Source organism: Schistocerca nitens, chromosome 4 (assembly GCF_023898315.1).
Source record: "Schistocerca nitens isolate TAMUIC-IGC-003100 chromosome 4, iqSchNite1.1, whole genome shotgun sequence".
Classification (NCBI taxonomy): Eukaryota; Metazoa; Arthropoda; class Insecta; order Orthoptera; family Acrididae; genus Schistocerca; species Schistocerca nitens.
In genome coordinates this window covers 792,087,157-792,159,245 of record NC_064617.1, presented here as the reverse complement: position 1 = coordinate 792,159,245, position 72,089 = coordinate 792,087,157, and the positions used below count along the sequence as shown (strand labels likewise).

Sequence of the window (72,089 nt, the reverse complement as noted above, 5' to 3'; positions counted from 1 at the left end):
TTTCTGCCACTAGTAGCCGTAGCCATATACCGGTTACAAGGGAGGCAGGTGAAAGCAATTCGGGGGTAGTGACAGACGATGTATTCAAACAGCTACTGAGTCAAATAAGTCAAATGATGCAGGACGGAAATAGCCAATTGAAAGAGGAAAATCGCCAAATGGTGAATTCCATTAAAAATGATTTGAAAGAGGAAAATCGCCAAATGGTGAATTCCATTAAAAATGATTTGAAAGACGAAAATAGACAAATGTTAGCCTCACTTGAAGATGATTTGAAATACGAAAATAGACAAATGTTAGCCTCACTTGAAGATAAACTTTCTACAGTAAGCGAAGAAATAAAAACTGTTAGAGAAAACGTAGCCAAAGAAGTAGCAAAGCAAGTTAAGGATGCTGTTTCTCAAATGCGAAGTGGAATAATTATCGAACTGAATGACACTTTAGCTACCATGCAAAGCGAGACAGCTGACATCCGAAACGCAACCAAGAATCTTGACTCCACCGTAACCACGGTTAATCACAGATTAGACAGAGTAACTACGCAGGTAGAAAAACTAACTGACGGAATGTCAAACTTGACTCTGGAAACGGAAACGAAAGTAAAGGAGAGGCTAGATAGTCATGAGAGAGAATTTAGAGAAAGGTATGAGAACTGGATTGCTGGAAAGGACAAATTTGTCGAAGATAAAATTAACAAAGACCTAGTAGAGACTGTGAAAGCAACTACTCTTGGTATCTTGTCAGCTCCTGGAAGCTCCGGAGATACCGTAATGTCTGAACTCGGTAGCATTAGGCGTACCCTTCAGCAAGAATTACCAAATTGGAAGCAAGAGATAACGGAACAGCTAAATAACCTGAAGGCACAAGTGAGTAGTAGTTCCCGAATACAGAGGCCGAATTATCCTAACTCTTTAGCCTCAGAGGAAGAAGATGAATTATTTCGGCAATTCCGAATACCTGTTGTATCTAATGAACACACTTCACCACCACATATTCCAGTTAGTCAACGAAACCAAGAATCTGACTCATTAGTAAAAATGATGAAGGAAGAAAGCATGATAAAGCATCGAGTTTTTAAAACCTTTAACCCGGAAAAACGAAATATCCACCCAATTGTCTTTCTTCGTGGATTCTCCGGCATTTTTCCAAATTCGTGGACTGATAGACAGCGTATCCAATTTGTTACCGGATATATAGGTGGCGAATCGGCAATATGGGGAACAGAAATGGTTGATAAGTGTCGAACATATGAGGAGTTTGAGCACTGTTTCCTCAGCAAATTTTGGAGCGAAGGTGTTCAGAAGCGCCTTCGTAAAGAAGTCTATAATGCAGAACAATTTGACCCCAGGAATAGTAGCCTGAGAAACTACTTCGAAAAATATCTTGGCAAAATTAGGTATTGGGATAACCCTATCAATAGTAAAGATGTAATTATGATTCTCAAGTCTAAATTACCCATTTCGATTCGTGAAAAGCTGATAGCCATACCAGATGATGATCCAGATACCTTTCTGTCGATATTAGATTCCCTAGACCTGATCTATGAGGACATGAGAGCTAACAAACCGCGGAATACTCCGCACAATTCTTGGCCACAACATTACGACAGTAACGGCTATAAAAAGCCAGGGAACGGTTCAAAAAATAGTAACGATTGGCAAAACGGAAATAAAGGCAGTGGGTATCCGCACAAAAGGAATAGACATAATCAACACAACCGATTCAATCCCGTGTATAACACGACTGGTAACCAGTACGGCAATCAATCGTACAAGCAGAAGTTTGGAAACGGTTTCAGTCAAAAAGGTTGGCAACAGCAGAGCGGATCGCAATGGAATGCACCGTACTCGCGCAGCCAACACTCAGATTACGGGCAGCAACAAACAGCTGATAACGCCCACTCATACCAACACAACTCCGCGCCTAGTAAAAATCAAGCGCAGGGAATGTACAGAAACACACAGTTTAACGGCAAACCACAGTGTGAAGGTGGATTTCACAGTAACAATTCCGGAAATCATAATAGTAATAAAAATCATCAGACCCCGCGAAGGCATTACAATCCCCCTGTATTTTTCGCAAACGCGGAAGACAGTAACACGTATTGGACACCAGAACAAACGCAGCAACATTTTGACACGAGGTTTGTGCATAACAGTAATTTTGTTCCTCAGTGTTCTCATAATGTCAGATTGGTCGAACTTTCTAATGATGAAGGCCAATCAAATCCACACAAACAGGAAAACTAAGTTCAGCATCTGAAAGCTCCCTAAGCGATGCTGTGAGACAGAATGGGGCTACCACTTCGACGGAGAGACTAACTATGACGTACTTGTACTGAGATAAGGTGTTAACTTATAAAGTAGGCGAAAAAGTCTTGCTAAAAACACACTTTAAACCATCGTTGCTCTTACGCAAAAATCGAAAATGGCAAAGTCTTTTTGAGGGACCTTACGAGATCCTTCGTATACCGCATACAGGTTGTTATCTGATTTCTGATCCAGCAAATGGAAAAATAAAAGGGTTATACCATCACTCTGATCTTAAAAAGTATCATGCTACAGAATAAGTCAAAAGGAAAGCTTTATAATGGCAAGAGAAGGTTAGCCGCTAGTGACTAAGTGACAACTGATCTGACTTCGTAAAAAAAAAATGCTTAGAATAAATTACACGACAGTGAGTCTATCTTGCTATACAGCAGAGAATTTAAAATATGTTATCTTGAGCCATAATTTAAGTACAGACAAGCTGATAAATAATAAAAAACAAATTCTTGTTTAACAAAGAAAGTGATCAACTCCAAGAACTCTAGTTTTAAGATTTAGTTTTAAGGAGATAATATTTAAGAGAGAGAAATGAAATATAGAGCGAAGGATGTGCCTAACAAGCCGGCTTCTGCGATATGAAATGCTAAAGAAGTGAAAATAAAACATAGTATGTAAGAATTTTTTTTAAGTTTAAGGAGCAATGATCGAGAAATGAAATTTAGTTTCGTCAAAGACAAGGGTCGCTTGACAATTATTGGTTCCTGATCCCACTAAAAAGGAAAACAAGTAACTAGTTTCTAAGTCAGCTATGTCTAGATTAAGTTCCAATGTACATAGAAATCTGGAACAGGTTCATCTCTGCAATAAAATAACGTAATGTTCACGAAGCATCTGAGTTACTTGTAAGTACCACCATCACCACGAAAGCGCTATCCTTCGGCTAGATAAACAAAGTAGCATTAATTGTAATTGCAATACGCAGGACAGATACATTCAAAGCCATAAGTGAAATAAATACCAAGTATAAGAGCGTAAGTGGCAAGGACAAAGCAATTATGACTTAAGGTCATATATAGAGGCCAATGCAGTATAGCGCAAGCAGGCGTCAAGGCGAGAATAAAATGACGATGAAACCGCCGGCAAAACAAAGTAGCTAGTTTGTAATTGGAGCGCGTACGCAGACGTACGGCGCAAAGGAAAATTAATCTCTAAGTCATAAGTAACAAGGAGTTGTTTGCTAGATTTCTTCTTCTATGTACTATTATATCTATGTCTTTCTTCTGAATTTGTGTAAATATCCTAACCCGCCTAAACCCGTCCCGTAGACTTGACGTCACAGATTGAGAAATGCGGTTGACGTGGAAGGCTGGTTTGGCATACGATTTTCAAAAGGAAACGCATGAACGAAATCGGGAAAAGCTAGTTTCGAAATGTCTTTATTTTTCCTTTAAAGTCAATCCGAGACGGAAACCGAGATCGCGATAAGGAATTTAAATATTTTCTTGAATGGTGTTCTGTTCTCATGTGAGAGGGCGATCAAATGTGACTGATTGATCCTCACATCTAGTAAAAAGAGAATTTTTGTTGAAATGACAGTGATAACTTTAATGAATCTAATAAATAGAAAGAACGGTTGAAATGAATTAAAATAATAATAATTGCTAACAGATCGGAGAAACTAATGTATTGTGACTGTGAACTAAAAGCATAATTAGTCTTAGAGAAAGATGAGGAACAATGTAAAGCGAAATGTTAAAGATAGTTACCAACAAAGTAACAGAAATTGAAATGGACATGATAAACGAAGCTCTTAATTAGCAAGCTTCAAAATGAGGCAAACTATTTAATTATAAACTGTAAAAAAAAAATTGTGTACATAGTAGTATATAAGAAGGCTTAAATGGTGTGGAAGTCTGCCACAGACACGATGAAGATAAAAAGTGTTAAACGTGCAGATAGGCCGACGGACAATGATAGTCCGGTTGTGTAACCGAAGGCGGTGATGTGATTACGTGCAGTGCATCGGAAACCAAGTGTGTTAGCTGCTTTGCAAAGTGCGAGCGCTAGCCTACCTTAAAATCTTCAAAATCGGCTGGAAAATGTGGAGACAGGGATGGTTTCAATGGAGTCTCTGTCCCTGGTAATCTTCGTCCCTCCACACCAGCTCAGCAAACCACAAAAAACCACAACACCATCGACGCAACGTGTTCGCTGAACCGTGCGCGGAAAAGCTGAAGTACCGCGTGGAGGCTGGTGAGCGCCTCGAGTTGTGATTCAGCTCTAACAATCAGCCTGTGTCAACGTCCATCGACGCAACAAACGCGTTAAATTTAAAGTGATGTACTTGCACAGCACTCCCGCTACAGTTCGACGAAACGGACTTTCCATGAAAGCCGCTCCCAAAATAAAAGACTCTTATATGAGTTCACAACATATCACATGCTATGCTAATGTTATATCCCGTGGATGAAATGCGAACAGCCAAACCACACGCGAATTGTGACAAAGTCAAATTCCTATGAATCCCAAGTCCTAAAATTAGATTTAAGCTTAGTTCTTAGACTAATGGGTATTTATATTTTTTGTTACATGTAACGTGTGTACGTAACGTGCGAGTGAGACTCGCCCGCCAGAGCTGATGAAAAGTTTTCTACTCGGAGACCGCAAAGTAGCGATCCAACTTCTCAAGGCATAAGCTTCACCTGGAGAAGAATCAAATTCTAACTTTCCTGTCAATACACAAACAATGAAAGCGTAAAAATTATAATAACTAGTGAGCAATGGAAAATGGACACGTGTGAGAAATTCCATGTGTGAGAAGTATATGTGTATAAAAATGGACACGTGTGAGAAATTCCATGTGTGAGAACTATGTGTGTATAAAAAGATGAATCCTATGTGTTTTCTTTCAGGAGCAAAGAGCCTATGAGCTCTGGACAATAACTTGAGGCCACAAAGATGGTCGTTATGAACTCTGTAAAACAAAACAAAAAAAAAAAAACAAAAAAAAAAAGAGAGACTGTAATGAGTATAATTGTAAACTTCGTAGATTTACTGTCTTAGTTTTTAAATTTTTTTTGTGTATCTTTACCTTAAGAACTGACTTTGTCTATGAATGAGAGATCACCATATTTGTGTAATCCTAATAATCAAATGACAGGAATACTGTGTTTGATCAATGTAAATCTGTAAAGTACTCAATTCCATAATGTTAACGGCGACATGTGAATCTTGGTAATCTCCTTGATTTCCAAGATTCCCATGGAAGGCAATGTAACATTATGTGATTGCCTTATCATTTTAAATCATTCACTAATCGAGCAGTCGCTCGGCAACAGCTACAGTTAGCAAATAATGTTGCGAGAATGTAAAAGGTGAACGACCTGTGACGTAACTTGTTTATTGTCGAAGCGCCGTCAGAGATACTGTGAGTTATTGACTTTGAAAACCGCGGCGCGAAAAACGGACAGAAGAAGAACACTTTTTTTACACTTTTTTTTTGAGGTACGAGATATTCTCGATGAACAGTTACTCATTCTTCTGTTGTCTCCTGTAATTTGTGTCGGACGCGCATGTCTTGCCGCCGTATTATTATTGTCAAAATTAATATTGTTCTAGTGTAAAGTAAATGTGTAATACTAAAAGTGCCTAGCAGTAAATTTATTGTGCGACGTGTATGTGAAAACGTCAAAGGAATTGTTTTCATTAAGAGAAGTGCCAGTCAAAACGGCATCCATGTTAATTTCTTCATTGCAGTGTAAGTTCGTCTATTAATTGCCATAAATTCAGAGTTAAATGGAACTGGTGTATGGACTATTCATTTACTACAGAATCTATGTCTCACTTCTTCATGAAATTATTTAATTTTCTATATGTTTCTGCCAAATAGAGAGTTCACAGTCACGAATTCTTTCGTCGAGTTCGGACGGAAGTTGCATGCGGCGAAATATTTTCTCCGCGCCATATTCTACTGGTAAATGCATGATAAACTACGGTCCCTTAGGAAATTCATGTTGAGCTATCCAAAATAATTATATTTTGAATAGGCATTTACTCTCCTCTGCAATGCAACTTCCGACTGATCAGACGATCCAACAAGAAACAGCCGCAGACGGTCGGCGTTCGCAAATATGTTTCCACCGCTGATTATAGCTATATGTTACAGCACAAAAGTAACATATTGTTATAATTAGAGACTACGAACGGGAACATTTATAACTGTATGTTTATGTATACACTTTACGTAAACATATCGTTATAGTCTCCAGTGCTTACGCATACTAACAAACTGTTTATTAAAGTGCAAATGAAGGACGAAGTGCTCCAGCACCAAGTGGACAAGAGTGCAGCTTTGACTTTACTGAACTCACAAACTTATATGGACTTTGTATCTCTGGCATTGTCTCCTGTTATTTGTCAGAGAAAACTCAGAAACTGTGAAATACATTTATAGCTACAGCTTATAGCTCTGAGGAATTAGGAGAGTGTCTGGGATTCTAAAATGTTCACTATATTCTGAAAGTCACAGACCAAAAAGAATGCACACAATCCAACTACTAGAGCAGTTCAGAGTCTAATGCGCTGATGCAACTATAACTGTTCAAATTAAATGTTTAAGTGAATGCTCGCCATAATTTGATGATAATGTTCATCAAACGCCATGCTAAATAATGATAGAATGTCTGTCCCGCGACGGCACGTGAAAATACGACATACGAAAACTGAAAATAGATCATTAAAGTCATTCCAGAATTAACACTTCACTCGAAAACGATTTCATGGTTATGCGTATCCCGAGTAACTTATTACGGCATCCGAGGCTGTTTATAGCACCGATACCGACGCGACGCGACTCGCGGCACAAATGGTGTGCTATTCAGCGTCTGGAGAGAACTGGGGCCTTTTTTTCTCGCGCAGCGTTCTTATATATAAAGCCGCGGTGCGGACGGCTAAGGGAACGCCTGATCAATTCCGCTCTCCCGACTAGCCGCTGGGCTAGTAATGCACCACTTCAAGTTATTGAATAAATCATCGCTTCCTTTGCTGATGGCCGATGAAGCTCTCAATTTAAATGTGCATTCAGCACACAGGTAGGTAATCATAATAAAAGTCTGACGTGGCTAAGTCAAATATTTTGGGCGAGAGAATTAATTTAATTAACTACACGCAGTAGACGAGCTCTGAACTTGCCCTTTGGAGATACGCTATCGCTATAGTTTTATAGTTATTCAATTGAAACTTCTCACATCTTTATGATTATAGCGGATCTCCCCTCCACGTAAATTTAAACATCCTATCCTTATTTATTCGCCTACTTAATCTATCTTGCTTCCTTAATTTTTAAGACAAAAACCAGAAAATCATGAATTTCAACTAAAATTTTAATTTGTGAGATCCAGAATACTTTTTCTACTAAATTATTATGCAAAAGCAATCTAAATACAAATTTTTAAGTTTGTAGCTCCTTCCTGTTGCGCCAATGATTTTTACAGAAAAACGTCCAAATTTCGAAAATGGTTAAAGTTATTGAACTGATATTCAACATATATTGATTTAGTATTACTCCTGACAGTCTAGAAACGTTTCAGGTTATTTACTTGATTTTTAAAGTATTGTGCAACACATATGACGTCAGAGCTAGTTACAGCGGACTGGCTGGCACACAATGGAAAGGCTGATGTGTATTTTATATGGCGTGAGTAGGCTGCTTCCCTACAAGCTGTTACAGCCGCTATTGCAGTGGTGTACAGGATAAGACAGCTATCTGATAAGTAGGAGTCACGCGTTCGGGTCCTGCCCGTTTCACCAATTTTAATTCATTACTTCGGCTTCTATCCTTGTCGAAGATAAAGTTGAGACTCAATGTGCCTCAAGGCAGATGTAGTTCCATCACATCAATAGAGCCGAATGTTATTACGAATGGAACTAAGGTTGTGAAGAAACTCCATAAGTTTATCTTCTCCATGAGAACACACTACGAAGGTATCGTCCACATACCTCCAAAATACAGTTGGTTTAATGGCAACTGATTCAAGCTCTGTCTCCTCGAAGTCCTCCATAAGAAGGTTGGCCACCAACGGAGACAGAGGGCTGCCCATGGCGACGCCGTCAGTCTGTTCAAAATATTCTTGGTTGAACGTAAAAACCAGTGTGATATTCTGAAACTTTTGGCAATTAATGCCAATAAATCTGCGAGAGGGGTCTTCGTAAAAAGTTATACCACATCAAAGGTAACTAAACGGTCAGGACTTCTTAGAAAGAGAGCCCCAGTCTATTGATAAATTTCAGCTGTCTATATTAAGCAAAGAACGCAGTTTTGCACTACACCTAAAGCACTGCCTTTAATAAGCTTTGTGAATGGCGTTGAAGGAGTTTTACATCATCTTCCTTCGGATACTGTAGATGAAATAAGAAGGAAAACTTGTCGTGCTCTTTTGAAACTTCTTCCTCAACGTAATAACTTATAAAATAAATTGACGGAGTTTCTTCACCACCTAAAGTCTATTCGTGACAACATTCGGTTCGCTATGGAATCAGAGCAAGATAGTTGTCTGCCTTTCTTGGAAACCTTGGAAATCTTGTCGTATGGCCCCTAATGTTGATTGGCTTTTGCAAGCATCACATTCTCGTCACCTATCGCAAACTACGGCGTGCTTAAAAACACTCGTACATAGTGCTCACATTGTCCTAGATTTAGGTAGTTTGCCTACAGACCTTGCCCAGCTAAGGACAGTGATCAGACAGAATGGATGTTCCATCTGGCGTATTAACGGTTCACTGTCAGTTAAAATTAAGAATCAGAAAGTAGGTGAAGAGGAGAATACACCGCCAAAATCATTAGCTTTCTTCCATTTGTGGGCAATATGACCTTTAAAATAGCAAGAATTGTTAGTAAATTTGAGGTGAAAGGGATATTTTTTCCCACCATCTAATATTGCAGACCATTTGGGATCAGTGAAGGACGACTTGTTATTGCTGAAGGGCGAAATTTACAAAATACGTTGTCAATGGGGAATGGCTCACAAAGAACAGTGCACACACACTTTGAATGAACGCTACACTTACTATCAACGTTGCCCTCGCCTTTAGTAAACAAGCAAGACCACTATTGCCTAACACTGTATTTCCACTGGATGTTCAATGCAATATGATAAAACTACGATTCTGACCACAACAACATCTCTTTGGGACTCCATTATCAACAAATCCGTGGAAATATACCTGTCAGGAAATCTTATGAACCTTGATAGCGGCTACCAGTTGGACAGTGCGTGGAACGCTTCATCCCCACTATTTGTTCTAATCGAAGACGGCAGTGTGTGCCGACGGCCGCGGTGAGTGGTAATGCAGAGGACAGCTGAGTTCCGCTGTTCCACCAGATAGTCCAGTCAAATAGTAGATATACCTTGCAAAAGGTGGGGTAGAAGATTTTATTTTTTTAACTCGTTCATTTTGTTGGAAAGGTTACAAAACCAAGTTTTGCCAACAAAATTTCTCTTGGGAAAACTTTCTGCAGTCAAAAAACTTCGAAAAATTCGGACTTTTTTCAGTTTTTTTCAAAATATCTCAGTTTCATTTGCTCCTGTCGCTTTAACGTCTATTTTCTTTTTTAAAGAGCACAAAATTCTCTACAAATTTGATTCTTACCATTTTTTTCTACTCCCAGTATCTAAGGCGCTACAGCGCCTCAAAAAATACCAATTTTTCAAATTTCAAGCAAAGTGGCAAATTACCTAATTTTTGAACACTATTTTTTCAGTTTCTGTTCGTGTAGTATAAATACATTATACATCATGTTATATATTGGAATTTACCACCTCACTTTCAGGTATTCAATTTCTCTGTATGCAACATGAGGATTGCTGGGCACCCAACTATTGTGGGTCTTACATCACTACCTGAAGTTCACTCTATGGGCCACCTCAGCCCTGGTTATTGTAAAACTATAAATATAAAAATACATAATTAAGGGACGTAGACACACACACACAAAATAAATTGCCGCAGGAAACTGAACTATTATTAGCTGCAATAGGCAACCTAATTAGGTAGGTAATTATTCTTGTGTGTAAAAGCCAAACAGTTGACATTAAAAATAAGTAGCTTTATTACAATTAAAATGTATTGTCAGTTACTAAAAAATTTTGACAGTTCTGGGCGTGTAATACTTGTAATATCGCACTTTAGCGCACTTGAGACAGATATGAGCATCACTTCCAACGTTTTGATGGGCCAGGTTCCTCAGTGTCACCAGAAATACCTTGAGTTATGGACTCAGGGTCCGTACATAGAGTTGATCCCAGGTTGACCTCTTCTTTAAACAGCGAGTCAGCCTCAGCAAGTTCGTTGATTTCTTCAGCGGTTTCCTCAACATCCTCCATAACATCTTTTTCACTGTCTTCATATAAAAATTTTGGCACTTTTTCACAGTTGACCCCAATACATTTCTTGCAAACTGAAGAACATTTCAAACCCGCTTTTCTGCAGGAGCACGCTCCGCCACAGTTTAGCTTGCATGAGCATGAAACAATGTGAAGAAGTGCTTCAGGTGCTGGACCTTGGCTCATTATAACGGGTATTGGACCGTGGTCACTGTGATTCCAGCCCCATTTCTCAGGAGGTTTCCAGTTTCCCATCCAACTTTGGACTTGTTGGTAAGTCCGCAACGAATGATGTTGTGCAGCATCTTGTGTAGGTGGCAACCGTGCAAGATTCAGTTTGCTTTTTGTGGCAGACTTGGCGAATAGCTGGTACCGCAAATGGTCTAGTGTGTGGGAACTGCTGACACCTCCACTATACAATGCGATAGTAACCTGTTCTCCTGCTGTTATTATTTCTTCACGGGTAATATGTGGTTTATTGAACGTGTAAAGGGCTGAGGTTTGGTGTTCATTTTTCGCAACAATATTGCAGCACGTAATTTTTCCTTGACCAAAAAAAGCGGATGTTGTATCGGCGTGAGTGAACAGAATATATTCACTGTCAAACTTGTAAGATGCAGTGGAAAACCACTTGTCTTCTGCATTTCCTCTTCCTGGCTTTAAGAAAAATAAGTTTTCAATGCCTTGCCCCAAACCGGTCATGAGCACAAGCAGGTCAACATCTTCTCCTACAATGACAACACTTCCAAAATCTTTGGTTCTTGAAATGGCAGATGTTACAATCATAACGTCAGCATCTTCTTGTGCCTGGTGCACTTCAATGCTACACTCCAGAAATTCCTTTTTAAGAAGTGTGATCAAACGCATCTTGTTTCGTTCGTTGTACAAGAACTTGTCCTGAGGGACTTGGTTCACCACCTCTGACTCAACCACAACGTCAACCGAAGAATGTTTTTTGGACCTACGAATCCTCTCAGCACTCTTTGTGCTACATTTGTCTCCCTCACATGGATATCCATCAAATACGATAGCAAATTGAGATCCAAAATGACGTTGCAGGTAAGAAACATAGCTTTGGGCTATTGACTTGAAGCAAACATTTCGAGTCCAAGTCACTTTGTGGATAAGGTCCCCTCCATCAATGACAAAAAATTTACTCGCTCCACCTGACTTCACATCTTCCACTGGAACGAAGGCATTGTAGAATGAAGATTTTGTTCCTTTTCGCATGCCTTTTTCTGAGAATAGGGACATTGGGTAAGGAGCAAGTTCATACTTCAGAAAGGATTTTAACTCTTCTTCACTTTGTTTCATTAAATAAATCCTTTGGAAAAGAGTTAAAGGATCAACAAGAGTAATTTTAGTGCTCCCAGCTTTTACAGAATTGAACGCAGAAAGGAGAGTCACAACCTTATCTTTTCTACGGAACTTTACATCGTGGAAATTGTCACCAACTATTCTTTTCATGACTTTTTCCCCCTCTTCGTGACACATATGACAATTAATATCCTCCGTTCCGACAACACCACTGCTGATAGACATTATAAAATCACTTCCAGGGAAGGGAGGGTGCACTGAAAACCAATCACGCAGCTTACGCAAGTCTATGCCATCTCGTTCGATGCGACAACTTCTTGCATCTACATGCTGTTCCGATGTTACTGCGCTCACTTCGCAATACGACTCAATTTCTTCACAAATGTTCTGCATGTGAATCATACCCAATGTCCATCTGGTTAATACACTATCCGTAATTCCTCGGCCAGAAGTAAGTCCTCCAGAACTTTTCATGGTTCTCATCAATGTTTGTTCTATAGTCATGTCAGAAGGAACCCCTGACCAATACTTTTCTGATCGCCGGACTGTAAAATGTCCTTTCGTTGTGAACTTCTCATATTCTGATAAATCCATTTTTTCCTCGAGTCTCAACATATCCTGTAAGTAGAGGTGGCCACTTTTAGCGTACATAACATGTCCAGCTGAATGGAGGTAGGGAAGCATTTTTTGCGCGCTTTCAAGATGAAGTTTCCAATTGCCTGATCGATCCGCTTCAATAAATTGTTTCATGAGAGTGACCATCTTGTAGTACTGAACCCATAATTTTGCTGTGGGTCCCTTACTTTCAATCGTTTTCAGGGCAGTTACAAATTTTTTTGTGACTTGTTCCCTGAGAACACTGATATCCTGGCCAACTGACAGTTCTGACTCACCACAAGGAGAAGACAAGTTATTCAACGACCCACGTTCATCTTCTGTTAGCTCAATGCGATCCCACACTTGACAGGCTAAAGCAAGGTGACACAATAAATGCGCTCGCACAGCCCTGGAATATGCATGTCCTGACAAAATCTTTTCAACGCTGTTTTCAGCGAATATTACACCAAATAAGTCCTTTAATCCACTTCCACCCATGATCATACCGATACATCCCAAGAACGACATAAGGAAATGGAAACCTCCAAGTCGGACCTCCACATTATGAAATTCAGGAAGGTCAATCTCCACAATATCCCTTGCCTTCCAATACAGAGGCTGATCAAATGTGACAAAGCATGTAGTCTGATTATGTCTTTTACATGCATCTCCAGCTATCATCAGAGCAGTATATATGGTGTCATAATAGGTTGGTGATGAATTAATAAATGGAAGACACTTTATTTTAGAACGTTCATATTCTTTGCCTGCCGTCAAGCGTTCCATGTAACCATTCCATCCTGAAACAACTGCATTCTGAGACCATTTGCAATATAACCACGTAATTTCCGCTGCTGAGATGACGATCTCACCTTTTGCAGAAGCAATTATGTCCAAATCTTCAATTTTTATAGCCTTCAGCCCTCCAACTTGTGTTCTGTGGAATGTCTGTATGTCATTTTTTCCGGCTTCACTAACAAGCTGAGCGAGGGACGATGATTCAACTTTTTAATATTTTTCTGAGGAAGCAAGGCATCATGAGGAGTAATACACATTATACCTCCCATTGCATGAAAAGTACCAGTTCCATCTAGGGTGTTTACATTGAAATCTGCATTATCAAACACAAATTGGCAAAATGCGTCATTTCGTTGTCTTTCGTTGTCAAGCTGAAGGATTGAAGACACTTCCAATAGGGCAGTTTCCGTATAAGATGCTGCAAAGCCAAGGGAAGACAAAATCTGGATGAGATGTTTTGAGCCAAACTTCCGGTACAAGTATGCACTAATAGCGGTCAAAAGTGATGAAATAAATGAACGTGGCCTCGCAGCACTTTTGAGTGCATGAGCAAGAGAAACACATATTTTCCCCCATTTTCTGGGAGAACGCTTGTGTTTCAAAATTATAGTTTCAAAGAGCAATCTTACAGATTCTGGTATGACAGACTCTACATCACATAAAAAATTATCAGAGGGAGGGTACTGTTTTACATCGTACACTACTGATCTTATATCGTCTAATATGATATTGGCAGCTGCTTTGACGATTCGTAGTCTTTCTTGCTGAGGATCTGAATTTCTTTTGGTGTACCAATTTTCACTGAGTAGTTGGTGCCCAACATTCTTGAAACATACGACTGCTGGCTTTGAAGCTGTTTCAGCTACCACCACATCGTCACCATATTTCTGGAAAAGGTGAGCCTTGACAGTTCGAATATCAGGACGAGGTGATGTGGGTATTTGCTCTAACAGATCGTCCATAGAAAACTGACATTCTTCTGTATTGGTTTCCAGGTAGGTAAATATAGCCTCCATGCCTTCATCTACTTGTGTTGCAGGTCGGTAACCTCGTTTCTGTCCAGTAGCTGAAACACGGTGAAAGAACTTTCTGCAGCAAAATCTGTGGTACCACCCATCTGCAGCAACCAAATCATTTACATTTTGAATCCGCTCTATCACTTGTTGACCAAATTCATCACCACGTCGTTTACCCTGTTCTAATACTGTCGATTGCACTTCCAATTTCATTACTTTGTAAACAAAATTTCGTTTGGCATATGGCAATCTTAACTGCTTGGTTAAAAAGTCACCAGAATTCCCTTTTGCACATAAGAAGCATTTCTCTTTGAAGTTGAACTGACCTTTTTCCTGCGACCGACGTAGCACGCCTGTTGGTTCCTGAGGATGTCGAAGGCTAGCTGCTACCATTCTCTCATTAATGTACTTCTTGTAGCATGCTTCATGCACCATAACTTCATTGAGCGTTTTCAAAAAACGGGTATTAGCAGACTCCCTGCGTTAAGCACTACAATCGATAAGTGCGCTCAGTCCTTCCTTTTTCACATTGCGTCCACCACTCACCACAGTTTTTTCGCAAATGAAACACAAATCCATGTCAGACATACTCATTTTCAGCACCACTACATATACGGAATGGAAGCGACTCCAAACTCTAGGACCCATATTGTTGTGTGCTAATAGCTGTCAGCGCGCTGTGAACAATCACCAGAGATAATCGCCTTCCGCCCGACTAAGAATAAATACGCTTTTGTCCGCTAAAGAACAATTCCTACATACTTTTTCTCATAACTGATCATTAACGTCAATCAACTGTAGAAAATACACGGCACCTGCATGCAATCGTGTTACATATTGTAACACAAATAAACTTCACGTCATCCGACGTGAATGTATTCATAGTTACTGAATACACTCCTGGAAATTGAAATAAGAACACCGTGAATTCATTGTCCCAGGAAGGGGAAACTTTATTGACACATTCCTGGGGTCAGATACATCACATGATCACACTGACAGAACCACAGGCACATAGACACAGGCAACAGAGCATGCACAATGTCGGCACTAGTACAGTGTATATCCACCTTTCGCAGCAATGCAGGCTGCTATTCTCCCATGGAGACGATCGTAGAGATGCTGGATGTAGTCCTGTGGAACGGCTTGCCATGCCATTTCCACCTGGCGCCTCAGTTGGACCAGCGTTCGTGCTGGACGTGCAGACCGCGTGAGACGACGCTTCATCCAGTCCCAAACATGCTCAATGGGGGACAGATCCGGAGATCTTGCTGGCCAGGGTAGTTGACTTACACCTTCTAGAGCACGTTGGGTGGCACGGGATACATGCGGACGTGCATTGTCCTGTTGGAACAGCAAGTTCCCTTGCCGGTCTAGGAATGGTAGAACGATGGGTTCGATGACGGTTTGGATGTACCGTGCACTATTCAGTGTCCCCTCGACGATCACCAGTGGTGTACGGCCAGTGTAGGAGATCGCTCCCCACACCATGATGCCGGGTGTTGGCCCTGTGTGCCTCGGTCGTATGCAGTCCTGATTGTGGCGCTCACCTGCACGGCGCCAAACACGCATACGACCATCATTGGCACCAAGGCAGAAGCGACTCTCATCGATGAAGACGACACGTCTCCATTCGTCCCTCCATTCACGCCTGTCGCGACACCACTGGAGGCGGGCTGCACGATGTTGGGGCGTGAGCGGAAGACGGCCTAACGGTGTGCGGGACCGTAGCCCAGCTTCATGGAGACGGTTGCGAATGGTCCTCGCCGATACCCCAGGAGCAACAGTGTCCCTAATTTGCTGGGAAGTGGCGGTGCGGTCCCCTACGGCACTGCGTAGGATCCTACGGTCTTGGCGTGCATCCGTGCGTCGCTGCGGTCCGGTCCCAGGTCGACGGGCACGTGCACCTTCCGCCGACCACTGGCGACAACATCGATGTACTATGGAGACCTCACGCCCCACGTGTTGAGCAATTCGGCGGTACGTCCACCCGGCCTCCCGCATGTCCACTATACGCCCTCGCTCAAAGTCCGTCAACTGCACATACGGTTCACGTCCACGCTGTCGCGGCATGCTACCAGTGTTAAAGACTGCGATGGAGCTCCGTATGCCACGGCAAACTGGCTGACACTGGCGGCGGCGGTGCACAAATGCTGCGCAGCTAGCGCCATTCGACGGCCAACACCGCGGTTCCTGGTGTGTCCGCTGTGCCGTGCGTGTGATCATTGCTTGTACAGCCCTCTCGCAGTGTCCGGAGCAAGTATGGTGGGTCTGACACACCGGTGTCAATGTGTTCTTTTTTCATTTCCAGGAGTGTATGATGCTGTTTGTCTTGGCCCTGCGTCAGAGTGAGATGGTAAAATCCAATTAATAAAATGATGAGTAATATGTTTATACTACACAAATAGAAACTGAAATAACAGTGTTCAAAAATTAGGTAATTTTCCACTTTGCTCGAAATTTGAAAAATTGGTATTTTTTGAGGCGCTGTAGCGCCTTAGATACTGGGAGTAGAAAAAAATGGTAAGAATCAAATTTGTAGAGAATTTTGTGCTCTTTAAAAAAGAAAATAGACGTCAAAGTGATAGGAGCAAATGAAACTGAGATATTTTGAAAAAACTGAAAAAAGTCCGAATTTTTCGAAGTTTTTTGACTGCAGAAAGTTTTCCCAAGAGAAATTTTGTTGGCAAAACTTGGTTTTCTAACCTTTCCAACAATATGAACGAGTTAAAAAAATAAAATCTTCTACCCCACCTTTTGCATGTTGCAGGCTTTTTTTCTGACAGTTTGACTGGACTAAGAGTGTACATTGCCACCGGGAAGTGTGGTCCGTATGTCAACTTGATTTTGGCTCATGCGTGGAACATCCTCAGGGCGGTATATATTATGGAACTGAGCAATACTTTGTTAGTCTTCGATGGCTCACTTGGAGATAAGTGGCAAGTGCACAGCTGAAATATGGTGGAATGTGTTGAACGACGACCGGCTCCAAACTCGAAATTTGTTTGAACATTCCATTCGTTGGCCACATTTTAAAATTCACACATTAAACCGTCACATTCATTCTACTGACAAGAGGGCTTTCTCCCTAAGGCTCATATGTGCATGTAACCATGCGTGGAACATCCTCAGGGCGGTATATATTATGGAACTGAGCAATACTTTGTTAGTCTTCGATGGCTCACGCATGTAAAGCTATCAGATTACATGACTGAGTTTAATTTGACTTCACAAAGTCCATTTACTTGTGGTTTCCTTTAGCACTTTATACGACATACCTCAAATCTGTCAATATTCTTTATTTCCCTTCTAACTCTCCTTCTTTCCTTTTCCACTGTTGTTGCACTGACCGTTTTTTGCGAAGCTGTAACTGTGAAATAGCGGATATTTCTTTCAAAAAGTACTCACCAAACAACTCAGCTATTAACCTCTTTTCGTGCGGTAGCGTTCTCGCTTCCCACGCCCGGGTTCCCGGGTTCGATTCCCGGCGGGGTCAGGGATTTTCTCTGCCTCGTGATGGCTGGGTGTTGTGTGCTGTCCTTAGGTTAGTTGGGTTTAAGTAGTTCTAAGTTCTAGGGGACTGATGACCGTAGCAGTTAAGTCCCATAGTGCTCAGAGCCATTTGAACCATATTAACCTCTTTCCTAGATGAATTCCTGTTGCTCTTGTTGCGAATAATTTTTGAAGTTTTATGATTACCTAAATTCCATACTCACTTTTCTTATTATTTTCCTGTTACAACCTCCGTCTGTAATAATTATGCCCTCTCCCACCTAAGTAAGTGAAGGAGCTTATTTTTCACATTTCTATATTTTTAGTGATGTATTTATTATAACTGGTATCCCTGCTACATTCATCACTTTGGTCTCGGTAATGTTGAAGACCTTCACTTCGTGCCATGACAGCTTTATAATCTGCATATTTAATAACTTTAACTACCTATCAACCAGTTTCATCTAGTCAACATAAATAAATATTAAACATGACTGGAGAAAGGCAACAACGTTGTCTCGTATTTCTTGTAATAGCTGCTTCTTCCTCCTGCATTTTCATCACCTCTCTTTGGCTTACGTATAGTTCCGTTAGTGTCTTCCAGCTTTCCAGTCTACTTCTGTTTCCTCAAATATTTTAAACATTGTATCCGTTTTACTGCAAATAACTTTATGATAGCCTACAAAGTAAACACATACATCTTGCTATTTAGTTTTATCGTTCTTATCACGATCGTTCTCATGCATCCAGTGTCCTCTCTTGTTTACCTTCCCCTCCTGAACCCAAATTGCTACTCTGACAAGTTGTTTTCCATTTATCCCAGTCTTAATATGTCCAACAGTAGACATATGACTCATAGATCTGTACGTTATCTTGTCAATAGTATTCAGGTACTTGTTAGTCGACATTAATGTAGGGTTTGTCCAACATTGGCCTTGATGACAGATCGAAGTCTGCTGGGGACACTTTCAGTGAGACGCCTGAATATCTATGGAGAAGTGGTAGCCATTCTTTGCCAAAAGCCGAAACCAAAACAGGTAACGAGTTGGACGCTGGGTGCTGGAGCGAAGTCGACATTCTATCTCATCCCAAAGGCTGGCTTCACATCGGCACTCTGTGCAGGCCAGTCCGTTTCAGGATTGTTATTATCTAGAAATCATTGGCTCACAGATGCTGCACTGTCACGGTCATACAATCAGTCATCATGGCGAACTGTTCCTCTAGTGTACGCAGAGGACAGTGCTATAAAATGCGTCTGTATCCTTTCGTATTTAGTTTCTCCTTATGCGCACTAAAAGGTCCAAACCCTAATCACGACAAACGGTGCCATACCGTAACATCATATCCTCTGTGATTCACTGTTGGCGCTACACATGACGACCGGTAATGTTCTCTAAGCTGTCGCCAAACCCAAATCCTTTCATCGGATTGCCGCGGGATGTAGCGTGATTCATCACTCCACCTTATTCGTTTCCATTCATTCATTGTCGAATGGTGTTGCTCTTTCCACCAACTCAATCGTCTTTTAGCGCTGAGTATAAGGAGCAGCTCCAGCTTTGGGGCTGATTCTTGTAACTCCCTAAGCGCAATCACTGTGCTAGATGGAGTGCTGGTAGCTGTTTGGAACCCACGAGTGAGCGCTTCCACTGACTCCATGCGATTTTTTTCAACCTGCCTTAGCAATACCCGACGGTCTCTGTCGCTTAGTACAGAGGCTTACCAGGTCTCGCCTTAGATATGGTTGTTTCGACTTCACGATCATATTACCAACAGTCAACTTGAGCAGCTTTGAAATGGTGGAAATGTCCCTGATGGATTTGTTTCTCTGGTGGCATCCAATAATGATTAGATCACGTTCGAAGTTGCTGAACTCTTCTGACAACCCATTTGGCTGTTACTGCTTTTCTAGTGACAACACAACACTTCCCAGCTGCTTTCATACTGGTGGGTCGGCCTTTCGCGACATCTAGTGGTCAATTTCGCACTGCATAGCGTTATCCGGATACTTTTGATCAGATATTGTGTACCTTGCAATAGTTTACATTTGACTTCTTTTATAAAAGGACAAGGCTGTCTCAAGACAAGATTTCCATAACATTCCGAAATCGTATATTTTGCTCGTGAGTGATGAATGACGTTAGTCTCCTTGTTGCACCATGTTCTGAAACGTTCTGAAACTTTCAGCGTCTCACTGCATGTGTTGTCAGTGCCCAATGCCTTTATTTTCCTTTTATTTTTCTTAGATCTGTTTTGACCTTCTTAACTTCCACTTTTGTAACTTTACGACAGCTCAGTCGCTGTTATATTTCTCTGCTTCTTCTAATTCATTGCACCCTTCCACGTAACTCCGAGAATCACGTAGTTCTTCTTCATAATGAGTCCCTAACCTTTTTCTTAGCTGCTGAGTCTTAGTTTACCATATCTAACAATCGCCGTGTTTCATGCTTATGTCATTCATTTATTTATTTCTTTTTTGTCAAATTTCTGGCATTTTTATACGTTTCGTCTCTCATCCTCTTTCTTCTAGGATGTCTAACTTTGTACACTGCGTATCTATCCAGATTCCAGGTACATTAGTATAATTCCAAACACACTATGATACTGTTTGGAAGTCTATTACTCTGCCGCACAGGCGGACTTCGCAAATAAGAGGAGAAGGAAACAGATTCACAAAGTGATCTGAAAATAATGCTTCTTGCAGTACAGTAAGTAATCTATCTTTTTGATTACACATCCGTCCCATCCACTGAGGAGACGATGACCTTAAATGTTTCCCATGTTAATTGAAAACACGTATTATACTTCGTGCTGCGAAAAAAGGACTCTGGCAGCTGTCAGTGCTACTGCCAGTTCCCAACTGTGAAACGCATAAGGCTCCAGGCGGTACCGAATTGATCTATAGGGCTGCTGCAATACATGAAACAGCATTATCAGCGCTTGACTGATTGTTGTAAGTGGGTGAAGAACCCACGACAGAAGCACTTTAACTGCCAGAAGTCTTCGACACGGACTAAAAGGAGGGATGTCATGTATCATTCTCACATACTGGCATCTACGGGATCACACCATAGGAGAGACAAGATCTGTGGTGTCATCCAAAAAGCGGGGTGCCGAAGCAAGGTTGGCACCTCCCGCCAAAACTACAGAAGTGTACAGTCGCTGCTTGCCCCACCGACGAATAAGCAATGGCGGCCCAGTGACGCCTCTTAGAGGTTCTCCACGCCATCACAACGGCTCGTCTGCTTACGTCTGAGCAGAGCAACACTTTGCACCATTCTTAGTCATCGATCAAGATGACAACATTGCCTTAGATGGCCACCAGTGTATTAAATATATGAGATGAAACGTTAATATGAACAGTACGTCGGTTATTTTTCAAATGGAGGGTGTTGTGAATTTGTTTGTATCACAGACAGTTGTAAATACTCAAAACATTTCTGTGGAAATGTAGTGTACATAGTTGAGTAAAGCTTCATGTCTTTATTGTAATAAAATGAACTAATACTTGATATGAAAAGTTCCCGGTGGCGTTCAGCCATAGTCATGCTATACCTTCTAAAACAGTAAACCGCCATTTGACTCTTTGTTTTTATATTTATCTTTTGTACTACCCACATTCCGGCCTTTATGCCGTTATCAAGTACAATGCTAAAAGTCATTAGAAACGTTATTAAGTCATATTTGTTAAGGCAGTTCAAAGCAGGTAAACAAGGCTAACGCATGTCTTTTAGATGTAGCGCAGGCCCAGGTGACCCACCGACCAGTCGATGCTGCTACCAACTGCGGCGTATGTCAGACGCAGAGACACACAATCACACATCTATCCACTTGTCCTTCTCAGCAGCGGTCGACAGTTCATCGGTTCTGCACTGACCGCTTAAACTTTGTAAATAATCCCATTTGAAGATAACTACTTACACTGCTACATCTTAAAAACATGTGTTAGCCTTGTTTAGCTGCTTTGGACTGCCTTAACAGATATGAATTTTATAATGGTCTAACAGCTTCTAGAGTTGTGCTTCATAATGGCATAAACGCCGAAATCGGGACAGTACAAAAGACAATACAATAATACACAGTGAAATAGCGGTTTATTCTTTTAAAAAATAATGTTTGATATGTTATAGTTCCCATCAATCTGCTCTTGGAGCAAACCAAAGTACCCACAATTGTGCCAGCGAGTTTCTTTTCGTATGGCACAATAAGACAGTTCCGACGGAGATCAGCAGGATACGGAAAGGTATTAATGGGGGAGGACAAAACGCAAATGTTTAATGTAAACGTAGTTTATTTTTCGTTGGTTACAGTCAGTGGATTAGGGTCTCTAGTGGAGCTGTTTCTTGCTGCGGAGAGCTGCCTGCACGTCCTCGAGGATGGACAGGACGCTGTCGAAGGTCTCCTCGCTGGTGGGGATGATCTGGTCGGCGGGCAGCAGGAAGCCGTAGCGGCCAGTGTCCCTCAGCTCCCACACGAACGCGTAGCGCAGGCCCAGCGCACCCATCGACCAGTCGATGCTGCTGCCGGCCGCCGCGTCTGGTAGACAGACACACGCAGACAGTCAAACTACCGCCCGCTGGTCCTACTCACTAGTCAGCGGTCCATCGGTTCTGCACTGACCACTCAAACTTTTTAAATCTTCCAAGCTGAAGTAACTGCACGCGCAGTTTGCTCAGGTGATGATGACATAACTGTCAGGGATGTTAGATAATGTCACGTGCGTGGCAATGTAGTCTACAAGTCAAGTCGGAGATCCTACTAACCGTCTGTCGTATGATGACATAAGGAAATTTAGTATGTACACTTAACGTAATAGTGTAGGCAAACGAACAGCATGTCGGCTTGTATCATCACGGATGGTGGCAGGAAACTCCACTAACACAATACAGATGGCCTGAATGTACATTCGCATCGCCATTCTTTACCTGAAGACACAGTGTGGACATTTTAAAGTGGCAGTGGGCTGCGAGTGTAATCAGTCAGGACCGTAGACCAAATTGGTACGGGATAGAGTCTCACCCTCTTATCGCAGAGCTGGTAACCCACACCCCTGAATGGTACTTCCGCACACGGATGGCGTTCTCAGAGCCTTTTTCGGGGCGTCGGAGCTGTACCCGAACAGACATATGGATCAAGTGTATCTGTTCACTCATTTCCAAACAAAAAATAAAAACAACAGGCAACACAAGACAAAGCAAAGTGAAGTAGAAGGTGCATTCGATAACGTGTACCACGATTGCTTCCTGAGATATGCAGCACCGTAAGCGATGTATCAAAGATCAAAGGCCTGACATCCACCAGTACGTCACGCAACGGTAGTTCAAAACGCCCTCTAATGGACAATGATATCCTCTAGAATATCATATTATGAATATACGATAAATTGCAGAATTTACCCCATTTTATGGTCGTTCGCATATTTCGTTCCTTCATGATAGAGGGCCTTCTCGTTTTGCATATTTTGCTCGTGAGTAAATTGCATGTTAAGGAGTACTTCAGATCATATGTAAATACGTGCAAGCACAGTCCACATCGTAAAACGCTTACGCGAGTATTTCATTTTTCGCCCTACCTACTCAATTGAGCCAAGGAAATGCATAACAAAATGTTCGACTGCACTCTCAGAGCTTCAAATCCAGTTTTGATACTGGCATCTAACTCTGTTTCAATCTGCTGAAGATGTGAATAGCAACACATTGATAGACATTGCCTCACTTAAAACAGTAGTACCTAAACTGGTGAAGTAAAAAGACGAAATAGTTGTAAAAGCCTCTGACTACACTTTTTAATTGCTTCTGATTACTTCAAATATAGTCTCTCTGATATTTATAAATGAGGAACAGCTCTTCTGATTGAAGTCGTTGGTTGATTACAAGTATAAAATGGTTCAAATGGTTCAAATGGCTCTGAGCACTATGGGACTTAACATCTGTGGTCATCAGTCCCCTAGAACTTAGAACTACTTAAACCTAACTAACCTAAGGACATCACACACATCCATGCCCGAGGCAGGAATCGAACCTGCGACCGTAGCAGTCGCGCGGTTCCGGACTGAGCGCCTAGAACCGCTAGACCACCGCGGCCGGCTATAAAATGGTAAGAGAACAAATTGCTTCGGTATAAACGAATATTCTTATCGACAAACACAATGGAAAAAATATACGGCCTACCCCTAAAGAGCACATTCTTAGTTTCATAAAGGAGTAGAAGCTGTGTAATACTTACAGATAGCGTTGACGATGCTGCCGACGGTGTACTGGGTACCGTATCTGGATGCCAGGGCCTGGGCTGATTTCTCAACCATTTGTTGCTATAACAGAGGAAAATGTCCGCTTTGCGCTCACCCATTCCTGTACTTTTGAGGCCATACTATAGAACTCTCCAGCTGCGTTATGTTTAAGAACTATCAGTTTACATGTGACATACACTGGGCGTAATTTTATTACTTTTTTATGAGTTTCTGTTTCAAAATCAAGATTTTTTGGCATGTTTAACTATTCAAATATATCCATGTAACACGATATCTTGATTGACTTTCTTAATGAAGTTAAGGTGCAATATATGAGTTTAAACGGTCTCATCCCTTGTTTCAGATGCATAGAGATTTTTGTACGCATTAAGGAGTATGAAAACTTTATTTTTCATTACGCAGCGCCTTAGAGCTGGTGGAATATTTTTTCGACGCGCATACTTGAGAGCATGTAACAATTTATGTAAGCTCTGCTGCTCGTCAGTTCACATAACTAACGGAACCCAAAGAAAGACAGCACATCCTTGTACCCTAGGAAGCATCGTATTCGACCATAATTACAGGAGTGAGTCAAGCAGTCAGTTGGTATATTAATTAATGAGTTTAACCATAGACAAATACGTGAACAAGAAGAACCATGCCAATGTCACTTCATCAAAGAGAGTCCCGAAATTGACATGATAATAGATATATGTATTGTGCACTAAACATGTGCGTAATCAAACAAACGGTTTGCACTGAAATCGGAAGAAGACAGTGCACTAGTAACTGTTAACAGGTTTCATTGTTTGAAACTAAAACAATTAGTTTAAAAATTTTGCACAGTATTCTGATATTTAAAGACGACTTTGTCGAAAGGTCGACACTACGATGTTACCTGAAGGTCTCTCATCTCTTCTAAAAGTGAGAGTACGCAGGGCTGAAATTCCGTTAGTATGAGTATGGCGCATAGGACGAGGCCCATTGTGGTAGATACTGACTACACAACACAGATGTTACGTGTCGGCTGCTGCAAGAAACTGAAAAAAGACAGGCTGAGTGATTCTGCATAGTCCTCTTTACTCAGTCCTAGCAACAAATAAGCGTATGCTGCAGTTGGCACGATTTACTATTGCCCCATAAATGGAATCCCTATAGCGTCCCCAGTGCTATATTACGAAAAGACTTAAAAAACAGTATTTATAAAGAAGATACATCCATAAACTGAATAATATATTTTTTTTCATGTAGCCGTAAAACAATAATTTCTCTGTCGAGAAATGCAAAGAAATGCAATGCAAAGAAATATAACAAAGTGATCTAAAGAGACGACAAGATACGCTCTTTTGTTAATTTTTTAGTCGTCTTCACTTCTTCTCTTGTCTTTATTGTGTATCGACGGACATCTTTCGAGTGCTGGCAAATGTAAGCATATTTGTATGCGTTAAGCATATAAAATAATGATTTAATATTATTGTGCACTTTTAATTTGTAAGAGGTGATCCCGATTTCATGTCCGCCTTCCTTGAATTAACCTGCATTCATATAATTTACAGCTCCACAATCGCAGCGGCCGATGCAGCCAACGACGCCATTACGTGGCGATATTAACTTATGAAAAATTAGCGGAAGCGGAAAACTCGCCCGCTATTAACATAATATTAATTTTTCTCCACAGCCGCCCGACGTTGCAGAAAATACTTAGCTTTAAGATTCTTATTTTCAGTACCATAGCCGAGAGCCAGAGCCAGGACTCCGACTACAATACAATGGTTAACGGAGGTAAGAAAAATACTCTCGCGCGTGTGTGGGTCGCAATTTTAATTAATAACTAAAGATCTTTTGCTTTAAAGTGAACTGACTAGCCGAGGATATTAATATGAAAAGTTTATTACTCTGTTCAGCTTGGATGCTCATGTTTTAAGATGCAGCGAGTCTAACATTCATTAACGTAACAAATAATTTGAGATTAATATTGTTAAAAAGGAGAACTTCAGGAAAGCATTTAATCGTAAAATCAAAATATAATGAAATATCATTTTTATTAAGGCCCACCACGTAAGTCGGCAACAATAAAAAATAATAATAACAATAATAATATATTAAATTACGACGGCCGACGGACGCGAGATCCCCTACAAAAAATTAGGCTGCTTTATAACCGAATTCTAAGGGGACTCTACAAACGCGTCCTAGGAATCAGCTACCACCCAGAAGAGGCATCATTTCGCTCTTGTCATTCCTCATACCCCAGAAGAGGCATCATTTCGCTCTTGTCATTCCTCATACATCGGAAGCTATCAAGTGTCATTGCTATCTTACTGAAAATTAATAAGTGTCAATTGAGAGGAGTTATATTGAAACTGATAAAAGCCAAGAATACTTCCGTACCTAGCGAATAATACTACCTATTTTCCATATGTCTTTTGCCTTGAGAACACATATACACCGTTTTTCAAATTTGCGTTACTTAACTAATATCTTACGTGCTAAACAAAGGACATTACTTTCATCCAACTAAATGTCCCTCCAGGTCGACCGAATGTGGAAAAACATCCACCGTTTTGTCACACTATTGAGACATTGGCGTTTCTTCCAGAATAACAGCTTTTTAAGTTAGCAGGAACTGCAGCGCCACTCACCAGTTCGGCGGCGTTGTCGGCGACGACGTTGGACAGGCCGTAGGGGTACATGAGCAGCTGCGAGTAGCTGTGGAAGCTCAGGTAGACCTGCAGGTCGCTGCCCAGGCCGGTGAGGAACTCAGACAGGGTCTTGGTCTCCACCTCGGAGAAAGCCTCCGACCCGGCGTAAGTCTCAGAGCACGAGATGGAGCTGGCGCCCTCCTCTGTGGACATCCAACGGTTCCTCAGTCATCAGTGCTACAGTGCTGCACTAATCAAACAAGTTGTTTACATATCGTGAAATATTGGTTTTGGAAATAAACTCACAGTGGCTACGCGTTGCTTTTATCTTTTGCTCTGTATGCGATTAGTTTTGGGGAGGCAGCCCCATTCTCACACAATCATTTCCACCATCACCCAACCTGTTAGTCTGGGATCCGGAATCGCCACTACTCACAACCAAATTAAAATTGCATTCTTATGAAATTTTAGTTTGACTGTGACCAGCGGTGATGCTGTATCACACTTTGATGTCTTGCCAATTAGACTACAGAATCGTTGCTATTTACCCCATGATGTGGGAAATCAGTCAGGTTCCTACGGGCAAACTGAACAAAATTTTAAAACCAAATAGTGAGCTTTTGGAGAAGAGTTTATTAACTGGTTAATGGAGAAGGATTACATTGCTCGTAGACAGTGGGAGAAGTGTAACTTTAATATATGAAATGCTGTAAAGAGTACTTGTGCAAAACTGTCATACGTGTTTTTGGTTATAGATGGCATAGATTCGACGGAAGATTGAGGTACAGAGCGTCAAACAGGAAGTCAATTACAGAGCATAATGTCTCAGTGCATATATACATCAATATAAACAATTACTACTGTCCACACTTCAAAACAGATTCCTGTCCTCTCGGAATGCATAAATACATTTTCTGCATTGTTTCCAAGGAAATGTTATATCATTTTTCCTGCAAAGTAGTGGCAATTTCAGGTAATGAGATGGAGAACGATAGTGATCACGCACCCTTCTCTCCAAAGTACAGCGTAGAGGTTCAGTAATATTGAAATCTGGTGACTATGGTGGCCATAGGAAATGCGGAAATTCATCCTCGTGCTTCAGTACCAGTCGACGATTCGAGCTGTGAGGAAAGGGGTTCTGCCGTCTTGGGGACACAGCATTACCATTGGGGAGCACACATTATACCATGGGATATTATGCTCACATAATTCCTGGAAAGAATGCAACCAAGCAGAGAAAACATCAGGCCTATGGAACACCATGACACGGCTGCCAAAATCACCACCGAATTCGCTCCATATTTCACTTTTGGGACAAACTCGGCCAGAAGTTGGAAATAGCGTAAAATAAGACTCATCCAACAAAACGACAATCTTCAATTCCTCCATGACCCAGGTTTTATGGCTTCGGCACCATGTTTTCCTGTTACGGGCATTTGCTTCATTGATGAGTGGTTTTGGAATTTCAGCTCACCTTACAGTTGCGTCTCTATGGAGCTCACTTGATGTTGTTTCTGTGCTGAGAAGGTTCGCTAGTGCGACCTTCAGTTCTGCAACGACTTTGCAGCTGCCATCCTCTCTGTGGTGTCACCGCCAGACACCACACTTGCTAGGTGGTAGCCTTTAAATCGGCCGCGGTCCGTTAGTATACGTCGGACGCGCGTGTCGCCACTATCAGTGATTGCAGACCGAGCGCCGCCACAGGGCAGGTCTAGAGAGACTTCCTAGCACTCGCCCCAGTTGTACAGCCGACTTTGCTAGCGATGGTTCACTGACAAAATACGCTCTCATTTGCCGAGACGATAGTTAGCATAGCCTTCAGCTACGTCATTTGCTACGACCTAGCAAGGCGCCATTACCGGTTACTATTAATGCTGTAAAACATGTACCGTCAAGAGCGATGTTCACCAATTATGGATTAAAGTTAAGTATTCCAGCAGCTACTTACGTTTTTTGTTAGTCTCATTTCCTTGACCTGTTCCAGACCTCACGACAGCCTGCGTGAACTAAAACGCGTGCCTTTCGGCTTCCTCTCATAGTGGGTTGGCTGTCTTGCCAATCCACAACACTCTCATTTTTCTTCGCTATCATCAGCAGTAAGAGTCTATCACGGTCACTCCACACACTCTTTCGTCTGCGTCGTCACTTAGGTGATGGCTTTTTCCGCTTGCATGTGGTATAAATCCGCGATACGGCTCCTCTTGAAACACCAAATACTTCGGCCCCCTTGATTACGAAAGCACCAACCATACGGCAACCAATGATTTTCCCACTTCGAATTCACTTAGCTCCGACATAATGCAGACACAACTGCATGCAATACCATTCTAACCAGGAGTGACACATGCAACGTATTGAGGATATTGCACGAGTGCAGCTCGTAGCCAAATACAATCCCACAACCTGCATGTTTGGCTAACAAGTTCATTTATGTTCAAGCATGCGTTTCTCGTGGCGTTCCCATCTTTTTGTACAGCCCCTCTACCTCAAGACTGTATCAGGCCCGTATCCTCTACTTGTCACTAAGAAGAGCCAAATAGGACATTCTGCAAGTATAGTTGTTTAAGTCACACCAAATGTATTTAGTAAGTGCTACACCTTTCTTCCCATCTAATTTTACTATTTTCCACCTGAAAGTATTTCCTCCTTTTGCTTCTAATTCTAATTTTTCGGTTGTAACTTCTCATTATCTTCTCGTCCAACAGATAGTGGAAGATCTCTTTTGTTAGCGTATTTCAGTACCACCTCTAAAAACGCCCAAAGATTAGTCTTCGTTTCATTAATATCTTTTATTTCTCTATGTGCTCATATGTTACGCTATTTTTTTTTTTTAGTTTCCAGACCTGTTTCTTTTATTTCACCTAAAAAGGCCTCATAATTCTTCTCTCATGGCTGTCTCAGTTATAAGAGAATTCTAGACACTTTTACTTACTTATTTTAGTAGCATTTGCACCATCCCTTCATCATACCTGGGGATTACTGATACGTGGACAAATGCAAGATGACATTCATAACAAATAAAATAACCCAATAACAGATAATTGCAATATTAATGGAAAGCTTGTGGATGTTGAAAATTGTTGAAATAGCTAAGAGTAATACTCCGAAGTAATGAGACGAACTTGTGAAATCAGTAATAAAGAAGATAAATTGAAGATTTAGTTTTGTTTGGAGAGTTCTGGAAACCTATTGTGCACCTATAATGGAAACAGCATACAGGACGATTGTGTGATCAGTTGTGGAATACTGCATAACCGTTTGCAGTCCCAATCAATTACGGGTATCAGTAAATATCGAACTAAGACACTGATAACAACTATGTTTACCGCCCTAAACCCAAATAAACAAAAATAATTCAGAGACGCTGCTCAACTGTCGTAACAGGTCAGTACAGCTTATGCAATACGACAGTAGGAATCGGAGAAAGAAAGACAACTTTGTTCTTGCGAAACCATGATGGGCAAATTTATAGAACAGGTATGCGAAAAAGACTTTGCAACAGTCAGCAGCCTTCTTCGTATATCAGACGTAAGGACCACGAGCATAAGAGAAGGGTCGTTAGAGCGAGTACAGTAGCATTTAGAAACTCATTTTACCTTTGCTCCTCACACAAACTTAACAGCACAGAGAACAGCTACTGCACGAAGCAGAGGCCAATAGAAAATACCAGTTGACGTAGAATTAGGTAATGGATGCATATAAAAAATTAAATCAAAAATTGTGACCGCTGCTCCCAGTACGCACCTCTCGATAGTCCATGTCCCCCCTCCCCCCAACTCTCACGCTCTTTCTCTCTACCTAACTTCATGCCACACTTATCCGCAAGCCGTACCAACTGTTTAAAAGAGATAATTTTGCACGTGTGGCTGTAAATGTTTCTATTCCGCTATTGCAGTTTCGGCATTACGCCTTTGTCAAGCATAAATAAATCGCGCAATTTCACGGGAAAGATGTAAACTACCAGGAGGCCTCGGATTTAAACGGACTAAAAACAGCGAAATATGCAACCACTTATAACCAAACATTTAAATAAATACGACTTTACAAAATAAAATATTACGTTATACAAGCTTATATAAACATCCCAGTTGACTTTTTTAAATTATCGTATGTAATACAAAATTCATTTCCGAATAAATTGTGAAAATAATTCTTAAATTTTGCAGTGTCTGAAAATAACTAATGTTTTGTCTGAAATGTCTGCTTGTGTCTGAAACAAACACGAAGTGCAGTGAAAACAACAACACTACCTATCCAAGCAATAAAACCATGTTGTTGCTACACACTGAGTTCCAAATTAGTTAACGCGTCCTGCCAATCTTCAGTTTCTGCAGGGTTGCAGTAGATCACAAAGCGTATCTCAGACTTTCCATTTTCCAAGTCTACAGTTGTCACTGAGTATTACTTTGTACCCAGAAAAGCCGCAACACAGAACGTCACAGGAGCATGACTGAAGGCAGCGAGGTCACTACAGGCCAGCTTTTATTCATTGTCTTCGAATGTTCTGCCATTCCCAGAAAGACTGACACTGACTTTGTACATTGTAGAATGCCATGGACTACGCTGGAGAACACCGTGCAATTTTTTATTCACTTCGTCAGCCGCATGATCACGATGTCCACCCAACTCACACTACACTTGTTGCACAATACCCAGGCCGTCACACTATTAAGTACCAGCAACTCCGAGTCGTATGACGGCTTTTGATACCACTGAAAACTTGGCATTTATGTATTCCAAATTTCCAAACAAAGTATCTGTAACCATATCTTTCACAATTTTTATATCACTTGGTTCATCGCTTTCAAGCTCACAAAAGATTGCCTTATATTGGTGTAGTTGGTGTAGTAATACTCAGCAACATTAGGCCAAGAACCCCATCGTGTAAGAACAGGTTGACAGGGGAGGGGGAGAGAAGGTGCCGGTTCCCTGAATTTCTGCACCCGTAGCGGAGCTTTCACATAGATTTTCTTGCCGCAGAAAATTAATTCATCCACGCCAGTGCAATCTGATCGCACCTCTTCTGCAAATCTTTGTAATGCATGTGCAAGACAAGTGACGTACTCCATGCTGGATAGAGATTCTGAAGCCCCTTGGCTGCTTTAACCATGTACACTAGTGGCCATTGAAATTGCTACACCACGAAGATGACGTGCTACAGACGCGAAATTTAACCAACAGGAAGAAGATGCTGTGATATGCAAATGATTAGCATTTCAGAGCATTCACACGAGGTTTGCGCCGGTGGCGACACCTACAACGCGCTGACATGAGGAAAGTTTCCAACCGATTTCTCATCCACAAACAGAGGTTGACCGGCGTTGCCTGGTGAAATGTTGTTGTGATGCCTCGTTTAAGGAGGAGAAATGTGTACCATCACGTTTCCGACTTTGATAAAGGTCGGATTGTAGCCCATCGCAATTGCGGTTTATCGTATCGCAACATTTCTGGTCGCGTTGGTCGTAATCAAATGACTGTTAGCAGAATATGGAATTGATGGGTTCAGGTGGGTAATACGGAGCGCCGTGCTGGATCCCAACGGCCTCGTATCACTAGCAGTCGAGATAACAGGCATCTTATCCGCATGGCTGTAACGGATCGTGCAGCCATCTCTCGATCCCTGAGTCAACAGATGGGGACGTTTGCAAGAAAACAACCATCTGCACGAACAGTTCGACGACATTTGCAGCAGCATGGACTATCAGTTCGGAGACCATGGCTGCCGTTACCCTAGACGCTGCATGACAGACAGGAGCGCCTACGATGGTGTACTCAACGACGAACCTGGGTGCACGAATAGCAAAACGTCATTTTTTCGGATGAATCCAGGTTCTGTGTACAGCGTCATAGTGGTCGCATCCGTGTTTGGCGACATCGCGGTGAACGCACATTGGAAGCGTGTATTCGTCCTCGCCATACTGGTGTATCACCCGGCGTGATGGTATGGAGTGCCATTCGTTACACGTCTCGGTCACCTCTTGCTCACATTGACGGCACTTTGAACAGTGGACGTTTCATTTCAGACGTGTTACGACCCGTGGCTCTACCCTTCATTCGAACCCTGCGAAACCCTACATTTCTGCAGGATAATGCACGACCACATGTTGCAGGTCCTGTATGGGCCTTTCTGGATACAGAAAATGTTCGACTGCCGCCCTGGCCAACACATTCTCCAAATCTCTCACCAACTGAAAACGTCTGGTCAATGGTGGCCGAGCAACTGGCTCGTCACAATACGCCAGCCACTACTGTTGATGAACTGTGGTATCGTGTTGAAGCTGCATGGGCAGCTGTACCTGAACACGCCATCCAAGCTCTGTTTGAATCAATGCCCAGGCGTATCAAGGCCGTTATTACGGCCAGAGGTGGTTGTTCTGGGTACTGATTTCTCAGGATCTATGCACCCAAACTGCGTGAAAACGTAATCACATGTCAGTTCTAGTAGAATATATTTGTCCAATGAATACCCGTTTATCATCTGCATTTTTTCTTGGTGTAGCAATTTTAATGGCCAGTAGTGTATAAGCGCCATTTGTTACCAGCAGAAAAATGTTGTCTGTTTTCGCACCGTGTGGCCACAGTACGTTTGTACAGTTGTCAAACAAAATGGCAATTATCGAGTTGTTCAATCTCTCGAGAGCTTCACACGTTAAGAGGAACAATTATGGAGGGTCGTCATCCTTTAGAACACCACGAACAACACTTGCAACATGATGCCCAACTGGATTGGTAGTTTCGTCAGTGGACACCCAGATCTCTTGGTCAGCAACACTAATTACTATTTTAGTAAGCACCTCCTTGTAGCACGCGGTTACATAAGCCTACTCCTTTCTCAATGTCGATTCATATGGAACTGAATGTGTTGCGTACTTCTCCAACAACTGCCTGAAGCGTGGATGCTTAAGCTTCTCAGATGGGATGTTGCAAGACACCGTCATCACACACGACGCATTGAAAGGTGATTCCATAGTTGAAGATGTATCTGACTTTTCAAGTAACAGCGTTTGTCTTCTGTTATTTTCAGCGCTTCTCTTCACACATCTGATATGTTTGGTGATATTATTGCGTCTTTGCACATTAAAACGCTTTTCTGCACTAACTTTAACTTCACATAATTTAAAAATAACAATCCCTCGTCAATGTCGCAGAACTTCTCTCCAAAATCAAGAAAAACCTTCGCAACTTCATGCTATTGGAGCACTCTACCTTCGGCATGTTGAACCAGACCGAGTTTCTATTCAAACTGAATAGTGTTATTAAGTGTGCAATGTTTATTACGTCGGAAGCTGACTTTGTTGGCTTCGACATTGTTTTGTCGAGCCCACGCAACATCGTCTTACGTCAGCGAAGACTAGTGAAATACGCTGCCTTTCTGTTACAGTCCCGATAAATAATTGTTTAGTTGTGACAATATCACTTGAAACATTGTCATGTGTGCAACATTATCACGTTTTTATTCTTTTGTCGTTAAAGATACGACAAACATATGCATTTTTGGCAAAATTTGACCGAAATATGACGTATTACTAAGATGGTATAAATATGACATTATATGCACGATAAAAATACATTTTCCTACACTACAGTATGTGGATTCGTGCATAAATGGTTGTAAAATTCAGCCTGAAGTTCAGGAAAAATCTGACTTGTTAAAATCCGGTATCGGTGCCGTTGTACGGTTGTGCTCTAGTTTGCACGAGCGAAGGCAACATCAGTGACCACAGACATAGCTAACGTTATCTGTAATTTACATATGAACTGTGACATGACGTTATTTACGATTCACAAAGGCATAACGCCGAAATTGCAGTTGCATAAAAAAACTTCTACCGCTATAAGCGGAATATTATGCACTTTGAATGTCTGTAAACAGTTCTAGTTCTGCAATATCTTAATCTCAATTCTAAACACTGTAGTCCTCAGTTTTAGTATTTTGGCGTTCGTTAGCGAAAATGGTATCACTATCTGGTACTTGCCTTTCAGCAATTATATCACTGGCGTTGCCAATTAAGAAAACTGACTACAGTACATCACGTCAGACAATAGAGGCTATTCAGAATACTGCCTTCCCTGGGTTCGATCTCCACTAGTGATATTTCGTAGCAGACTCGAAAGACCGTATAAAACGCTGGAAGGTCCTAATAATTCCTAAAGGAAGATGTACCAGGCCTATATCTAATGCTTTAAAGAATTTTACAGTATATGTACGGCGACGCACCAGCTGCCGCGCTCTGTCCGCTTACCTGCCCAGTGGAAGTCCCAGTTGCGGTTAGGGTCGGCACCGACGCACAGCACGTACGGCTTACGCGTCTTGCGCCACATTCGGTTCTGAAAAATAAAAAAATAAAAAATTGTTAGTTGCGTTGTAAATTACATGTATACATCAGGCAGTCAAGAACCCTGCAGGTCGAGCTCTGACGTCACTATCAGCCTCCATCATGCTCTATCCTGTAACGTGTGTTCCCATTGCCCTTCGTTCTCTGCAGCGTCTACAATGGGAATGACTGCAATAGGGCGCGCCACACAAATCGAATATCTGCCAGGAGTGTTGGAAGGACAAAGCACTCAGCGTGTGCGGCCAGTCTGTGTTACGTCACAGGCGAATTCTCTGCAGTAAATGGTACGATACCCATCGAACGTCAGCATTTATGAGGGACGCTGACACTCAGCGGTAAGCAGGGAAAAGACAAACCATTTACCGTTCTTGTGAGAATTTGTAAACAAAGGTTTAAAGTTAAATACTTCAGTCATCAGCGAAGGGACTCATATGAGACATTCGAAAATAGAACCATTGCTTTAATATTGTTATTTGCTCGATGTATGTAGACGTCATTCAACCTCCGTTAAGATAATTTTGAATCGGAGTGTGACATTAATACTCCTATGTATCATGAAAAGGCTGGCAATACTGCCACTCGTTCCAGCTTCAGAACTACAGAAAACATAATCGTTCGTGGCATAAGGAGGGTTATGAAGAACAATTTGCAGCTGCTGTTCTTCAACAGTATTATATTTAGACAGTAAGATGAATGTGACACATTGAAGAGGAAAAAAAAATTACGATTAACTCACAAAATTCGTTGTCAGCGTGGCACAAACGGCCAAAATATTTTCGCTGTATGACCAAATCGAAACAATAAAGTTATTTGGCATGATAAATGCAACATACAAGAGAGTGCTGAAAAGTAATGCCTGCGAATTTTTTATGTGAAAACTCTTAAGGTTTATCAACATTCTACATAAATGTTTATACGTTTATTTGTCAACATAGTCACCCTGGCGACAAACACATTTCTCCCAACGAGAGACCAGTTTGTTGAAACTGTGGCTGTAGAATGTTTGACTTTGTTGACGGAGCCCCAACCTCACCTGTGCTTGCATCGCTTCATCACTGTCCAAGTGAACCGCTCAAAGGTGTTCTCCCAAGTTTTGGAACCAGATGAAAATCTCATAGCGGCAAATCAGGACTGTATGGAGGATTATCGATGACAGTGGACTCACGGTGTCGATTTGTTGCAGACGTCGCTGCACTCGTATGTGGTGTGGCATTGTCGTGCTGAAGGGAAGAGTGTTCAGTGCGTCGATTAGTTCTTCGAATTCGAAACTCTGTTACAGCACGCTGTTTCTCACACACAGGCAGAATTGCGTTACCCACTGCTATGTTACACGCTACAGTTCAGAGCTCTCTAGTGGCAGAGAGTTGCATCTTGCACCAGCAAAGCGGGGAAGTCGATTGAGTAATACGCATGATATGCAATACGTCAACCGATATTGAGAACAGCACAAAAAATTCGGAAACATTACTTTTCAGCGCGCCCTCGTAAACTGGTACTGATAAATAAACATCAGTATCCGCATTATACGACATGACAGCTGGAGAACACCGCAACGAGGCTTAAGAACAGAAAGGAGTTTATTCAGCAGCATCGATACCGAGAGCGATCTCTCAAACAGTCGAGTTAAAAGGAATTGCAATAAAAAATTTAGGTCGAACGTAACCTGAATTAAACTTGTGACATGCTGTTCCATGTGAAAGTAAAACATAATTGTTCAGTTAATATAAATGCGTATACCTTACAGTTTTCACTTTAGTACAAAAGCCATTCCAAATTGTGTGTTTTGCCTGAATAGATAGCGCGCTAGTAATCCTAGGCGAGACTTTAATGTCTCCTGAGTTATTCGATAATACTGTACAGAAAAAAAGTTGTCATCTTCCATCAACTACAGGGAAAACAAACAAAACCCTCCATGAGAATTTCTTTCGCTGTTGATTTTCTGCTCCTATTCCTTTTCCCCTCATGAAGTATCATACAAACAAAAATAGTTTCATCACTGTCTCCCATTCCTTCACAGTCAGACAGTAATGTAGCAAAAAATGGAAGTCACTTTTAACTTCCAAATGTACATGGAGAGAACACGACACCTGCACTTGCTGTAGCGCTGGTTAGTAAAGGCAGACCTCTCCAACCATACGTGTCGTGTTGGTCTTGTCGGAGAGCGCCACAGAAATCTTACCTTTACACTGTCCGGTTGCACGTGTCGTGAGGCTTCAAGTGATCTGTGCACTCATCTTAGTTATTTCACTAGCCTTCAGCTGTCTAGCAGTGTGTCTACTGCTGTACTCATTGTTCTCTTGTACTTTCTTACTGGCGTATTGTTTTTTGTAGTCTGCTGCACATCATCAAAGTGTCGAGACAAACCGAACATCTCATGGTTCATTCTCATTCTCCAGCCCTCTGCTTCGTTAAGCGGGTACTTTGTTTCAATATTTTTCGTCAAATTCTTTTTCGTTGTGATCAACATATCTGATGCAGATTTTTGCTAGACGTGTAATGGTACGATGTAGATTTCCTCTTAAACTGTAATAGAGTAATTCTGATATTCGTTACCCAGACCGTGACTGGTGCACTGGCCAGACTGAGGGTGGTTTTAAGGCGGTGTTCCTCTCTCGTTTAGACAAATGTTGGGCTAGTTTCCAGTTTCCGCCTCAGAAAATACGATACGCTAATGTATGGAATACGGTCACACACAGAACAAAGTTTGTACAATCACAAACAGGTGACGGACTCGGCTTCCCTTCTTCAGGGAACTGATACAGTGGCAACAAGAAGGGCATCCTGTCGCAAAGTTCAATAAATTCAAAAAATTGTAGAACAGCGCAGCCCATACAAAACGTGATTGACGCTAACGAAAATGGTTATTCTGGTCTTCATTAAACAATGTTACTCCGAATTTAAATTTTGCTTGTTCTGGAAAGCTTCACGGAGACAGCTTCGATAGTTAGAAAGTCGCCTTTCTTTCTAGAAGTTGTCATCATCTATGCCGTTGATTATTAAATGTTCTGCTTAACCCGAGACATTTCTTCTCAATTTTCCTACCATTTATCCCAATTCAACCTCATTCACGGCTGTTAGTGTTCGTAGTTTTCATGTATGTATATGTTTCGGTAAATCCTTCTCCTTTCCAGTATCTTCTAAAGTCTCAGTTCCTAGTAAACTTTCCATCACACAACTGAAAAGGAGGGTTTTGCCACAAAATCATTCATCTCGCACTTGATTTTGTAAAACCTATGTATAGGTACTAATAATGTTGGATCAAACTCTTGAAATATATTTTTTTCACATTCTGTTAACTCCTTTTCTACTATTTTCATATAACGCTTCCTCTCCTTGTAGTATCAGATGTCTGATGGAAACCGTTTGGAAAAAAGGCCAAAACACAGATTGTTTTATTAGTGGAATCGAAAAGACAGTGTCCTGAAAAAAGTTGTTGCAAAAGGAACATCAACAGAATTAAAACAAGGGTAAAGCAGTATTGTCGAATTAAATCAGGATATGCTGAGTGAAATACATTAAGAAACGAGACTCAGAGAGAAGCAGAGAAGTATTGTCATTTGGCAACATAATAAGTAATGCTGGTAGAAGTAAAGAGGACGTGAAATACAGGCTGGCAATAGCAAGAAATGCGTTTCTGAAACTAGCAACACGTTAACAACAAATGTAGATATTTTTAGTCTAGTACAAAAGTGAAACGTGAAAGACATACAATTCAGGCGAGAGGGGAATAGAACATTCTGAAATGTGATGCTTCAGGAGAATGCTGAAAGTTAGACGGGTTGACCCGATAACTAATGAAGAGATACTTTATCAAATCGAGGAAAATAAAATTAAGGCATTACTCGATTAAAAAACGGGGCAGGTGAGGGAAAACTGTTGTTTGCTAGCCGTTTGTGAGCAGCGTGGGCCGGCCGAAGTGGCCGCGCGGTTCTGGCGCTGCAGTCTGGAACCGCGAGACCGCTACGGTCGCAGGTTCGAATCCTGCCTCGGGCATGGATGTGTGTGATGTCCTTAGGTTAGTTAGGTTTAACTAGTTCTAAGTTCTAGGGGACTAATGACCTCAGCAGTTGAGTCCCATAGTGCTCAGAGCCATTTGAACCATTTTGAGCAGCGTGGCCGGCCGATGTAGCCGAGCGTTTCTAGGTGCTTCAGTATGGAACCACGCGACCGCTACGGTCGCAGGTTCGAATCCTGCCTCGGGCAGGGATGTGTGCGATGTCCTTAGGTTAGTTAGGTTTAAGTAGTTCTAAGTTCTAGGGGACTGATGACCTCAGATGTTAAGTCCCATAGTGCTCAGAGCCATTTGAATCATTTGAGCAGCGTGTAAGAGCTATTAGTAGGAGCAAGCTACCCATAAAATGAATTAATATTTGATGTGGCATGATATGGGAAGTCCCTGGATAATGAAACGCACAAGATGAGCTTCAACAAACTACACATTTTCTGATAATTTTGGACTGTGTGACAACATCTTATTTTCGTATTGACAATGTTTAGACAGACATTCAGCAAATTTGAGATCAATCCTCTCAAAGCCTTCATACTATAATCCTCTCAATAGTTTTCCTGTAATTAAATGACAATCATAACGTATTCGCACAATTTTGAGATAGAATGTTAGTATTTAAATAGTACATGTAATTCTAAAGTCTGTCGTAGATTCTAATATGAAAGTTATTTTTAGACACAAATATGTATATAACATTACAGTAAGAGTTGTTAAAAATTCATTGAAACTGTCAGATTACATGCCTTCTAAATAAAAACTGTAATTTGGAATGGCTAAGCGGATACATTTTCTTTAATCATAAATATGTTACAATGTTAACGGCTGTGTCTCAAAAAATGTAGCTGTCGACGTTTTATATAAATAGAACGTATCAGAGAAGTTTTAGTCCTCAATTGTTAAAAAAAATGAGTTTTCCGAGATTTTGTAGTTGAAGACTGAGATTTCTGCTGTAGATAGATACTTTCCGCATGTACCGAAACAAAAATATTTCGTGCTGTTAGATTCACAGATGTAGAAACAGTTCACAATTTCCTTTAGGAAATCGAGAACATTAACATGTGCGGAATAGTGTTCGATTAAGTCATACAGAGGGGCCTGAAAACAACCAACTTAACCATCCAATAACGATCACTAAAACGGCATGAGAAGTGCTTCTCTTGACGTACATCAAAAATTTGTCCATGGTTGGATTTTGGTGCGAACGGGTCAATTTGTAGAATTTGGAAAGACTTTTTGATTAAGCAAGGTGTTAGTCAATGTATGGTGAAAGAGCACCTAGTATTATATGAGTGACTTTTCAAAAATGGCTCTGAGCACTATTGGACTTAACATCTGAGGTCATCAGTCCCCTAGAACTTAGAACTGCTTGAACGTAGCTACTCTAAGAACGTCACACACATCCATGCCCGAGGCAGGATTCGAACCTGCGACCGTAGTGGTAGCGCGGTTCCAGACTGAAGCGCCTAGAACCGCTCGACCACAACGGCCGGCAGTGACTTTTCGTTCGTCGGTTATTTCACTCGGCGAATGTGTAAATAAGAAGTTCTAGCACAGAAAACCATAGCTGTAATGTTCGGTCATACTGGAACTATATGTCAAAAATGTACAGAAGGGAGCGAGTATTACGTTGCCGAAAAAACATTTCGCTTGGTAACAGCGTAGCAGAATTGAACTTATGTGCTTTCTTTACAAGCAGTGCTGGTAAGCAATGTATCGTGTGTGAGCTTCACCATCGACAAACGAACTTCACCGACTCAAAATTCGCGCGTCATCGGGAAAATCTTTCTTCATCATCGAATAGAAGTGAACAGTGTTTCGTGAACCATGACGTGTGTGCATGAATTGATCTCGCGACAGTGCTTATCAGAAATGTTGTATAGTGATTAACTATATCAGTACATTTTCGTGTTTCATTGGAGTAGTTAGAGAGACTCGAAAAGTTTTGAGTGATATCTGTAGAGCACCTGTGGTACCCATGTAGGCTAAGAATGTTGTAGAGGCGAAAGCGACATACGACTAAAGTCAGGCTAGCTATTTTCGCTTGTTTTCACCTTGTGGAGAGGACAGCGTTTCTATTTGGGTGGCGAGTGCCGAAAGTTGCCTTGCGTTACCCAGTTCTAGTGTCGGGAGCTCGGATAACTGAAGTGAGAGTACCACAACATACTTACCCACGAAACTATTATGTTGATAGAACACATTGTGAGACATCGAGGAATAACAGATTTCCAAGTGGAGTAGAGTGTCATGGCTACAAACAGTAGAAGAACACCACAGCTCGACTGCAGTAGGATGTTTCAACTAGATGCACGTCGCAATAGTTATGAGGAGATTAAGAACCTAGCTCGGGATGGACTAACAGTGAAAGCCAATCCTTGCCAATAACAATGTGACGCGGTGTAAGAACGACAAGAAACTTTATGGCAAGTCAATTCTGGTCATGAAGGTCTATGAACACACGTTTAGGAGACAGCCACTTACGTCCGTCCAGGTGTACGCGTATCCGTCGGGGTTGGTGTTAGGGAAGATGTAGAAGTCGAAGCTCTCGACGATGCTCCTCACGCTGGCGTCGGTCGAGGTGAGGATCTCGTTGATGAACCACGTCACGCTGGCAGCGCTGATCCACTCCCTCGCGTGGATGCCTGCAAACAGCGCGTCCTCAGACTGTCAACAACATTGTAATGAAATCAATATAAGAAAGGGAGGTCTTTTATAACACTGAAAACACTTTGTTGTCCGAGGCGACAATGCATATTTTCGACGCTGTGGTACGTCTAAGTTTGAGAATGATGGTAACAAAGATTCTTTAGACTGTCTTAAGTCTTCTAATTGGTTACCAAACAATTAGGTGTAAGTGTAAAGTGAATGAGAGACTGATCCTGTGGAAAGTTTAGTATGTTAAGTAGGACGGGGAGCTGATGACTTTTCAAGGTGGAAACTATGTCTCGAAAGGTGCAGGAGTGCTGTTATTAGTCATAATCCTCATATCAAACACAGTACGAAGTACGATGTGTGCGAAAAAAGAAATTACATTGATTTTTTATCTACCAAAGATTTTTTATGTATTTATTTATCTTTTCAAACAAAGATAACATTCCCTTCGAAGAAGCTTTCCTCGGCAGCTATACACCGGCGGAGTCGTGGTAGCAGCGATGAAAGGTTCGAATTGGTGGGGCCATTAGCATGTTGGTCACATTCTCTTGAACGTCCTACAGATCCAAAAATGATGTCCTTTTAAAACTTTTTCAATTTCTGGAAATAAAAAAGCCGCAAGGAATCAGATCAGGTCAACGACGGGCTGTAGAACAACAGGAATGCCTTTTGAGGTCAAAAATTCCATGGGGAAGTGGCCGTGTGCCTTGGGGCGTTCTCACGATGCAGCGTCCACTTGTGTACGATGTCCAGTTTCACTCGATTCCCCATTTTCCTTAGGACTTCAAGGAGATCTTCGTAAAATAGTTGGTTGACAGTTTGTACTGGAGGAACAAATTAGCTACACACGATATCCCTATTATCTTTGATTTGCTCATTCTAGTATTTTGCGGTCGAGGAGATTTCTCAGTGTGCCACTCCTCACTTTGCCGCTTTATCTCAGGATCGTACTCAAAAACCCAGGACTCATCACTTGTTATCAAACGACTGAACGATTTGTAGTCATTGAGATTCCTCTCAAGAAGATCAACGCGTATGTTTCTTCGTTTGTCCTTCAGTTTTGTGGTTTTTCACTACCATTTTGGCACAAACCTTTCATGAGCGGAAAACGTCGGTCAGAACCTTACCCTTGGTGAAAGAGTTTAACAGGTCACTCATCATCCCATCGTCAGCCTGATCTCAGAAGAGCAAGCACACGTTCGATGTGTTCGCCGGTTTTTGAAGTTGAAGGTCTCCCTGAGCGATGTTCAAATTCAGAGTGTTCTCGGCCTTCCAAAACTGATTTGCGCTAGCGAAAAACTTGTGCTCTTGATAAGGAATGTTCTCCATAACCCTGTTTCAAGTTTCCAAAGATCACAACAAAAATTGCTGGCATAATGTTGATCTACATTCCGCTGTTGCATTTTCGTAACACAGAACAAAAGCACAGCTTCACTGATGGCGCTCTCAAACATCACGTGACGTCTGCACAAAGTTGAAACTCAGTCTGAGCATCTGGAAGAGGTGAACACAGCGGTCTATACAAGTTGAAGAACAAAGCTTTGCCAGATCGCTCGCAAGGTTGTCAGTCTCATTACTTTCCCCACACACCTCGCAACTTGGTCGCCATCGTTCTTGAACGCTCTGTAGCATCAAACTTTGCGGACAGTGGTTCTCGCTTGAAAAATAAACCGTAGATCCGGTATAACACACTAAACATTGTGAGTGTATTGGTGACAAATTCTTTGTATAGGTCAGGGCGCCAAACCATTTAACTTCAAATAAAATTTGTCTCCTAAAGGTATTTGTAACCTCTTTTTCACTTGATGGCTGGAAACTGATAAAACAAAGGCTAATTTATCCTTGCACCCTCATTAAAAGTCAAATTTTCGTTTGATATAATAATCAGATCTGCGAGAGACAAGAACAGTGAGGCAAAGCTCCTGCCCCCTAACGACAGTGTGGAATAAAATGACACTGGATCTGGAACTTCCGTACTGTTGTGCTGTTTGAGGCTTTCCCGGCGCTGCATCTGCTTGATAGGTTCCCGGGAATTACGACGGATAATATTGTAAAATCCGCACAATATTTCAGCGAGACAAGTGCCCGCCATCTTCAGGTGCTACTGTCGCGTCGCTGAGTAGCTCGTCAATTTATATGTTGGCTGTCTAGAACAGCACAGGCGCCAGCGGGGACATAATGTCATCGAAGACCAATCGTAGACGGCGTCGAATACCAGAGCCCTCTGCTGGAGAAACGGGTCGCGGTCTGCGGAAGCGCACCGCGGCGCGGGAAAATGCGGCCGGGAGCGACGGACCCCGTTTGCGCGCCAACACCTCCCTGAAATATTGTGCGGTTTTTACAATATTATCCGGTGTAATTCGGGGAACCTATCAAGCTTGCGTCCGGCGGTTCGAATGGAAGGTTAAGCCACTCGCTGTGGAAACTTGTGCCTCCGTGTTTTGACCCACAGTCACGCGTAAGGGTTAAAATTTACAGCGGTTCTACTAAGCTTCGATTAACTCATCAGAAGGGTAACAAGCAAGATATGACGTATGTGTTCGCTGGACGATGCAGGTTTCCGTGGAGAGCGGCGTGAACATCAAGTACGGCTAGCCTCGGTGGCGCCAGTTTCCACGGAGAGTAGAGAACATCGTAAAGCAAAGCAAAAATGGCGAGTACAATTAACCGGTGGTCAGTATGAGGGACCCTATTAAAATTCTAACAAATATGATTAAGCATTAATGATCGGCTCGTAAATACTGCATGAAAAATTGACGTGACGCCTGTGTTTACTCACCTCCCTCGATGACGACTGCGGGGTTGCCGGTGCCGTAAGAAATTTTGACTCCGCGGATTTCGCGGCCCTCATAGCTGCTGCCGCCCACAACTGTTGTCACGACGCTAGGGTATGAAGCGGCCAGTGAGTCAAGCCATGCGTAAATCTGCAGGGCAAAACAGTACAATAAAAGCAGGCATCTGTCTTTGTGGGGATGAGAAGTATTTGTTGTGGGGAAAGTGAAGGAGGAGAAACTGGAGGTAACTGAGGATAGGCACATTAAACGGAGAGGCAAAAATTACGGAATGAAAATGTGAGACTGAAGAGGTGACATAGGAACATCTAACGAAACAATATGTGCAAAGGAAAACGTGTGCAGTATCTCAGGTGGAGGTGTGTAAGATAAGTGATGAAGCATGTTAGGCGATCAGGTAGCCAGTATCAAGGTGAAAGTACCGAATAAATTGGAGAACGAGGTGGTAATGAGCGAAATATAATAACGACAATAAAGGAACCCGCTTTAAAGTGATAGGATGCGAACAGTTATCCTCTTGAAACCTCCTTTCTCTCCTATTGTTCACGTGTCCATGCTTCGTGAATCTGTATCAGTACGGTTAAAAACTCCTCAGTGCTTTAGATCGATAATCTAGTCACATTGTGTCCTTTCTACTTTTTAAATGCATAGAAAACGTTTAGTTGATAGTCGCACCGAGAAACTTTACTAAGTAATCTGCTAATTATATGTAATACCAAGGGCTAAGGTCCAATGCTCAACTACAATAGAGCAATAATGATTCAAAATACGTCATTCCATTGTCATACTACAAAAGTAGCATTTAAGCTGCGGTTTTAACTGTGTGACAATTCTGAGAGTACTATCCAGTACCTGCTAGTTTCTTCCCGTTTTTATTTGCGTTATGTATGCGGATGTACAACAAACGTTTCTCTTCATTAGTAGACGAAATAGGTTTTTTTATAAAATACTCCTTTTTGTATCCCGCAACTGATTTGTAATGTATCACGTCTTTATTATTTACTTATTAATTTACATGAAGCTCAGCGTTATGCTAACTATATTAGTCACGGTTTTGCAGCCGATTCTATGCCCTCGCCGCCTTCCTATGCGAGAACCAGCCAACCCAAGCAGTCATGTGTAGACTAAAAAATTTTGGAAACCAAATCATCTTCATCGCTGAAGACCACGGCACGTCATTCCATCCTCCGTATGATCATCTGACGCCACAAGGCGAGCGGTGCACGTCGAAGCTATGGAGTGATAGGAAGACGGGCCAGAGGTGTGCGCGATCGCAGTCCCACTGCTAATAGCTGGTTAGCCACAGTTTCCGTTGACACACCTGAACTCACAAGCCCTCTTATCTGTGCTGTGGTTGTTGTACAACCTGACACTGCCGCCCTTAAAATGTAACGATTCTGAAAGGCGTCTGTGTTGTGTGGATGTCCAGAACCTTGTCTATAGGTGTGAGAATACTCACATGCACGTTGCACAACTGACGCAGCATGTCCAAGTTGTGTGGTAATTCTTCGGAAGATAACTGCCATTCGGAGGGCCAGAGTTTGACCCCCTTCAAACACGCTCAGTTCGCTGTAGACAGCACGAGTGCGTCTCCGTGGTACAGCGCACTGCTTGCTTCACACGTTTGCGCTACGCTGAGCCTCCTGGCTGTGAGTATTTCCTATTAAAGAATTGACACAGATGGCGCTCTGGTAGCTGTTCCACTGCGCTACCTGTTGGCGGACGATGTTGGAACCATTATCAGTACATATACTATCCCCCAGGTGGCATATGATGTTGTCGGACCAAAATCGACTCCGTCTTTCGTCTTTCCAGGTCTACTAATTTTTTTCCGACAGCGTAAATATCACAGGTGCCTGTAACTTCATTGTAACATGCTAAACTTAAAATTTGTGTAATTGTTTGCAAAGAAATAAAGTAGCATTCCTTGAAAATTTCTTAAATAAGTAAATACATCTTTGTCGTTTATTTTGCGACTTAGCCTACCGAAAGTATCGACTCACCTCATCCACAGTATAGTAGTCGTCCCAACCAAAGGATGCCCTCGACTGCTTTGCAGGACGTTCAGCGTCAATAAGTCTGTAATAAGTGAGAGAACGTTAGTCGACATCAACATATAACGACTAAAGTATGACCAAAACCTAGCTGAAATTGAAATGACGACCATTATTCCACATTAATTTAATTATTTATTATAAAGTTCGAAGTGTCAATCGTGGTCGAACCTCTTTGTCCACCATCGGAGTCTAATATCTCTGGCAGACGCACGTCCACGAAGCTCTCGCTAAGTTAAGTGATTAATATTGAAATAAGAGCTAATTTATTTAATATTACATTTTAGACTAGTGTATTTGTTTCTTCGCCAGGTTATCTATTGAAGGTTTCACTTTTATGAGCGTATTTAGATCGAAGAATAAGTGTTTCCTAAAGGCCGATAGACGTTAGTTTTTTTACATTTTAGTCGTAAAGTTCGGGAAAGTGCAGATCGTTATTGTTTTGCCTAGGCCTAGCGGTTCAAAGTTAAGTTAACTCGTGTCTGTCACACAGAGTTTAGATAGTTAATTAAAACTTTCGAAAGTAAGTTTGAAAGTTTGTTTACATTAGCGTTTAGTTATGTATTAGTACAGGCTATGAAACTTCAGTGCTCTTGTGTCAAGTAATTCTCTGCATTTGTGTAAATTAAGTGTAAATTTTTCTATCAAATCATGTGTAACAAATTTGGTAATTGCCATAGAAATCTGAAGGAAGGGGTGTTCTGTGAAGGCTGTAGGTTAAGGTTACATTGGACCGTAGCGGCGAGAAAACGGGGGAAGATAATGAGGTTCTTCTATGGCAATGTAGGTTATGTAGAAAGGACAGAAAAATCGCTGTACAGGAGGCAAAAATTTGTGTCCTGAAGGCTGAATTAGAAAACGCGTATTTGGAATTATCTAGGCTAAGGAGGGGAAAAGAAACGGGGTTCTGGGAAAAGGTAGCAAGCAAAGGGCGAGAAAGGGAATCTGTTGGAAAAACTTGAGAAATTCATTTAGTAAATCAGTTTGGCTTGCTATCTGAAGTAGTGGAGGAAGGGCCTCATCAAGATGTAGTTGAATGTCGGTTGAAGCAGAAAAAAAAGGACAGGTCGGAATCAAATCAGAATAGAAAAAGAATTCTGCTTCTAGGTAGCAGTCATAGCAAGGGTGTAGCCAGCAGTTTCAGGAGAAATAAGGTGAAGGGTACCAGGTCACAAGTTATGTGAAACCGAGTGCTAGCCTTAGCCAAGTGACAGGAAACAGGTCAGCTGTGCAGGGATTTTGAGAAGGAATATCAGGTAATTACAGTTGGGGGAGCAGGAAACAGCCTGGCTATGAATCCAAGTTATAGTATTAGGTGTGACCTGAATAAAATAGGAGCAGAAACTGGGCACTTAAATGTGGGGTTTGTGGAGGTCTTTCAGCACCATGATCGGCCCTGGGTAAATACTGCTTAAGGCATGTTTACACAGAGCTGAACAGGATTCTCCAGACACCGGCAAAATCTCTCATAAGTGTAGTTCCAGTTGATGCTGTTGGTAGGTGGGGATACACTACACATGGCCTGCACCTAAATAGGAAGGGGAAAGATAGTTAGCTTCTCTATTAGCAAATACTGTAAGGGGGTCACAGTCACCATGGGACGATCCCTGTGGTTAATGGGACCAGGCAGACAGATTTTTTAGGTTAAAGCCAAAGTCCAGACAGACAATAGTCAAGAAAAATAGAATAAAAGAAGCTTCATGTACAGTGAACATGGATGATTCTACAGGTAGAATCAGTTTCCTTCATCAAAATAGCAGGGGAATAAAAAATTACGTAGATGAGCTGTTAGTGTGTTCAGATGATCTCAGAAATAAGAATAAGATTGATATGTTTTGTCCGTGTGAACACCATGTAACTGTGATGATGGAAAGTGTCTGTATGAATGGATATCATTTAGCATCTTACATTTGCAGATCTAGCATGGATAAAGGACGAGTTTCCATTTACGCAAAACAAGGGTACAAGAACAAAATTGTAGAAGTAAGTAAATTGTGAGTCGATCAGCACTATGAAGTTTGTGTTGTGAACTACAGCTGCTTAGTGTAGTGTCGATATTAGCAACAGTGTACAGGTCCCCATTAGGAGATTGGGACCTATTCATAAAGAAGTTTGAGTCCCAATTATGCTGTCTATCAGACAAAAAGAAGAAGTTATTAATATTTGGTGATTTCAGTGTAAACTTTCTAGGCAATTCTGATAGGAAAAGTGAACTAGAAGTGTTATTAATGACATATAACTTAGAATCAGTGATCAATTTCCCTACACATATAGCTCAAGGCAGTAACACTCTAATAGATAATGCATTTGTACAGCAAGAGGATTTAAATCTAACATATGCTTTCCCTGTGATAAAGGGATTGTCAGACCATGACCCACAGCCGATTAACTTACAAAAACTAGCAGGGTGAACAGTTCAGAAACCTTTAAGGAAAAGTGTAAGGCTGGTAAACCTGATATCTATAGAGAACATCAGAGAAAGTTTAAGAAATGTTAATTGGGGAGATGTATATAATGAGGCAAATGCTAATGATAACAGCAGTGTATTTCTTGATACATTTATATCCCTTTTTGAACACTGTTGCCCCCAAAAAATTACTAAATGTAACACCAAACAGTTTTCGAAGAAAATTTGGATTACTACAGATATTGAAGAGTCTTCCAAAAGTAAAAGAAAATTGTGTGAGGCAACAAGAATTAGTGAAGACCCAGAAGTAATTTTACACTATAAAATTATTATAACATACTGAGAAACGTTGTCAGAAAATCAAAAGATATGTATATTGGAGATGAAATTAACAACTGAGGAAATAAAATGAAATCAGTGCATAATGTTGTAAGAAGAGAGACAGGAAAAGTAGCTACTGGGATAGATAGTGTTACTATTAAAGAGAATGAGACCATCTTAACCAAGAGAACACAAGTAGCTAATGTATTAAAAACCATTAAGTGTAGGTGAAAAACTTTGTTAGAATACTTCAAAAGAAAAAACCAAGCAGTACATGGAAGATTCAGTTTTGAGAAATCCTAGTCAAATTAATTTTCATCTAAAAATCTCTCGTGAAATAATGAAAATCATTAAATCTTTGTGAAATAAATGTTCTGTTGTAGTAAGATATTACAACAATGTGGAGCAGTTACAGCTGATGTTATGAGTCACATCTGTAATGCTTCACTAACTCAAGGTATTTTCCCAGACAGGTTAAAATAAGCCATTGTCAAGCCTCTCTACAAAAGAGGGGACACTACAGATGTCAATAATTACCGACCAGTATCCTTGCTTACAGCATTTTCAAAAATTGTCGAAAACGTAATGTACTCAAGAGTGGTCAGCCATCTCAAAAGCAATGGAATACTTAGTGAATCACATTTTGGATTTAAAAATTACTGTTCCACTGAGGCAGCAATACACAGTTTTACTGCCAAAATAATAGAGTCTTTAAATAGTAAAATGTCACCAATAGGAATATTCGGTGACTTATTCAAAGCATTTGATTGTGTGAACCATGACATTATATTACAGAAATTACAATTCCATGGTATAAATGGAATTGATTACGAGTGGTTTAAGTCATATTTACAGAAGAGGAAGAAAAAGTTTCTTTATATGGTTTAAGTGATTTAAGGAAGTTTCTCACTTCATCTAACTGGAGTGAACTTGCAGTAGATGTTCCTCCGGCTTTGATTATGGGTCTCCTTCTGTTCTAAATATATGTCAATGACCTCCCTTTTTATCTGAGGCAAGAACCTAAACTGATACTGTTTGCTGATGATACAAGCATCATTATTAATCCAGTGAAAGAAACTCCAATAGAAAATGATTCAAATAATGACTTTGGAAAAGTTATTCATTGGCTTGCTCTGAACTTTGAAATGATACAGTACATCCAATTTTCTACTGCAAGGAGGACAATCCCTTCAATAAATATATCAACAGAAGTCAGTAGCCAGGGTAGACAATACTAAGTTTTTGGGTGTACTTATAGATGAGAATCCTAATTGCAAAATTCATATTTTGGACCTCCTAAAGCGACCATGTTCAGAAAATTTTGCAATCAGAATAATTGCTAATTTTGAGGATTCATAAATTAGCAAGCTAAAATACACTACAACATCAAAAGTATCCGAACACCCCCAAAAACATACTTTTTCATATTAGGTGCATTGTGCTGCCACCTACTGTCAGGTACTCCACACCAGCGACCTTAGTAGTCATTAGACATTGTCAGAGAGCAGAATGGGGCGCTCCACAGAACTCACGGACTTCGAACGTGGTCAGGTGATTGGTTGTCACTTGTTTCATACGTCTGTACGTGAGATTTCTAAACTCCTGAACATCCCTCGGTCCACTGTTTCCGATATGATAGTAAAGTGGAAACGTGAGGGGACATGTACTTATAGATGAGAATCCTAATTGCAAAATTCATATTTTGGACCTCCTAAAGCGACCATGTTCAGAAAATTTTGCAATCAGAATAATTGCTAATTTTGAGGATTCATAAATTAGCAAGCTAAAATACACTACAACATCAAAAGTATCCGAACACCCCCAAAAACATACTTTTTCATATTAGGTGCATTGTGCTGCCACCTACTGTCAGGTACTCCACACCAGCGACCTTAGTAGTCATTAGACATTGTCAGAGAGCAGAATGGGGCGCTCCACAGAACTCACGGACTTCGAACGTGGTCAGGTGATTGGTTGTCACTTGTTTCATACGTCTGTACGTGAGATTTCCAAACTCCTGAACATCCCTCGGTCCACTGTTTCCGATATGATAGTAAAGTGGAAACGTGAGGGGACATGTACAGCACAAAAGCGTACAGGTCGACCTCGTCTGTTGAACGATTGAACAGTGGAAAAACGTTGTGTAGAGTGACGAATCACGGTACACTATGTAGTGATCCGAGGGCACGGTGTGGGTATGGTGAATGCCCGGTGAACGTCATCTGCCAACGCGTGCAGTGCCAACAGTAAAATTTGGAGGCGGTGGCGTTATGGTGTGGTCGTGTTTTTTGTGGAGGGGGCTTGCACCCCTTGTTGTTTTGAATGGCACTATCACAGCACAGGCCTACATTGACGTTACGTTCTTGCTTCCCGCTGCTGAAGAGCAATTCGGGAATGGTGATTGCATATTTCAACACGATCGAGAACCTGTTCATAATGCACATTTCGAAAGCTTCTATTCTCTTCTTGTCCAAACTATTTATCGTCCATGTTTCACTTCCATACATGGCTACACTCCAAACAAATACTTTCAGAAACGACTTCCTGACACTTAAATCTATACCCGACGTTAACAAATTTCTCTTCTTCAGAAACGCTTTCCCTGCCATTGCCAGTCTACATTTTATATCCTCTCTACTTCGACCATCATCAGCTTCTTTGCTCCCCAAATAGCAAAACTCATTTACTACTTTAAGTGTCTCATTTCCTAATCTAATTCCCTCACGATCATCCGACTTAATTCGACTACATTCCATTATCCTCGTTTTGCTTTTGTTGATGTTCATCTTATATCCTCCTTTCAAGACACTGTCCATTCCGTTCAACAGCTCTTCCAAGTCCTTTGCTGTCTCTGACAGAATTACAATATCATCGCGAACCTCAACGTTTTTATTTCTTCTCCATGGGCTTTAATATCTACTCCGAATTTTTCTTTTGTTTCCTTTACTCCTTGCTCAATATACAGATTGAATAACATCGGGGACAGGCTACAACCCTATCTCACTCCCTTCCCAATCGCTGCTTCCCTTTGATGCCCCTCGACTCTTATAACTGCCATCTGGTTTCTGTAAAAATTGTAAATAGCTTTTCGCTCCCTGTATCTGACCCCTGTACCTTCAGAATCTGAAAGAGAGTATTCCAGTCAACATTGTCAAAAGTTTTCTCTAAGTCTACAAATGCCAGAAATGAAGGTTTGTGTTTCCTTAATCTAGCATATAAGATAATATGTAGGGTCAGTATTGCTTCACGTGTTCCAACATTTCTGCGGAATCCAAACTGATCTTCGCCGAGGTCGGCTTCTACCAGTTTTTCCATTCGTCTGTAAAGAACTCGCGTTAGTATTTTGCAGCTGTGACTTATTAAACTGATAGTTCGGTAATTTTCACATCTGTCAACACCTGCTTCCTTTGGGATTGGAATTATTATATTCTTCTTGAAGTCTGAGGGTATTTCGCCTGTCTCATACATCTTGCTCACCAGATGGTAGAGTTTTGTCAGGACTGGCTCTCCCAAGACAGTCAGTAGTTCTAATGGAATGTTGTCTACTCCCGGGGCCTTGTTTCGACTCAGGTCTTTCAGTGCTCTGTCAAACTCTTCACGCAGTACCGTATCTCCCATTTCATCTTCATCTACATCCTCTTCCATTTCCATAATATTGACCTCAAGTACATCGCTCTTGTATAGAACCTCTATATACTCCTTCCACCTTTCTGCTTTCCCTTCTTTGCTTAGAACTGGGTTTCCATCTGAGCTCTTGATATTCATACAAGTGGCTCTCTTTTCTGCAAAAGTCTCTTTAATTTTCCTGTAGGCAGTATCTATCTTACCCCTCGTGAGATAAGCCTCTACATCCTTACATTTGTCCTCTAGGCATCCCTGCTTAGCCGTTTTACACTTCCTGTCGATCTCATTTTTGAGACGTTTGTATTCCTTTTTGCGTGCTTCATTTACTGCGTTTTTATATTTTCTCCTTTCATCAATTAAATTCAATATTTCTTCTGTTACCCAAGGATTTCTACTAGCCTTCGTCTTTTTACCTACTTGATACTCTGCTGCCTTCACTACTTCATCCCTCAGAGCTACCCATTCTTCTTCTACTGTATTTCTTTCCCCCATTCCTGTCAATTGTTCCATTATGCTCTCCCTGAAACTCTGTACAACCTCTGGTTTAGTCAGTTTATCAAGGTCCTATCTCCTCAAATTCCCACCTTTTTGCAGTTTCTTCACTTTTAATCTACAGTTCATAACCAATAGATTGTGGTCAGAGTCCACATCTGCCCCTGGAAATGTCCTACAATTTAAAACCTGGTTCCTAAATCTCTGTCTTACCATTATATAATATATCTGATACCTTCTAGTATCTCCAGGATTCTTCCATGCAGAAAACCTTCTTTTATGATTCTTGAACCAAGTGTTAGCTATGATTAAGTTATGCTCTGTGCAAAATTCTACCAGACGGCTTCCTCTTTCATTTCTCTCCCCCAATCCGCATTCACCCACTACGTTTCCTTCTCTCCCTTTTCCTACTCTCGAATTCCAGTCACCCATGACTATTAAATTTTCGTCTCCCCTCACTACCTGAATAATTTCTTTTGTATCATCATACATTTCATTAATTTCTTCCTCATCTGCAGAGCTAGTGGGCATATAAACTTGTACTACTGTAGTAGGCATGGGCTTCGTGTCTATCTTGGCCACAATTAATGCGTTCACAATGCTGTTGGTAGTAGCTTACTCGCACTCCTATTTTTTTATTCATTATTAAACCTACTCCTGCATTACCCCTATTTGATTTTTTATTTATAACCCTGTATTCACCTGACCAAAAGTCTTGTTCCTCCTGCCACCGAACGTCACTAATTCCCACTATATCTAACTTCAACCTATCCATTTCCCTTTTTAAATTTTCTAACCTACCTGCCCGATTAAGGGATCTGACATTCCTTGCTCCGATCCGTACAACGCCAGTGTTTTTTCTCCTGATAACGACGTCCTCTTGAGTAGTCCCCGCCCGGAGATCCGAATGGGGGACTATTTTACCTCCGGAATATTTTACCCAAGACGACGCCATCATCATTTAACCATACAGTAGAGCTGCATGCCCTCGGGAAAAATTACGGCTGCAGTTTCCCCTTGTTTTCAGCCGTTCGCAGTACCAGCACAGCAAGGCCGTTTTGGTTAGTGTTGCAAGGCCAGATCAGTCAATCATCCAGACTGTTGCCCCTGCAACTACTGAAAAGGCTGCTGCCCCTCTTCAGGAACCATACGTTTGTCTGGCCTCTCAACAGATGTCCCTCCGTTGTGGTTGCACTTACACGGTACGGCCATCTGTATCGCTGAGGCACTCAAGCCTCCTCACCAGCGACATGGTCCATGGTTCATGGTGGTAGGCCCTCTCTGATGTCATACAGAATGATATTTTGGAGTAACTGAACACTTAGGCAAAAAGTATTCACTGCTCAAAAGAAAGTGGTTAGAGCAATGTGTGGAGCCCATAGCCACACATCTTGTAGTTATCTGTTTAAGAGATACCTCACAGTACATTTACTCAGCAATAAAATTTCTTCTCAGCAACATGGACTAGTTTAAAAACAACAGTGGCAGTCATGTTTATAATATCAGCAGAAAGGAAGACTTGCACTATCTTGTACTTAACCTATGTTTGGCACAGAAAGGGGTAAAATATGCTGCCGTAAAACTTTTCGATAAATTACCAGATGAAATAGAATGTCTGACAGACAGCAGTAATAGTTTTAAAAATAAATTGAAATCATATCTCCTTGCCAACTCCTTATATACCATGGATGAATTCTTGAATAGGAATAAATAAATCTGTAAGTACAATATAAGCATTTTGTGCGATTTAAGGGGGTAGGTAATAAAAATTTTAGCTTCTTAAAAAAAAAGAAAACTTTATTCACGTGTACAATTCTTATGCACTTGACACGCCCCACAACATAACGGTTACCGTGAGATTGATCAATGGAACTCATAACTAACTAACTTTCCAGCGACTCCCGGTACGTCATACTCGTGAAGGAGATGAGTTTCGCAGTCAATTCTTGGCAGTAGATGAGTGGTAGCTGGGCCATTGCGAAAGGATAATTGGCTGAGAGGTAACATTCATCCTCTCCACTTATGAAAATCTACAAAACGCAGCAGTCAACTGAGACAGTCTTCCTGACAATGTTTTGCGTAGTCGAATATCCTCCATAGGGTCAATTTTTGAAGGGAGGGAGAGAGAGAAAGATAAAGATGAATAGGACCTATTGGAAGATGCGTAATTGAGAGTAGAAAAAATGAAAGAGCAATTTGAGAATGAAGGAGGCTCTTTTCACTGGCGGAATAGCTATTTTCCATCATCCCTGCTACTGTCAGACACTGCTGCCTTGTTTCCGCATGTTTCTTGTTCACTTTGTCCGACACGCGAGAACGAACTTCGGCAAATGATGGTCGTCCACTTGAAAGGATTTTTGATGTCATACTACGATTGAAAATATCATTTGTACTTCTTTTCTACAGTGGACATTGAGAGCTCTTCTAATAGTTTTCCAAGTTCTTGAATAGTTGCCTAGTTTGTTTTGCGGATTCCAGCTGCAGTTACATGTGTCGCAGCGTCTGAGGATATGAAATGTGCTATTTTTTTCCAGTGCACCATTATCTAACCATACTGTGGAGTTTATTATACGTTTCCCTTAGAGTACCATAATTTCAGCTTTAGTTATTGATACCTCACAATTACCGCTTACTGTTGGATTAATGATCACTTGACCCGATAGCTGTAGAACGATTGCAGAGGCCGTTAATATAGTCTTTTCATCAACATCGAACTACACCAGCTATAAAAACGTACAAGACGCAGTAGTCGACTGATGGCTGACAATGTTTTTTGATGCTGGGGATCCTATGTAGGAGCACTTTTTTGTTTGTGTGTGTGGAAGGGGGGAAGGGGGGGGGAGGGGGAAGGACAGAACGAGAGAGATATAGAGAGGCAAAAGTTCTGTCCTGTATTTAATGGCTTATATGGTCTTCACAAACTGAACTCGCAAACCCGCTCCGCTTAAAAGGCAGATGTATGACTCGGAGCCAGTTCGGAGAAAACCAGAGCATGGATACTACTAACTGTAAGTGTACCCTTAGCTATTTATCATCCAATGTGCAAATCATATTGCTGTTCTCTCCGATTTCCATACAGCTGAATATACGAGGTGCCTTCGGATTCTCAAAGTTTCGAGTAGGGCTGCATCTTCAGTGCGTGACGTTTTTTGCCGTGTTACTAGCCAATGTCAATTCCATTAAAAAAAAGAGCATTTCTAAAGTATCCGCATTTATTGTCAATAGTAAGTACATATTACAAAGTGTAAGTGTTAGAATAATTTGCGATTAATAAAAACAGGTTTTAGTATTATAGTGTAAGGAAATGTTCTTCTTTTCCTCTAACCATCTCCCACCCATTAAATTAATACCAGATGCTGCGTAAGCTCTTGAGCGACGTCAGACGGCACCAGTCTCTAGTGTCCTATTACATAATTGAAACAGCAACATTACACTCGTAATTCACTGTATCACAAAGTAACACTAGGAGTGCTATAAGCCAGGAACTATTTATTTAACACGAAGTATATTCGTCTCAAGACACAAATTGAACTACAAAACTGTTCCATGACGGAAGGTCTGAATTTCAACGTTTGTGAGAGGTTAAACTTAGAGGGAAGAGTGCCGAACTAGGAAACTTGCTGTGGTGGATGAGCTTTTTGAGTTACCTCATCCCAGCACGTATCTCCATCTGAAGGTGACCTTCCATTTAGACATAAAATCAGGTGAGAACTTTCTGTCGTTGCTGCAACAGTGATGCTGCTTTCAGAAGGATAACTGTCGTAGATTTTAAAAGCAGCTTCGCATAGTTATCGTTGAAGTTTTGAATATGGGCCGCGAAGCCCATATCATATTATGACTTCAGAATTCAATACCGAAATGAGAAAACTAATTTTATCAAATAAACATACTGAATGAGCAGTACGAGTGAGATTTTTCAAGCTGATATAGGTCAAAAACATTATGTGAAGTCAAACAAACGAATCATTTTCCAAAGCTTCCAGTCACTGCGTGCCGTCATCCTAGCGACAGTCAACTTCACCCTAGATATAAGTTGGACCAGCAGCGATAGTGCTTCAGCGCTCTGAAGCTCAGCGTAAGCAGTGCTAACAGGCAGGAAGACCGGGAAACAATGAGGATGATGGAGAAAACCTTATTATGTGCTTTGCAGCTCCCAGATATTATACTAATTGGGGTTCGATTTCTCTCTGTTCTGATTACTGCAATGTGAAACTGAGAGAATTATACACAGATAAAACATGCTGTCTAAATTGAACACCCTGACTGTCTTTTAACGGAATTTTGATTTATACACTCCTGGAAATGGAAAAAAGAACACATTGACACCGGTGTGTCAGACCCACCATACTTGCTCCGGACACTGCGAGAGGGCTGTACAAGCAATGATCACACGCACGGCACAGCGGACACACCAGGAACCGCGGTGTTGGCCGTCGAATGGCGCTAACTGCGCAGCATTTGTGCAGCGCCGCCGTCAGTGTCAGCCAGTTTGCCGTGGCATACGGAGCTCCATCGCAGTCTTTAACACTGGTAGCATGCCGCGACAGCGTGGACGTGAACCGTATGTGCAGTTGACGGACTTTGAGCGAGGGCGTATAGTGGGCATGCGGGAGGCCGGGTGGACGTACCGCCGAATTGCTCAACACGTGGGGCGTGAGGTCTCCACAGTACATCGATGTTGTCGCCAGTGGTCGGCGGAAGGTGCACGTGCCCGTCGACCTGGGACCGGACCGCAGCGACGCACGGATGCACGCCAAGACCGTAGGATCCTACGCAGTGCCGTAGGGGACCGCACCGCCACTTCCCAGCAAATTAGGGACACTGTTGCTCCTGGGGTATCGGCGAGGACCATTCGCAACCGTCTCCATGAAGCTGGGCTACGGTCCCGCACACCGTTAGGCCGTCTTCGCTCACGCCCCAACATCGTGCAGCCCGCCTCCAGTGGTGTCGCGACAGGCGTGAATGGAGGGACGAATGGAGACGTGTCGTCTTCAGCGATGAGAGTCGCTTCTGCCTTGGTGCCAATGATGGTCGTATGCGTGTTTGGCGCCGTGCAGGTGAGCGCCACAATCAGGACTGCATACGACCGAGGCACACAGGGCCAACACCCGGCATCATGGTGTGGGGAGCGATCTCCTACACTGGCCGTACACCACTGGTGATCGTCGAGGGGACACTGAATAGTGCACGGTACATCCAAACCGTCATCGAACCCATCGTTCTACCATTCCTAGACCGGCAAGGGAACTTGCTGTTCCAACAGGACAATGCACGTCCGCATGTATCCCGTGCCACCCAACGTGCTCTAGAAGGTGTAAGTCAACTACCCTGGCCAGCAAGATCTCCGGATCTGTCCCCCATTGAGCATGTTTGGGACTGGATGAAGCGTCGTCTCACGCGGTCTGCACGTCCAGCACGAACGCTGGTCCAACTGAGGCGCCAGGTGGAAATGGCATGGCAAGCCGTTCCACAGGACTACATCCAGCATCTCTACGATCGTCTCCATGGGAGAATAGCAGCCTGCATTGCTGCGAAAGGTGGATATACACTGTACTAGTGCCGACATTGTGCATGCTCTGTTGCCTGTGTCTATGTGCCTGTGGTTCTGTCAGTGTGATCATGTGATGTATCTGACCCCAGGAATGTGTCAATAAAGTTTCCCCTTCCTGGGACAATGAATTCACGGTGTTCTTATTTCAATTTCCAGGAGTGTATTTTACTGCTTCGGGCCACATAAATAATTTAAGTACCGGATCGAATTATCAGCAAGTCGTGTTCGAATGATTTGAATACGTTTTAGAGTAACGTTAAGGAGACATCAAATGATGCATTCATATCGTCTGATAATGATTGCTAACAAGACTAAAGCGGTATGCATATATTAAGCTTTCGAAACACTTTGTGAAGTTTGAGAGCAAACGAAAATTCAAAAATGTGTAACTCAGTATCATTGGTGATGGGCACTTACTTTTGCACGTCTTCTACGTAGACAGAGGACTTCATACCCTTCTTTTCGAGCGCTTCCAGGAAGTTGTTCTGCATTTCCGGCGATACCATGATGTCTGCCGTCCTGTTGACGGCTCTGGCATCCTTCCAGAAAAGGATCTGTTTTGGAACAAAAATCACCAATTGTGTAACTCATTTTGTAAAAACTATATATATCACCATGGCTTTTACCATAAAATTTACTGTCGTTTATATTGTGGAAGACAGCTTGTTGGCAGCTGCCACACGTCTACACTTGGCGAAGACCGAACATTCTGGAAGTAGAAGAAAAAGATGGCGGAACAGCAGCAGGCTTTCAGTGTTAGAGGATAGGCTGCTAGAGCACGGTCAAAAATCATGAAATTTTTCGTCAGTCTTTGCTTTGCGACGTACATTCAATTCTATTAAAAATGTTTTATAAACTAAAGCAGACGAACCCTATCGCAAAATTTAAGGGAACGCTTGGACACAAAGAAATTTCGTGTTACCTCTAGCAATATTGTGTTCTACAAGCTGTGAAATTATCTTCAGTAGCTGGTTATTCACTGTTTGACTGTTGCTAAGGGACAGAGACATTATTGGACAGAAATAACCATAGGCAATGATGGATTACATGAAACACAGCACATACGTAATAGACGTAGAGCGGTATATTTATAACGAAAAACGGTACAGATATAACCACATGGCAAAGCAGGCTAACAGACATAAGATACGTTCATGTTCTCCACAGGTCAGACTCTTAACATAAAGGTCGATAACGGACTCTGAATGAGGAGCATGCCCTCCTCGGGGACTAACGCACATTTCGCACCTGTTACTCATGTTGGCTAACAAGCTCTTGAGGAGTCCCTGAGGGTTATATTTCCACTCCTCTGTCATGGCGGTTTTCGGTACTTGCGCAGTTCTTGGAGGGGATGGCTTCTAAGAGCATCTCAGGCACGCACTGTAGGGTTTAAGTCCACGGAGTACGCAGGCCATTCCGTACATTCAATATTTTCACTTTCCAGTGTGTCCGATACCTCAGCTGCCCAGAGTAAGAGGGCATTGTCGTCCATAAACGGAAAATTGGGACCTACCACATCCCTAAACAGACGGATACGATCCTCAATAATCTCCCTGCAATACCGCTGGCTGTAACGGTACCTAGCGCAAATATATGCTGCGGCGTTGGACCATTGTACATAATGCCTGCCCACAACATAACGCCTAGGCCATACCGATGACGTTCATGAACATTCTGCGGTGCGTAACGTGTTCTTATTTCTCTCTCGCCATACTAACTGGTGGGGACGAACACATGCCTCAGTGAAGCGGGATTCGTCGGAGAACATCACTCCGGACCACTGTAGCTGACGCCAATCAATACGCTCCATACACCAAAAAACTCTTTCTAGACAACGGTGTGGTTGAAGTGAGATGCATTTAACAGGCTTCCGAGAATACTAATCAGTCTAATTTAATCGCCGCGAAATGGTTCTGGTAGAGACGCATGTACCGGTAATGTTTGCAAGGTTTGCAGAGACCCGCCTAGGAGCGAGACGTCTGTTCCTTGACGGCACTAGGGCTACGTATCGATCCTTTTGCATCATGGTGGTTCGTCGACGACAGCCAGCGTGTTTTAGACTAGAATTTCCACCTTCAACGGCCATTTTAATCGCGAGATGACACTTTTGGACACTCCAATTATTTTGGCCACGGTAGCGACGATTTGACCGACCTCGAACCGTGAAACTGCCCGTCCACGTGGTAAGTATTTAAATGATTTCTTGCAAATATGTTGCCGCACCACATGGAATGTCGCACTAACCAGTTCGGCAATAACATCCGTCAAACTATGTAATGCATAACTCTCGAATCCGTAGAGAGCGGTCGTGCACAGGCTTCGCTGCAGTTAACAAGTCCAGCTCTCTACATTTTATTTTCCTATCATTGGCCGGGTGTTCCGTAGCAATTGCCGGTTGTTCTGTAGCAACTGTCAGTTGTTCCTTAGCAAGTCTCGGTTGTGCCTTAGCAGCTGTTTAGCAGTGTAGCCGTTTAGTTAAGTAAATCTTAGGTTTTGAGCACGTTTCCTGGCTACCAGAGACATAGCTCAGCGTTGAGCAGCTTCCTTTGTTTTTTCGGATGTTTACAGATCTCTTAAAATGTTTATGTGTTTATTCAAAATGTTTACCTCTATTTAAGTTTTCCGAAATAACTGTAATGAAAAAAGTAACATGCATAAGCTTAACAATCTTGAGAAGAAGGACAGAACTTGGTTATACCGACAGATGACAGGAAAAGGCGAAAAATTTAGTTTTATAAAAAAGAAAGGAAAGATGTGTTCTGTTGTGTGCTAGTTGGCTAATTGCGACTGTCTCTTGTGTTTGAGGCACACGTTCTGAGCTACATATCTGTAAACTGTTCGGGTGCATCCAGAGATAATTTAATTACCACAGTATCACACTAAGAGGTTTTAGTGAAGGCTAGATTCGATGTGCGCACTGTAAGTCCATAGTCTGTCAACTACAGCTGCAGTTACTGGCATCATTGAGGCACCAGCTCTAGCGGCTGATCAGCGTATGCATTGCTGAAGCTGCGGCTAATGCAAACCCGCTCACTAGAATAGTCTTCGTTGCAGCTGCAGATATTGACACGTTGCTCACTCATTGTCATTGCCAAACAGCAGCCTCCAAGCGAGTGTTTCACCTCAGCCTGGTAGTAAAGTGAGCGTTCCTTCTGAATTACCTGACAAATAATGCTGTTAGTAGAAATATACTTGATGTTTCAATGTCTCCGCACCAAACGTCTAGGAATGATAGATTGCATCCTAGGGAACAACTTCTGTTAGAGGCAAAATGTTCGCTGATGCTTCCTCGCGATGCTAGCCATCTTTTATTATTGATTATGCCCCTGAGACACGGCACTTTGCGGAGTGCTTATGATATGTGTATTGCCTATAATACAGTCATCTATTCCACATTAAACTGGGTAGGCCGTATTTCTAAAATATCTTTCACCCCTTAAAGACACTAATTCTTAAGATTTTCTTGTTGAAAATCATCTTAATCACTTTATCAATTTACGGAGGTAGATGCAGCACACCCCACTAGTAGACCCTCGAAGTTGAATGAAATCGCCGGCCTCTGTGGCCGAGCGGTTCTAGGCGCTTCAGTCCGGAACTGAGCTGCTGCTACAGTCGCAGGTTGGAATCCTGTCTCGGGCATGGATGTGTGTGATATCCTTAGGTTGGTCAGGTTTAAATAGTTCTAAGTTCTAGGGAACAGAGGACCTCAGATGTAAAGTCCCATAGTGCTCAAAGACATTTGAACCATTTTCAATGAAATCTCGTTGTCCCAAACACGGTGAATTATATGAAAAGACTACTGGCATCGCTGAAAACCGTAAGCGAACGTTATATCGCTAACACTTCTTGTTCCCCATCACGTGATCTATCAACCCTGAAAATTTGATGACTTTGTATCTCCCTCTATACACTCAGTGATTCATTAATACTGTTGCGTTCTTGTTGCTACCAGGAATGCCACATACTCCAAAATTTTAGATATCAAGAAAAAGTTGTAGTCAAAGTGACGCCATTTTTAAAAACAAGCGGAGCCCTGCAATTACATAACACTTCAAAGTAAATTTTATGTGCACTGTTTTACTGTATGAACTGAGATAATTGTAACTGCTAAAATATTTAGTGGGAACTCAGTTCTTTCATTTAAATCCTATAAAATCTTGTAACTGACAACATGTAATGTGTAATTATATATCACTATCTACATATACTCAGTGTTAAAATCCTTTTTTTTTTAATTCACATGTCTTAAATTCTTGAAGTGTAAGCACAACATTTACGTTGTATTTTACATCTGTCTTATTTCAGGCCACTTTGGCGACATGTGTGTCATGAAGATATAATTAGGAAAGTACGAACACCAAGCCTTGGAATGAATAAAATTTCGGAGCTAGAAGGGAATCGAACCCAGGACCCTGCAATTGAGGGTCAGTGACTGACCACTAGAAGTGGTGCTACGGATTTCTTAAACTATACAGTCCTAAAAGATGACCCTTGTCCTAAACCACACCCACTCTGTAGCAGTCCAACTCGTTCTTCAGCTTGATGTCCAGTGTTTCATTTAAAAGATTGCAGGCAGCTATAGAACCAGTTTCTTCAAAAGGGTCATGTTTCTCTACTATACATCGGAGTGAATTAGCAATATCGGAAGGACTTCAGGTGGAAGTAATGTAAACAGAACTGCCAGTTATGCATTTACTGTCAGTGAATTAACATAATACAGCTGGCAGCACTACTTGAAAGATCCTATTACCTTACAGTCGCATTCATTGACCGTCAATAACGAACAGAAGTGTTATTTCTAAGATATGGCTGTATTCTATGAATGATTCGAAAAACAACGAATGGCTAGGGCTGTGCACTACCATAAGCAGTAACAGCATGATAGGCTGATTTCAATAATCTAGTAAATAAGTAAGAGAACTGCGAGAACTGTCAAAGTATCTACTTGAAACTGACATCAGCAGAGGGTACTTACGTCATTGTGGTACTTGCTGGCGAGCGCGTTGAGGAACTGCACGTGGTGCTTGTTTTTCGGCGTCACGCGGTACACACGGTGGCCGTCGAATCGCTGGGGTTCCCCAGCTGCCAGCGACAGGGCCGCCAACGCCAACAACGCAACTCTCCACAGCATCCTGAAACTGGAACCAGTGTCCGTTGCTACACTGCGGCAATCTTTATGAGTTGTACGAGTGTGTTGCACTAAGGAACTCGGAACTCGCTGGAAGGACAGTATTCTTCACGATGGCAATTCCACCTGTCACACAACACGTTCAGCAAATTGATCATTTGACAGAGAAAGACATCGAATTAATTCCTCATTCTCCTTATTTGCTCTATTAATTGTCTAACTATTCTTTTAATCATCTTTTTGGGGTACCAGCACCAAATTGGATTAAATATTTCCAGAACCTATTTCAATACAATCAAAAAGGTAACTTAAAAGTTTAATTGGAGAAGATTTTGAAGCCCAGTAGACGATTTCAGTCTAACAGATGTTTTCCGCACTTTGTTTTTGTAAAAATTTTAAAGGGGACTCGTATCGAGAAATTGAGATCCGTGAAATTTTTCTGATTTTCTCTCTGTGTCATAATGCACAGTGCTAACAAATGTTTCGACTACCGTTGCTGGCTGCTTTCATCAAAATGTCCATTTGTCATGCGTAATAATAATTGTGATTTGGCCACATCTAACAATCATCAGGCAGCAATATAAAGTCTCCCTGCATATAGGGGAACAAATGTGGATATGATATTCGTTCTAATAGGAAACTAAGTAGTAATTAAATGTTTGGATGTTCCAAGATGAACCCAAATCAACAACATAGGTTCGTTCGTTAAAATATACGAAATACAATTTTTCAAGATCTTGAAAAAATTTTTTTGCTATGCAGTCAACTAGTTCTGGAATCCAAACCTTACATTACCAAAAATAACGTGCAATATCTGGTTCAAAATGTGCAGTACATTCATACATCCAAAAGCGTGCTCCTTTTGTAAGACAGATTCATCAGACAAATTGAGTACAACCGACGACAACATATTATATTTTAACAAAAAGTCTGCTGGTGTATGAATTTCGCTGTGATTCTACTTTTACTATCCTTCCAATGGCCTACAAGAAAAGGACGAAAACTTGAAACTTTATGATTGATATACTAGCAGTTTCAATTTTACAGCTGAATCCAAACCATCTGTAGTGAGAGTGCGTATACTACTCTCGACAAGCAATAAACGTTTATGGCGTTAAAAAGAGTGTCTATTCTGAAAACAATCATTAGTGTTTTATTATATCTTAGTACTCTTTCAGATTAATATTCACTCCGTTTCAGTGTAGAGTTTTGTTTTTAAAGCCATAAATGTTCGTTGCTTGTAGAGAGTGGTATACACATTCCCATTATAACTGGTTTGAATTCAACTGTAAATGGATTACCATCAATACACAGTACCCTAAGAGTGCAAAGACAGAAAATATTAGTGGCCTAATAAACTCACTGGACAAAAAATTAGTCATCCCATTGTGCCCGCACAGATGAATCGTTAAACCTTTGTAGATGGTGCAGCGATCAAATCACGTTCTCACCCGGCCGTGCACTGCTTGTATGTGAACGTAACGCAGCGTCGATCAGCGTGACATTTATGTTTCACGCGGGCATGGCACTTATACATGAGTAAATGTAAGGAGGTAACAGAGTGGCAAAATGTGGCAATCGTGTTTGGCTGCTCCCAAGGACATATGGTGGGTGAAGTTGCTAGATTTGTTGGTGTTTCGTAATGGACTCTTCAGCATTTCTACAAGCAACTGTGCAACACGTATGGCCACGAAACACTGTGGCAGATTTAATTCACGGGTAGTGAATAAGAATCGGTTCCAGACTCGACGAGAATTACTGTATGCATCGAATGAAGGTCCATCCCCACCTTTTAGTGGGAGAACATTGCGACGGAAACTGCAGGCAATGAACATCTTAAGTCGGTCACCTCTCAAGAGGCCAATTACTCACACGGCCACTTAAAGACAACAGCAAAGTTCATCGGGATGAAAGAATACATGACTGGTATTATGAACACTCCCTCCTCTGTTACATCTCTATTGGCGTGCAAAATCACCAGACTTTCCATGGAAGATCTGTGAGACACTTTGGAACAGCGGGCTAAACGCCGGCATCAGCATCCCCGCAATTTGGAGGAACTGCGCGATCTAAATATCCTCAGTGAGTGCCTCAACCCGGATGTGACGTAGCCCCACGAACTTGTAGTCTCACTTTCTAAGCGAATTCGTGTGGTTATCAAGTTCAGGGGCATAATTAAGCGGTATTAAACAAACGTTTTGCTATGATTTCTCTAAGGCTGTTTACATTTTTGTCCGATAGTGACTACGGGTAATACTAATTTCGTGTACATTCTGAGTTAAGTACAAGGATTTTAACCTGATATCATTACCGGTAAGTTTGACGTCTTTCACATATACGAATGAGAAATGCTGTTATGTTCTATAAGCATTGGTGTAAGCTGTTACGTTCTGTAAGCATTGGTGTAAGATAGTTTTCTGACAATTTTGCTTTGTGCATAGCTGCATCTGAAGATGGGGCTGACAGTTTTAAAATCGGCTATGCATTAAAGAAGTTACAAAACCTTCTTGCAGCCCGAGGCTATTTTATTTATAACTTCTGGTCAAGTTTGTATCCAAGCTGTTCCTGCAGTGGTGTTTTTTATGACCAAGCGATCATCAATAGATACAATCACTCTACAAATGGTGCCGGTATAAGATTATTAACAAACATACTAAAGCTTATGTCTTTGGTCAATGCTGTTATAAAAATAAAATTGTTACTGTGACGAATACTGTCACTTTTATCAATAAATTCCGTATTTTAACGTAAAAGTAGAAACTTACTCCTGGAGATCTAGTCACTTTGCACTAACGAGAAGCTATGGAAGATCAAGTTCGTACTTACTGTAGTGTCAGGTCCGTGTGATAGCCAAATCTCGGCGCCGTGGTAGCTTTATAGTGGATGAGGCGTCTTATCAAGACACCTGCGCGGCCAGCAGGCCACAGGGTCACCCGAGCACGTCCTCCTGTTATCTTCAAGTGCCGGTTTATCAGTCTCGAGCGATCACTTCATACACTCATTTTGAAATCAGTTCACAGACTACACACTGCGAGATACGAAGCGAGTGGGTTTATCCCGTAACTTCCCAGCGTGTCCTGGCGGACACAGTTGTTGAATAGTTTTGTTCTTTCTTCATTGTCAGCTTTCAATTGTTTTTAGCTGTGGCAATCATGTATTCTTGTCGGAAAGGGTCTGAAATTTACGTTCATTGTTTTAACTCCTCATTGTTTCCTTGAACAATGTGACTGTGAGAGTCTGTGTTGTAGTAAGTGCTCTGACAACAGCAATGGAGCACATTGATGTGAAGTAAGTAATGTTCTAAGAAGAACTACTTCGTTTTCCCAATTGAAAATGTTTGCTGCAAATCTAAATATGTTTACTGATATTTTGATTTTAGAGAAGCTGTTATCCATCATTCACTTTCTGTTTATGAAGTTAGTATTTCAGACTTGTCCATATGGACATGTTCGGCAGTTGCAGGGTCGAAAACGATTTCGTTTCTTTTTACCTTTTGTTTCGTAACAGAGGCCTGGTTGAATCCTGACAGTCTGGTTTGACTATTGACAACTCAATAGTTTTGAATTGAACCACAAAAGTCAGTAGATCAAATGACTGTAAATTAATTTGTCCTTGTTGACATAAATTGGTTTCTTAGAATAATTTTGTTGATATGTTGCCTTGTTTGTATTAAAATATGCTGAAAAAAGAATATTTATAATTGAATTTCAATGTCACCAAAAAATTTCAAACATGCATCTAAATGCCCATCTTGTTCATATGGACACGCTAGGTTAGAGACACGATAAGACAGAGAAAGATCAAATAATAGCTTGTATGCCCTATTTAGCTGTATAAGAAATCAGTAAATTGAAAATAACGTAAAATAACTAATTCTGAAACATTTGGATAGTTAAGGGTTAATTGTAAGAATGACACTGCCATTACTTTTGGAAATACCCAGAGCTTCTTTCACAGTTATGTAGGTAATGGATTATTTGTGGAGGAGTGAGAGAAAATCAAGAATCGATAAAAAGCCTAATGTAGAGGAAACTGCTAGAATTATAACGGATGAAACGATGATGAATAGCCCAAAACATTATTTTGCATATGTTTGATCAGAGATAAACTGGATATGAAATCGCTACAGACCACGTTATCCTTGGATGGGTAACATGAAGTAAGTAATGGAGAATGTCACTTTACGAGAGTCGGATGCCCTGAATAGAAACGCATGGCATATTATAACGGAAATAATTTGACATACTACCAAAAATTGGATATCTTGTCAATTAATGCTGTTTACAATTGCTGTAATACTTGGGAAGCAGTCTCGATAGAGACAAATTGAATGCTAAAGATAAAACAGTTCTTCAAACGTTTATCACCTTCTTACATAGCCCTTTCCCATTAAAAATTGCAAGCAAACATGCAGTACTAATGTAACCTATTTGAATAACAAATGGCATTAGAATATCATTTAAGAGGAAACTGGATGTCTTATAATATGCAGGACAATATATCCTGATAACAGAATTTCACTACAGAAAGTACTGCAAAAGTGAAGAGAAATGTCATCAGACAGGTTAGAAGAATGCACTACATCAAGAGAATAAGTAGCTCCCAGAACATAACTAAAACTCGCATCATGGCATATTGTGGATAGTAAACAATTCACACTCGCTAATATCAGAATGGAACTGTTAGTGATTCACCTGAGTTGTCTAAAATATTTAATAATGTCCTCTTGTCAATATTCTGCACTTAAAATCAAAATTTTATTGGTACACGTAAATATGAACAACCCTTGACTGCTGATGTTCCGAGACAAGTGCATCACATGCAGCTGCAGAAAACAATCACAAATGAAATTAAATCAGTTATTACACTATTAAATAATAAATTCTCCATGGGTATGGTGAAATTTCAAGTAGAATTATGAAGAACAGTGCACCATACATTTTTTCTGTACTCAATTACCTGTGCAATGTGTCTTCCTGACAGATTGAAATACTCGTTAGTGAAACCACTTAATAAAAATGGTAAGAAAAAGAATGTAGATTAATACCGGCCAATTTCTTTTCCAGTAGTGTTTTCGGGTGTTTTTGGAAAAAGAAATCACATCTCTGTAACCCCGTACATAATTTGCTGTCAGACTCGCAGACTGATTTGAAGAAAGAAGTATCTATAGAAAATACAGTTTATTATTTTGTGTGTGTGTCACCGTCAGGGCTAAACGATACGTCGAGGACATAATTATTTTCTTTTATTTAATAAAAGCATTTGACAGCGAGAACCATGCAGTACTTCCGCATAAGTTGAAGCATTGAGGGATTAGGAGAATAGCTCACTATGGTTCACTTCATTTCTGGAAAGGAGGAAACAGAAAGCTGTCTTCCAGTGCCAACAGGCAACAGGTTTGTTTGTGACTGCGGTCATGTGTACTAGGACGTTGGCAAAGAGTTCTGTTCGGAATCCATTTTCTTTATCTATATCAATGATATGTCGCTAAACACGACAGCTGACTCAAAAATTTCACTCTTTGCAAATGATACGAATGTCATGTGACAAAGGCTGATTGCAATCTAAATTATGTCGCTAACAGGTTAGTCAGAAACATCAGTTCGTAGCATTCAGAAAACAGATTATTAGTGAAATGTAACAAAACGCAATGCATACTGTTTATGACACGGATCTCTCAGAAAAGCGAAATATTATCGTTTGTAGGTGTTGAAACTGTCAGTGAAGTCGACCGTTTTAAATTCTGAGGATTGAGGGTAGATGAAACGTTTCTTGGAAGCACCACCTTCAAGAAGTTGTTCAGAACCTGAATGCCGCTATCTTTACTATAAGAATGATATTCATTGTCTCTCTCACACTGGGAATCGAAGGCTTGTTTCCTTATTTTGCTTGCATTCACGCTGTTATCTCGTATTGTGTTATCTTTTGGGGAACTCCGTGCAGTATCCAAGTATATCCTTACCCTAAAGATGTGCGGTCAGACCATGTGTGTTGTCATTTTGTGAAATTCGTGTAGGCCGTTGTTCAGCTGTCTCGGAATTCCGACTCCATTATCTTTGCACATATACTCCCCAAGGGATTTGTTGTCGACAACGTTCATTTGGTGAAACCAAAATGAACAAACGATATGCAGTTCCAAAATATTTCCTTAGGTTTTGTGGAGAATGGTGAGCACTATTAAGCACATTGCTTTTTCAGTAGGCTTCCAGCAGAATTGAAAAAGTTGAGTGATGAACCCCAAGTATTCAAAACAAATTTGAAAGGTTTTCTTGTGACACACTCCTTCTATTCTGTTAGCAATTCCTCACGGTAGACGAGAACGTTTCTCTGTAATGTATTATTTATTCGTATACTCTCTTACTGGTTTTTTATGTTTTATTAATTATTTCGTTTATAAGTTTTCTAATCATCATCCCTGTATACTGTGTACTGACTCGTCCCATGAACAATTAGCAGTGACTCACATGGTCTCACGAAACCTGATGGATAAATAAGAATAAAAAGTGAGTAGGTCATAGTTTATTCAAAGATAATTTCACTTTTCTCTTCGACTGTATAATGATCACACTAATTTACTTCAGGCGCTCAGATGATTTAGACAAAGTGCCGTTTTCAAATGCCACGTAATTTTACATAGTCACTCTGCGTGGGTGTTTACAATGTGCGTCTGTTACTTGAATATACAAGGTATCCGATGAGGAATGGTCATTATTCAGGGATATGACAGAAACGATCATTTGAAGATACAAGCTTCATATGCCGAATCCCGAATAGTTCATGTTTACACGTGTACACAATCATATATAACAGTCTGTAGACATTACAACATGCATTTTGCAAAGTATCAGTCGAAAAGTACGTATTTTTAACTCAGTCGTCTCTAAGCATTATCGTAGATTGGTAAGTGCAGAAAGTCGACATTTGCTGGTAGTAGGACTACTCAGCACCGTTTTAATAATGTGTTGCTGATCCTTCGCAGGTTGTTGAACTGCAGGTTCCGAAGGAAAATGGGACCTTGGAAGAAAACCTGTTTTGCGTAATTTGGTGAAACTTTGGTGAACACTACGACCTGGAATTCGACGAGTCGGAAAGCGCCTGAAGGCATTCTTCGAGAGCAGCAGAAGCATTGTCATCGCAGAAGCCATGAATATACACCCAAGGGCGCCGCAGGATTTTTCTCACATTTTTCACGGAGTGGGGTTCCATCTCCACCTATACATTACACGATTACGATATAGTTAGGTTGTCCTACTTACATAAAAATAGGCATTTATGCTACATTTAAATAGCGCAGTTTTCCAATGTGAATCTGAGAATGCATCTTACGCCTATATTTGAATTCGCATTTCTGGAATACATCTCTGCTAGTGCCTCGCGCGGTGCGCAGTGTGTGTGTGTATGAGGGGGGGAGGGGGGGGGACGTTTCGGTTGCAGGGGGGAGGGTCCCGCACAAAAATTACACAATACGTTGCTTAGCCTAGTAGTCGCGAGTAATTGTTTAATTGTTTGTGTACGGGAATTTGCTTTCTTAAATTATGAGTGATGTAAGATATTTTCTATGCAAAAAGTGCAAGTTCTACATCGATGAAGATACTTCTCACATAACGGCATCCACTCCAGATATGTTTGTATATGTACTCAAATTAATTCCTGAGTCATTTGTTGTCCCTACATATATTAATCTCGTTACTCTCTAAAGCTGAATTAGTGAAGTTATTCTCAATTTCACGGGTGTTGTACACGCGATAAATCTCGCACTTATCGATCGTTTGTTGCTGTCATATCTGGTTTAACAGGTTTATTGGTTTTAATTTAAAAAGTACGATCAGGATGCAGAAAGTTACGAGGACTGCACTCACTAAAATACCGAAATAGGATTGACTTTACAAACTTCTGAACAACGAAAAGAGAATATTCTTGTGAACACTCTCTAGTTCAATTTAAGAGTGTAAACGTACATACGTCAGTCAACAAAAATCTCTTCTTTTGC

General features: G+C 41.4%; 1 protein-coding gene across 1 annotated transcript; it reads right to left on the bottom strand.

Moving 5' to 3' along the window:
- Positions 1 to 22,138: 22,138 nt before the first annotated feature.
- LOC126253181 (zinc carboxypeptidase-like) lies at positions 22,139 to 67,041 on the bottom strand. Its single transcript, XM_049954343.1, has 10 exons — positions 66,926 to 67,041; positions 63,947 to 64,109; positions 59,389 to 59,525; positions 46,526 to 46,601; positions 44,510 to 44,654; positions 41,560 to 41,720; positions 34,980 to 35,064; positions 26,737 to 26,939; positions 24,091 to 24,175; positions 22,139 to 22,401 (listed from the first exon to the last, which is right to left on the bottom strand). Exons 2-10 carry the CDS (start codon positions 64,100 to 64,102, stop codon positions 22,193 to 22,195), a joined length of 1,257 nt encoding a protein of 418 aa, XP_049810300.1. The 5' UTR covers positions 64,103 to 64,109; positions 66,926 to 67,041; the 3' UTR covers positions 22,139 to 22,192.
- Between the last annotated feature and the right edge of the window lie 5,048 nt (positions 67,042 to 72,089).

Coding starts and splice junctions, on each gene's coding strand:
- LOC126253181 (XM_049954343.1), bottom strand. CDS start 64,102: ATGCTGTGGAGAGTTGCGTTGTTGGCGTTGGCGGCCCTGTCGCTGGCA. Junction 35,065..41,559: donor ACGCGTACACCTGGACGGAC/GTAAGTGGCTGT, acceptor TTTATTTTTCAG/AACCGAATGTGGCGCAAGAC. Junction 22,402..24,090: donor CAGCATCGTCAACGCTATCT/GTAAGTATTACA, acceptor TCTGTCTACCAG/ACGCGGCGGCCGGCAGCAGC.